A 70089-nucleotide genomic window follows, 5' to 3' on the forward strand; every position below is an offset into this window, starting at 1 on the left:
GCATCAGGATCTTTTCACATAAGTCAGCTCTTCACATCAGGTGGCCAAAGTACTGGAGTTTCAGCTTCACCATCAGTCCTTCCAACAAACACTCAGGACTGATCACCTTTAGGATGGACTGGTTGGATCTTCCTTGCAGTCCAAGGGACTCTCAAGAGTCTTCTCCAACACCACAGTTCAAAAGCATCAATTCTTCAGCGCTCAGCTTTCTTTATAGTCCAACTCTCACATCCATACATGACTACTAGAAAAACCATAGCTTTGGCTACTTGGACCTTTGTCAGTAAGATAATGTCTCTTCTTTTTAATATGCTGTCTAGGTTTGTCATAGCTTTTCTTCCAAGGAGCAAGCATCTTTTAATTTCATGGCTGCAGTCACTCATGGCTGCAGTCACCATCCGCAGTGATTTTGGAGCCCGAGAAAATAAAATCTACCAATATTTCCACTTTTCCCCTATCTATTTGCCATGAAGTAATAGGACCGGATGCCATGATCTTAGTTTTTTTAGTTTGAGTAATTCCCTCGCAGTCCAGTGGTTGGGAATCTGCGGTTTGGACCCTGCCATGGGCTGGGTTTGATCCCTGGTCTGGGATCTAAGACTCTTAAGAATCTGCAAGCCACTCGGCGAGGGCTCCCAACCCCCCACCTCATAAGTCTAATTTGACTGGAGCATGGGATGAAGTTAGGAAGCTGAGGAGACAGGTCTGCCCCCAGACTTCAGGGGTGGGGGATTTGGCTTGGTCTGACAGGCAACGAGGGACAGAGGACAGGGGAAGAAGCCTCTGCAGAAGCCTCCCTGGGACGGCCACGCGGGGAAGGGGAGTGTTGGGAAGTGCCCAGATCCAACCCAGACCCGCACCAGAGGGTGTGTGCTGCAGAGAGGACAAGACGTACATCGGAGCCCGGGGCCTCAGGGGTTTGTTGGGGTCAGGCCGGTGCAGGGAGAGCACCAAGCCCTGGTGATGCGGGTCGGAACCGTCCTTCACTCCCCGACAATAAGCCCTGCGGAACCCTTAGCGTATCAGTCTCTGAGCATCTACCAACTGTGTAGGAAGCGCGGGCTTCCCTCCTCACCCCCATTCGGTTTCCGGAGAGGGGCAGCTCGGGGCCAGTAGCCTGGGCTCCCGTCCGCACTTGGAGAGCTCTGAGCGGCCCCATGCTGGGCAAATTTCTCCGGAGTCGGTGAGAGGCCCGCGCGGCGCCGGGGTGCGGTGCCTCCTCCAGGCAGCCGGCGGGATGACCCCAGGCAACTCCTCCTGCAGCTGCCACTGCCATATAAGGCGGGGGCCGGGCGGCGCCGGGGGAGGGGCTGCAGCCGCCAGGCCTCCTCCTCAGCTCTGAACGGCGCTGGGCCGGGAGGGAGCGCAGCGCAGCGCAGCGGGAGCGGAGCAGCGTGCAGAGCCTGCCATGGGCAAATCAGGTGAGCCCGCCGGGCCAGCAGGACCGGGGTGCGGTGATGGCTCGGGGCTCCGAGGTCCTCTCTGTCACTCTTTCCGAAGCTGGCTGGATCCCCAGGGGCAGTGGGTCGACCACCTCCGCCGGGGCGACGCGGCTCTGGCCGCGCTATGGGACCACAGGGTGCGGGATGGAGGGGCTCACAGAGCTGGCAGTTTCCGGGGCAGCCAGGAAGCCGAGGTGGCCGTCGGGCCACCGGGAGAGAGGGAGCGAAAGCGAGACAGAGGGAGGGTCCTCCTGTCTGCGAGCCAGAGATTGCGTCAGGGAGGGCTTCCAGGCGCTGATGGGATTAGCGCTGAGTCCGGCCAAGGCGTGGCTTTTGCTTTGTTTCAGGACAGGGTTAGAGTTGGAAAAAGCCACAGAACTGTGACAACATCTCTTGATGCAAAGCAGCTTGCCCGGACCAACCCTGCGAAAGACAGCTCTGAGCATCCTTTTCTTCTGTCTTTGTGCCTTCTCCTCTAAGCACCCCCCTCCCACCCCGTGCCAGACTCAGGCTACACAGGAGTACACACAACGGCTTCCCTCTTCTCTGACCTGTCCGCTGCCCAGCCTCACCACCGTGGCTGCCACGGTGAACTTTCTAAAACCCAGATCTCCTCTTGTTATTCCCGAACAACTTCCATCCCATAGTCTGAAAGAGTACACACTCTTCAGCTCTACCGTGGGGCTCTCAGGGGCTGGCCATCACCCCTTTCTTGCCTCTGCACTCAGCTATGGCACTGGATCCTTCCCCTGGGTTCCCCTTCCCAGCGTTCACCACCACCACCACTTTGCCTCTCCCACTTCGGTGAAATTGAAAATCCTCCCCATCCTTCTAGGCTCAACACCTATACTAGTACGCACCCCGATTCCTGACCTGGTGTCTTCTTCCTTGCAGCCCTCCCAGCTATCAGGTTGGGACTCTACCCAACCAAAAACCTGCTCCCCACCAACTCCTCACTTCTGACAGCCAGGAGCCGTGTCTATCTCAGTATAGTTCGTGCCTCACAGGAGGCTTTTGAATGAAAGATTTTGAACAGAGTTCAAAAGCCCCACTTCATGGAAAATTGAGGTTGTCAGCCTCAGATGGTTTAAGGTTGGGTCTCTTCCTGAATCTGTCCTCTACTTCTGAGGTACCAGTGTTGGAATAAGTGACTTTCTCTGGCATTGGGCCTAGCCTGCCTTATCTGTAGTGGCAGCTCTGGCTTTCAGCCCTGGCTCTGCTAACCACTTGCTGTGTGATCTTGAGCAAAGCCCTTTCCTTCTCTGTGCCTGTTTCCTCATTTATACAAAGAAGATGGCCCGTATCATCCCCAGGGTCTTTTGCAGACTGGAAAGGTGGCATAGTTATTATGCCGTTGGCTAGTGGGGGGTAGGGGAGAGCATGGCAGATGTGAGAGGACCCTTTGAAATTCCTATCTGGGGAAGTCCCATTCTCTACAGATTAGGAGAAAGTCCACAAATTATCTAAAGCTACATTCTAATCAGTTGTTTCTGGATTCTTTCCTAAGAAACCGTTTTCCAGAACTGCTGAATGCCCATTTTTCTCTGTTCATCCATCCCTCTCTCCCTCCCTCCATTTTTCCTTCCCCCCCTTCATCTTTCCTTCTCTCCCTTGTTCTTCCCTTCCATCATCTGTCAGCTCTGTATCAACCTGCAGACCTAGTGCTGCAGAGGGCATGGCCCCTGCCCTTAGGAGTGTTTGTGTGGATTATGAAATGCATCAGAAAGCTGGTTGGGGGATAGACAGGCACTACACTCTAGCAAGAGGTGGAAAGTGATCCATGCCACAAGACAGGTGCAGGTGAAGAGCAGTGGGAGCTTGTGGTGTGTTGGGGGTGGGGGGTGGATCTCTTTCCCAAGCATCCAGTGAAGATTCTTGGAAGAGATGGTCAGACTCTCGAGTGTCTTGGAACTTTGGACTTTCTCCATGAGACCTGGGGGGCCACTGAAAGGTGTTGATCTAAAAGCTGCGGGACCAGAATTGTTCCAGGGTGGAGGGTGAATCAGATGGAGAGAGAGTGGAGGTAGAGATCAGGGAGAAACTGTTGCAGTTACTCAAGCAAGAGATAACAGAAACATCTAAGGGACTGGAGAAGAAGTGGGGATGGATTTTCAAGATGGTAGCCTCAATAGCACCCCACTCCAGTACTCTTGCCTGGAAAATCCCATGAATGGAGGAGCCTGGTGGGCTGCAGTCCATGGGGTCGCAAAGAGTTGGACACAACTGCATGACTTCACTTTCACTTTTCACTTTCATGCATTGGAGAAGGAAATGGCAACCCCCTCCAGTGTTCTTGCCTGGAGAATCCCAGGGACAGGGGAGCCTGGTGGGCTGCCGTCTATGGGGTCGCACAGAGTTGGACACAACTGAAGTGACTTAGCAGCAGCAGCAGCAGCCTCAAGCAGACTTGGTGACTAACTTGTGAATAAGAAGGAAAGGTCAGCGGTGTGAGTCTGGATGCAGGAAAGTGATGACACCTTCTAGGACTGGAGATGCAGAGTCTCCAGGATGGTGGCAGAAAGCAAGTTAGAGCCGGTTCAGGCAGTTTCCGCCCCCTTCCTATCGTTAACCTCCTCAGACCTGGCGACCTTCCAGAATACTGGCCCTTAGCCACATGCATTCTATTCATCTCCTTCCGAAGACTCTGAGCCCCCTGGATAGTATCCGGGTCCCCTAAGGATCCGCAAGAGACAATTACTTTCCTGGGTTACGCAGGCCTAAACTTGTCATTCCAGGCTACCAGCCTGAGACTGTCTGTGCCCAAAGGACAGGCAGCATCACAGACATGCATCCACAGAGGGGCCCTTTGTGGTTCCATAAAGACCTTCGTAAGGAGCTTGCCTCTTCTGGGCCTCAATTTCCTCATCACTCCATGGGAGCCCATCTCTTTTTAATCTTTAACCTCAGATATACAGCAGAGCTACTGGGGTAGTGGGCATTGCTGGAAAAGTGTCTCATAACCAACACAGCTTAAATTCTGGAAGTCCAGTGTTCAGAGACTCCTAGGTCCAGTCCCTGGCCCACATCTTCCTGCTGGGCTTCAGTTTGTAGCTGAGCAGAGAAAAGAAACAGCCTGGGGCTCAGTGGAAGCCTCTAATATGGTCCCTAATAATAGCAATTGCCAATTATTCAGCTCCTACTGTGTGCCAGGCTTGAAGCTGGGTGTTTCATATGTGTTATCAACTTTTATAACAGCCTATGAGGCCCTTATTATCAGCTGAATGGATTTACAGAGATTGAGTACTTTGCCCAAGCTCACACCCTGGACAAACAGATTTGCACCCAGTTCTCTGACTTCCCAGCTGGGTGCTGACCTGTCTGCCACACTGATCATTTGTCACCCTGCTTCTCAGCCTGGACTCCAGCCCTGAAGGACAACCACACACTCTCTATCGCTAAGAATCTTACTGTCCCTCAATCCACATCTCCTAGCCCGAGGTCATCAGAGCAGAAAGACCTCCAGGGACCAAATTATCCAGGAATTTTCTACAGAGCAGGGCCTTCACACCTCTGCAGGGGAAGGCCACGTGGGCAGGTTAGTCCCCACAGTTTTGTTTTCATCTGTTGATTCTAAAGAAAGGTTCAAAAAAGGGTTTCCCTGCTTTGAAGCTATTTTGAAAACCACAGATGTCAGCCTTCCTTCTTACACAGATGAGGAAACAGGGCAGCGTGCTGGCAAGCAGGCCTGGGTGGCGGCGGGCAGGACTGGAGAGAGACCGCCTCTCTTCTGGCAGAACAAGCGCTCTCCCTGCCCTGCCTCCCTCAGTTTCTGTGACCATCATCCGCTCACACAGGGGCAGCCTAAGGCATACCCTGGGACATCTTTGTCATTCTCGCTTAGGGACAGAAAGAAGTATGTAAGGTGGAAAGTGTGAGATCCAGGGCAAGGGAGGGACATTCTTGGATCTGAATGTCCAGTGTGGACTCACCGTGTGACCTCAGGCAAGTCACATGTCCTCCCAAAGACCAAAATTTCCTTGTCTATAAAGAAGAATCATGTCCTCAGGCTTCCCCAGGGCTGGTATGAGAATCTCATTCATCTGCTCTTGTGCTCACTTTTTCACTCAGTAAGTACCTGAGCTCAGAGGTACTGAAAAAGGTCATCAAAGACCAAGTTAAATACCAGCAGCCCTGCTCCCATTAAAATCAGGGAGGGGAGTTCCCCACAAAGCCAGGAGGCTAATGGGTCTCTGCCCAACAGTAATGATTTATAGGTGACATTTAGTTGAATTATAGTTTGTTCACTCTGTTCCAGATCTGATCTAAAGCATTTACAAAGATTGATTTATTTAATTCTCACAACAACCCTGTGAGGTAGATACTGTTATCCTCATTTTGTGTATGGAAGAAATGAGGCACAGAGTGATTTAGCAACTTTACCAAGATCACACAGCTAATAAAAGGCAGAGCTGGGATTTACCTCTTGAATTTCCTGGAACCCAGGCTGAAAAAGCTACCCATCTGGAACTCATTCTTTTTATTTTTTTAAATCAACTTTTTATTCTTTCCTTCCTGATAAACTAGCAAAACCAGCTTTGCCCCAACGGCTTTCTAGCCTCTTGCCAAGGGACAGAAGGGGCCTGTTCATAATTCCTGCTCTGGCCCCTGCCGGTCCTGGGCCTCTTTGATGCGGAGTTGGGAGAGGGCTGAGAAATGAGTCAGCTGGGCTCTGGGAGGCCAGAAGAGGACGAATGCTGAGGGAGGGGCCTGTTTCAGCCAACAGTTGTGAGGGAGGAGAGGCACGGACCTCCTCAGAGTCTATTCCATAGTTAGAAGCTCTGCCCTAAGGACCTTTGAGAGCCCCTACCCAAGACGCCTTTGTCTTCCACCTAGCAGAGATGCCCTGGCCTGCCCCACCCCTTGGCTGCAGGAGCCAGGCCCAGGCAGACCCTTCCAGCAGCTCTGACCTTAAGCCCCAGTTGTGCCCCCTGGAGCTTCTACTCCAGAGCCCCTGGCTTTCCTCTGGGACGACTTGGGCAGGTCTGTCTACAAAGGGCTTAGCACAGAGGAGGCTCTTGAGAAATCTTAGTTCTTTTCTTCTCTTCCCTCTTCCTCCTCTTTCTCCTCAAAGATTTGAAGGCAGCTGTCAACCTCACTGGGACTGATGCTCCTCCTGGGTCTGGTGGCCCCCTTTTCTCAGTGATTTCCTCTGTCTGGTGACCCTTGGAGTGGGCTGGGGTTCAGGGCGGGGTTCCCCTCCTCGTGGGCCTACCCCTAGACCATCTGTGGGAATGTGGACAGAGTATGTTCTTGAGCCTATTTCTTCATCCAAAAAATGGGTACAATGGTGAAAGCTCCAGCAAAGGTGGTGAAAAGTAAATCAGATGATGCACAGGCCTGGCACCCAGAAATGGTTGGCCAACAAGCAAAAGGAAGGCCCTCCCTCATTCCAGGCTGGTACCCTAGGGCTGTATGACCTCTCTGAGCCTCAGTTTGTGAGCGTGTGTGCTCAGTCGCATCTGACTCTTTGTGACCCCCCTGGACTGTATGTAGCCCACCAGGCTCCTCTGTCCATGGGATTCTCCACGCAGGAATACTGGAGTAGGTTGCCATGTCCTCCTCTAGGGATCTTTCCAACCCAGGGATCTAACCCACGTCTCCTGTGGTTCCTGCATTGGCACATGGACTTTTTTTTTTTTTTAACTGCTAAGCCACCTGGGAATGCTCTTTTGCCCTCCTACAAAATGAAGCCATAACCCTCCCTCCCCCATCGTGGGATGGCTCTGAGGTCTCTCCCTGCCTGATGCGGGGATGGGTGGGTTTTCTTTGAGGCCTCTTTTTCTGATGTTTATCTGTCCTCAGGTCTTTTTACAGAAGTGGGTGTGTCTCTTGCTGGGTGTGGTCACTGGGAGGTATCTTGCCTCCGTGGGGCTCGGTTCTGCTCAGTCCCACCTGGGCTGGGACTGGCTGCTGTGGTGGGAGGGAACCCCTGCGTCAGCCAGGGGTGTGGTTATAGGGCCCCCAGTCTTTCCAGTCAGTGGCAGGGAGAGAGGGCGACCCTGCTGACTCCTTCCTAGAAACCCTGGTGCTGGAACTTTCACTACTTTCAGTACTTCCCGCGTTCTGGGAATGCAGTGACCTAGTTTTTAGCAGCCTAATATGTCCCTCTCTGCCAAGGAGACGTCAGGGCCTGAGCAGTCCAGGGTCCATTGTATCACACAGGGCTATCTTTAAACTGGCTTTGCCTTAGTGACCCACCCATTCCCCTTAACTCCACTTCTTTCTCACAGCACAATTTATACCAGACGCCTGCAATCCTGGCCCTTTCTGCACCTTTGCCTCCTCCTCATCTCTTCCAGGGAGCCCTCCCTGATACATCCGTGGTCACCACTGCCCGTGCCACTCAGTCCCATGCTTCTCTCATGGTGTCCCACCGTGGCCTGCCTGGTACATAGAGCTGGAAGGGACTGCAGGACGGGCCTAGCCAGGCCTGCCACTCAGAGCCCCTCTGCTACTTTGTGTGCATCCACACTCGCCCTCGCGTGTACACACACACTGAACTCCTGGAAGTCCGGGGTCAGTCGGTCATCTTGCCTCCTCTCACCCTCACCCTCAGGATAGGAAGTGACTTAAAAGTCATCTGACTGGGCCTCTGTTGCCTGAATTCCTCTGAGAGGCATCACCTGCTTGTATGCCCCCGTGCTGGAGAGCTCACTACCATGTGAGGTAGCACATTCAGTCTTCAGAAAGCTTTGATGGAGACAGAGATCTTTCTTAGGCTGAGCTGAAATCTGTCATCCTGCCTTTCCACCCACTGTTCCCAACTTTGCCCTGTGGGGCCCCAGAATTCAGCAGGGCCCTGTCCTGCATCTTCCAAAGTCTGATCTTCTCTAGTTCTTGCTACCATCCCTTATGTGACCACATATCCAGCCCCTTCTTCACCTCATCACCACCTCTGTACACACTTCAGACTGTCACTGACTCTAATGCAAGGTGGGGGCTGGGCTGGGTGAAGAATTGCAGCTGGACACTGGCTTGTGCAGGGCAAGCAGCACATCGCCCAGGAGCCCATGGATTTCTGGCCACCATGCCACCCTGGTGACTCCTTAGCGTCCTGTTAGTGAGGCTCCAGTGTGGTTCCCATGAGTTGCTGTGATTCCTGCCACTTCCACCTGAGATATTCTTTAAAAGCCTCTGTGACTCCATTATCCAGAGTAACATGTGAAACCCCAATTTTTTCTCTAATATTTATTTGTCTGTGCTGAGTCTTAGTTGTGACACATGAGATCTTTAGTTGTGGCATGTGGGTTCTAGTTCCCTGTCCACTGCACGTTGGGAGTGCCAAGTCTTAGCCACTGGAGCACTAGGGAAGTCCCCCAAAATCTTTTTTTTAATTCTGGTAAAAATCACATGACATAGAATTCACCATCTTGACCACTTTTTAGTAAAGTGTGCTCACAGTGTTGTAAAGCAGATCTCCAGGACTTTTTCATCTTGCAGATCTGAAACTCTGTACTCATTCAACAGCACCTTCCCTCTCGGTGGGCTGAGGACTTTAGGTGGTAGCTCCACCCTCTGCCTTATGACTTGTTACCATGGCCATGGTTTTCACCTACATGCCTTTGTCACAGCATCTCCCCATCTCTGCCTGTCAATCCAGACCTCCCAGATCCTGGCATTTGGCACCCTTTTCCCACCCTGTCCCACTCCCCATTACTATGACTGGACCCCACCAGACTGCCCCACCAGTTCCCAGAGTGTGGAGGTTGTGACCACTTGCCCACCACTGGCATGGCCTGCAGTTTCCTTCCCTCTCCTGGTCAGTGTCTAGCCCAAAGCTCTGGAGGGCAAGCCCTGGGTCTTCTTCCCTCAAGTCCCCTAGCGACCCAATGGGATTCAATCTGAAGGCCCGGGAGACTTGAGGGATCTGGCTGAGAGAGGGGAAGAGGACCCCTGCTGGTTAATCTCCATGGCCTCTGGAGGAAAAGACCGCAGAGGAGGAGAAAGGTGGCTGGTGATGGTGACTTGGGCCAGTGGATGGAGGGAGGCTTCTCTCATCCTCTGGTTTATACCCTCTGCCCACAGTAGGCTTCAGGGACAGGCTCCTGCCAGAGGGGACTAGCTCAGTTCTATGGACCCCCCTGTGGCCCTCACACATAACTCAACCATTTCCATGGTGATGGCAGGGGGTCCTCCCAGACTCCTAAGGCTGAGGTCAGCACATTCAGAGTCTTAGCCTAACCAGCTCCTGTTCAGACATCTGCGGGGCCTCAAATCAGGCCTAACCATGTTAGGCTGCTTTTCTCCAAGTTCCTCTTGAACTGTGCTCACTTGCACCTTGACCCTGCCACACTGTTGGCTGTTGTTTTCAAGACTCTGTCCCTTCTGGGTATGAGCTCTTTGAGGGAAGGACATAGCTAACTTGTCCGAACCTCTGGCGTATGGTATGGGACTTGGCACAGCGGACACACTCGGAGAGCAGATGAACAGATAGATGAGTTGGGGTTGGATGGATGATAGATGGGTGATTGGATGCTGCTACTTACATCATGAATCAATAGGTGGATGGATGAGAGATGGATGGAGGATGTGGGATAGATGAAGTTCCATTTCAGATTCGAATTGATATGACCTCTGTCCACTACTGACCTGGCCTACCTTTGACTTCACCACTTCTCCCCTCCCAGTTCCAGCCCCATTGGTTTTGCCCCTTCTGAGGTTGTGACCCAGTTGGGCACACCTTCCTTCACCTGCTGAGCCAGCTGAACACACCCTGCCCTGCCCCCCCCCACCCCCACAGCATTCTTTCCCACACTCTCCCCTCTCTCCACTTCCTGATGCTGTCCTGCCCTGGTCAGTCCTCCTCTCTCCATCTGTCCCTCTGTCTTGGGGCAGTGCAGGTACCCCTGCACTCCAGCCAGGCCTGTTCTCTCTGAGCTCCCTACTCCAGCCCTTCCCAGTCCTCCCCTAGCATGCACCATAGGTCCCATCTGAGATATCCAGTCTCCTTCACACATTTTCTTTCAGATGTTCTGCTCTTCCCTGTCCAGCACCCCCCTCTCCATCTGCTCTGCACCTCCAGCCCATCCTCCACTCAGCAGCCAGCAAGGTCTTCCAGAAACAGAGGTCTCCTTAGCTCACCTCCCTTCCCTCAGTCAGTCACTTCCCATTGTCATGAATAAAGACCCAGATACCTTACATGGCCCATGGGGCCCTACACAGTCCTGGGGGTGTTGGTGTGCAGAGATTGGGGCAGCAAGCCTGGCCCTGTGGCCTCAGGTCTGAGCTGGGCCATGCTCTGAAGCCTGCAGGGTACTTTCCTACTTCCTGTGGCTCTTTTCTCCTCACTGAGATGGTCTCCATCTTGAACTCCTTGCAGCCTCCAAGCAGTTTAACGACGAGGTCCTGAAGGCCCACAATGAGTACCGGAAGCAGCATGGTGTCCCCCCACTGAAGCTCTGCAAGAAGCTCAACCGGGAGGCTCAGCAGTGAGTGCCCCCCAGTGCCCAAGGCCCTTCATGGTGCTGCCGCTGCCGCAGTCATGGATGGGCGCTAGGATGCAGGAGAGATGTGGGCTTGGGGGGCAAACACAGCCATACTTGAATAGCCCCTCTGCCATTTACCTAGGTGGGTCCCATTGTTCCTCTGAGCCTTAGTTTGCTCCTCTGTAAAGTGGAACTGGAGCAGGGGCTTAGAAGCGATGCAGGTGTGATGTTCCCGATTGCCTCCACGAGCCTCAGGGCAGGGACGGAAGCTCAGCCACGCTAGGTTAGGGCTCCTACTTTTGAGGCTTCCCCAGGCTGTACGCACTCTAAGGAAGCACCATGGACTCCTGCAGGTATTCAGAGGCCCTGGCCAGCACGAGGATCCTCAAGCACAGCCCAGAGTCCAGTCGTGGCCAGTGTGGAGAGAACTTGGCATGGGCATCCTACGATCAGACAGGTGGGTCATTTCTCAGCCCCCCACCCACTGCCTGAGCCGGGCCTGGGACATCCAGTGTTCAGGCTCCTCCTGGCCCCAGTGCCCTCATAGTGCCCCCATGATGCCGCTACCTGCCCAGAAAGGGAAAAGAACCCCAGAGCTCTCTATCTGCCCCCAGGGGCTGACTGCAGTTCACCACAAGGGCTCCAGGGGCCAGCTCAGGGCCAGGCCTGTGAGGGGTGCCAGGGACACAGAGATGAGTCAGACTGCCCGCCCCCGCACTCCCTTGAAAAGAACTCCCAGCTGAGAGTGGGGGCGGGGGAAAGACTGTTTGTGTGCTGAGTCTCAGCCTGACCCTGTGGGCACTGCAGCATCCCCAGTTACAGAAGAATTTTACTTTCCTCATGTTCTGCTAAAAGTCTTTTCAGTGCTCGTGTATTAACTGTTTTCATGAGAAAAGTGCAATAGAGCTTTTTTCCATGTTGGACAAAGTAATAATAACGGGAAAGGCAATTCCTCACCCAAGGTCACAGCCTGGATGGTGATCCCACCACACTGACCAAACATTGTGGAGCTTCCTGGCTCTGACAGGGCTGGCGTGGCTTTTTAGGAAAAATGCTGGAGAGAGCCACCTCGCGCTCTGACCGCCTCCCTCCCCTGCAGGAGAATGACTGTTCCCTCCCTGGCCTCACATTCCTGGGGGTTCCCCAGGGAGGCCCTGGGCAGCCTCTATGTTTCCAGGCAGAGCTCTCCACGAGAAGCATGGGCCTGCCCCTGAGGAGGGTGGAGCCCAAGGCCTGCAGACCCTCCCCAGGCTCAGGCTGTGGGCCTGGATGGGGAGAAGGGAGGGGGGCGGGAAAGAGCCAGCAGGAGATGAGGCTCCCTCCCAGCCTCACGATGGCTCCCCGTGGAGCCTTGAGCAAGTCTGCTACCCTTCCTGGCTCCAGTGTCCCCATCCCTACAGAGAGGGGTTGGGTGGGTGGTCTCTAGGGCAGCAGTTTCCCATCTTGGCTGGACCCTGATCTCTCCTCCAGAGACACTGATACAATCAGTATCAGGCATCAGTAATTTTGAAAAACTTCCCACTGCTCTCAGAGGCCCTGCCACTCCAGGTGTGGTCCATGGATCAGCCACATCACCTGGAAATGTGTTAGCAGTGCAGACTCAAGGCTCTACCTAGATCTGCCGGAGTCCAAAGCTGTGTTTTAACAAAAGCTCCAGGTGATTCGTGCACTTGTTAAAGTTCAAGACTTACTGCCCTGAGGCCCAAGGCTCCTAGCTCTCTGGCCCTGAGTTCAGCTGCTCCCAGGGGAATCCTGTGACCAGTGGATGCTCCAGGAGAGGGCCCTTCTGCCTGCAGCAGAGACCCTGACCCACCAGCCCAATTACGCTTCCTCCTGTGGATGTTTCAGGAGCAAGAGTTGTGGTGGGATGAGGGCAGTCTCCGGAAAGCTCACAGCATTGTTAGAAGCCCTTGGAGTATGTTGCATTCAGGCCTGTTGTATAGAGGCCCAGAAGAACTGGGCAGGCTTTGCCCAGGATTGCACAGCGAATTGGTTGCAGGGCAGGGACACGATGCAGGTCCCCTGACCTCAGGTCAGGGCTCTTCCCAACCCCCAAGAAGGCCCTCCCTTCAGCCTGGATGTGCTCACGGGCAAGAGTCCCCATGTCAGCCCGTTGGTGCTTCATGAAATGTCTGATTGAGGGATGGGTGCTTCGGGGCTAATGGGAGATGGAAGGAATAGGGAGTCAGTTAATTTTGCTGCTGAGTTGTCAGCAGTGTCTTCTCCTTACAGGAAAGGAGGTAGCTGATAGATGGTACAGTGAGATCAAGAACTACAACTTTCAGCAGCCTGGCTTCACCTCTGGGACAGGTGAGTGATGTGGACACAGCAGTGACCTGGCCCGGGGTGGGGTTGTAGTCTGGGTCTGACTACAGAGGAACTAACCCCCTAAAAATCAATCACTTTCCTTCTGTTTTACTTCCATATTTCTCTGGTTTGACTTTGCCCAGAGGGCAAAACCATCCCCACCTCTTCGAAAACACACACATACACACACACACACACGTAACACACTCCTCCATCCAAGAGCACCCAAGCTGCGGGTTCCTGCCCCAGCAGCTCAGCGCTCTTCAGATGACTGGAGTATGGCATGAACAGGCTGTGGACTGTAAAAGCTGCTGAGTGTGTCTTTTCAGGAGTGGTACCTCAGCACTTGTCATCTGTCATCCTACTTCTGGGCCTGCTCTCCAGGAGCCAGAGTATTCTAAGACCTTCTCTGTCCATGCTGCTCTTCTGATTAAACTGCCAGTGGCTTCCTGGGGCCATCAGGAAAACTGCTGAGCCACTGACTCTTGCCCTGGTCTTAACACCCTCCTCCCTCCTGCCCTCACATCCTCCCCCAGCCCCTCCCCACAATGTCCCAGTATTCTCCCTTCTCCTTTACACACTAGTCTGTGGTTCAGGTGAGCTTGGAATGCAGAGATTTTTGGATCTAGTCTCAGCTCTGGCACTATGAGTTGCATGACCTTGGGTCAGCACCCTGTCCTTCCCTGTCCCCAAGGGAGAGGCCCAAGGTGGTGGCCTCTATGGGATGTTCTGAGAGCTGGGATTTAGACACAGGGAGCCGGCCACGGGACCATCCAGACTTTCCCATGGACCTCCATGTGAGCAGCGAATGGTTAGCCTACCAAAGCCCTGAGCAGCCGCTCTGGGTTCCCCCTGCCCCTCACAGGCCTCACCAGGCTCGTCTTTCCTCAGAACTGACTCACGTCCACCCAGGGCCCAGGATGGTTTCAAAGGAGCTGGGAGTTCCTCTGACCAGAAGGCACCAGAGGAACTGAACAGAGGATTCTCTGTCCATCCTGCTATTCCTCTACCCAACCCCATCCCACCCATGGGTGGAGACACTTACAGCCTCCCACCCTCTGCAGGACTCTTCAGAAGCAGGAAGTGACATGTTCTCAGAGCCAGTCACCATTTCCTGTGGTTTGCGCTTACCCTTTGGGGCAGGGGTTCTTGCAATCGTGTGGGTAGAGATAGCAGCATCTGAACCGAGGCGTTTCCTCTCAGTCCTGTGGGGCAGGACCAGGAGACTGCAGCCAGGCCCTGGGAGAGAACTGCTGGTTCTGTGGTAATTAGATTTGAGAGGTGAAGCAGGAACAATGACAACCTCCTAACAGTGATTAACAATGTGTAGGCAGAACTTGGTCTTCTTTTCATAAAGATCAATGTCCAGAAGATGTTTTATTTCATCCTGTGAGCAAGATTCACGAGCAATCACACATGTGTCAGAGCAAGTTATTGGTGTTGCTCGTGTGTACACACCACTTGATAGTAAAAAGCGTCTCCACCTCCACGGCCACGTGACCTGCAATACCTTTTGGAGGTGGGACTTTATTCCACCCATTTTGCAGAGGAGGAAGCTGAGGCCCAGAAAGAGGAAAAGACTTCTCTTTACCTTCTATCTTCAATCTGATGCTTTTTCCATGGTCCCTGCTGCAAGGTAGGAATCTCTCAAGTGTCAGAGCTGGGGATTGGTCTCAACTTTCCATGATCACTGACCCTCTGTCTTGTCTGTTATCCTACATCTCCCATCCCTCAAGAGGAAAAGCCTAGAGCCAACAGCCCCTACTCCATCCCAGGCACCAGTGGGCAGTGCGTGGGGTCACACAGAGCCTGACCCTTGGACAGAAGCACAGCTTTGGGTGGTGATAGAAGCGGGGGTTTTACAAGACTCTTAAAGATGCTCAGGCCTGTCCCCCCTGCGTCAGCCACCCCTGGAGCTGCTTCTCACTGCATCATGGTTCAGGGAGTCCTTGACCTGGGCCCAGGTTGTAGGTGAAAGAGCCTTCAAAATATCCCTGACCCCACCCTTCCCCTACCCAGGTCAAAGTCTTGTGATGAAGGACAAAATTCGGTTTCTGCTGAGTAGAGAGAAATAGCTTCTTGCAGTTCCTTTATTTTGTTTGTTTTTTTAATGCATAGGCTTGTTGACTTATTCTGAATAAGTAATACGATATATGACATGAGATTTGCAAGCTGTATAAGGTGGAAAGTCTTCCTTCCATCCCTGACTTCCAGCGCTTTGCCTCCCAACCAGTAATACCAGTTTCTGTGTATCCTTTAGAGTCATTCGAACCAACATTTGTGGTTTTCCCTTTTATTATTCTCTGGTGTCAGGTAGATGATCTCTTTCACACTTGCTTTCTTCACACAGCAGGTTGACAGAGATTGTATCATATCAATCGGGAAAGAGCTTTCTCTTTTATTCTCTTGCAAGGATATACTGTAACTTATTTAATGTGTTTTTCAGATGTATATTCTGGAAAGTTTGGGTCCATAGCAGGAAAGAGGATGTGATCCTTTTAGGGAAAAAAAAGAAAAAGAAGGAAGCTGTTAGTAATTTAGGGTTAGAAACCAGTGTGTATCTGATGGTTGCTAAGGAAGTTGTGTCCTCTCTAATTCATCTCTAAATACCCAGGCTTAATTATCTGTGTGCAGACTGAAACCTCCAAAGTCAGAGGAAAGATGACTTAGTCTTATCGTTTGGAAAGGGCTTCCATGGACATTCAGACTGCTAGTGTGCATGTGTGCAGTAGGGCTAGACACCCTGCTGTTAGGGCGTCTGTAATCATTTTCTTGGCAACCAGTGGATAAATGGCAGCTCTTCCTTGTCTGGGTGATGGAGACAGTGGGTAGGTCAGTGGCCAGAGCATGTGGTCTCTTGGAGAAAAGGCTTGTGGGCAAAAGGGTGTGAGCCTTAATGAAAAAACAGTCTATAGAAGCAGTGACACCTGGCAAAGCTGCTGAAGAGCTGGAGATGAAAGAAATGTGATTAAAAGTTTAAGGACCAAGGATGAATTGGAAAATAGTGCTTCCTCTTTTCTGAGATGAGACTCAGGGTGTATTGAGCAACAGTTAACATGAGCTTAAGGGTAAATGGTCAGGATGCATAACTGTAGTTAATGTTTCCTTTTAATTCTTGTTTTGATTAGATCACAGCAGCCCCGGAGGTTAGTGTTTATGTTTGGTTGTTTTCACAAAGAATTTAGTAATCACAAATCTTTTAGAGATGTAGACAAAGAAATAATGCCTAAATTTTAAAATTATAAAAATGAGGACTTCCCTGCTCGTCCAGTGGCTAAGATTCTGAGCTCCCAATGCAAAGGGCCCAGGTTCCCTGTTCAAGGAACTGGATCCCACATGTTCCAACTAAGACCCAGTGAAGCCAATAAAAATAATAAATAAAATTTTTAAATTATAAAAATAGAGTTCATCTACAGGAGAAAACCAGTTTAATCAATGAATGTTGATTTAGTCCTTATCAAATACAAGACACAGTGGGGAACTTCATCTCTTCCCTGACTGGAGAGTGTGGACACCAGCCCTGTCTCCTTCCCTCCTTCCTTTACTTCATTGTGTGGTGAAACACACTTAAAACATAAATTTACCATTTTAACCATTTTGTATAATTTTTTAAAATTTTGTTTGCTTTGCTTTTGGCTGTGGTGTGTCTTCCTTGCCACACGGGCCTTTCTCTAGTTGCAGCGCGGGGGCTGCTCTCCAGCTGGATACACAGGCTTCTCATCACAGCGGCTTCTCTTGTTGTGAAGCACAGGCTCAGCAGTTGTGGTGCGCGGGCTTAGTTGCTCCAAGGCATGTGGGATCTTTCCTGACCAGGGATCAAACCCACATCTCCTGCATTGGCAGGCGGATTCTTTACCACTGAGCCACCAGGGAAGCCCCATTTTAACCATTTTTGAGCACACGGTTCACTGGGATTAAGTACAGGCATATTGTTGTGCGGCTGTCACCACCGTCCATCTCCTGAACATTGTCATCATTCCAAATTGAAACTCTGAACCCATTAAACAATAACGCCTATCCCTTCCTAACACCCCCTGCCCAAGCCTTGGTAACGACTATTCTACTTTTCTCCACGAATTTGACTATTCTACTTATATAACAACATTGTTTATCCATGGGCAGTGTTTTCTTTCCCCCTTTTAGCTATTATGAATAATATGAACATTGGTGTGCAAATATTGAATCCCTGCTTTTTGTTCTTTTGGGTGTATGCCTAGAAGTGGAATCATCGGATCGTATGGTAATTCTATATTTAATTATTTTAGGAACTGCCATACTGTCTCCCACAGTGGCTGCACCATTTTACATTTTCATCAGCAAAGCAAAAGGGTTCCAGCTTCTCCCCATCATCCCCATCAACAAATAACATGTTATTTTTTTTTAAAAAATAATATCCATCTTAATGAGTATAAAGTGGTTACCCTCTTTCTTAACCACCCAGTGGGAAGCTTAGCTACTCTGATCACAATTTTTCTCCTTCTTCCTTCCCTCTGTCTCTTCCTTTCTTCATCAGATATTAATTAAGCATCTACTGTGTACCAAGCCCACTGGTCAAGAAGACAAATATGGTGCCTGCTCTCAAAAAGGAAACATAATCTCTTCAGGGTTGTTTTTAGAAAATGAATGCCATACTGTGACATGGAAGTAAATATCCCACTGACCTGTCAAAGGATCTCTCTGAATCTTCAGCAGTAAAGGTGGAAAGGATGAACTCCTGATCTCTGCTCCCAGGAGATGAGAATTTATGGTCATTGAGCAAAGAGTACATTACAGCATCAGTTCTTTGACGCCAAAACAAGAGCAGAGTTAGAGGCTAAGCTATGTTAGCAGCTGGAAAAGACCAGTGAGTGCGGGGCAGGCAGCCTGAGCAGTGAGAGAATGATGCTGGGAAGCTTCAGCAGCCACAGAAGTATCTGGAGGGGCCAGCAATAGCTTGAGAAGGAACTTAGCTATGTGGCTGAGAGCAGAGGAAACTGAAGGAGGCTCTAACTTGTCTGGGTCTCAAAGAGCTCAAAACATACAAGGCCTGCACTTTCAGTGACGGCAGAACTTAGTCCAAGTTGGTTCTTCCATATGCTTTCATTGATTCATTCATTCATTCATTCCACAAAGTTTTATTTCACATTCCATGTGTCAGGCTGTGCCAAGTACTGCACATACTTTGATAAATAAATCAGTTTGGTTCCTGCCCATATGGGGCTCATAGCCTAGTGAAGGGGCCAAGTGCTTCGCAAGTAATCAAATATATCACTGCAAATGGTAAGAATGCTGTGAGAGGGGAAACAGTACAGTAAGGCCATCTTGAGAGGGAGGTGTTCAGGAAATAAGAGTGACTGAGAAAGACCTCTCTGAACAAGTGGCATCTGGGCCAAGACCTAAGGGATAAGAAAACACTGGTCATCAGACGAGCATTGCATACAGTGGCCAGTGCGTGCAAGGGCTCCATAGTAAGAAATATCCGGATGTGTTCAAGGGATGGAAAGGAGGCCACTGGACCAAAGCATTCAGTTTCATTTTAGGTGCAACTAGAAGCAATGGAAGGATTTTTAAGTAGAGAAGTAAACAGATACGATCTATGTCTCAAAATGATCACTCTGGCTACATCAATGGAAAGTAAATTGAGGAAGCAAGGGTAGATGCTGGAGAGTCAGGCGAAGGCTATCACAGTGATGCAAGTGAGAAAAGTTCATGCTTGAGACCATGGTTTTGGGAATGAAAGGACTAGAGATGTATTTTGAAGTTAGATTCTTCAGGATTGAATGAGTGTTTGTGGGGAAATGAAGGTGAAGGAGGAATGCAGAGCAACCCTGAGGATTGTGTGCACAGAGGTACTGGTCATGGAAACGGGAGAGACCAAAATCAAGAGTGAGGTTTGGGTAGGTTACATTTGAGATGCCTGTGAGTCATCCCAGTGGAAATGTCAAGTAAGTAGTTGTGTTTGGAACACAGAGGAGAGATTTGGGCTGGACAAAGATATTTGGGAGCCAAGGAAAGATGAAATTGTCTGAAGAGGGCAACAGGAAAAGAGAGCCCAGGATTGAACCTTGGGAAATGCAGGTCCTCCAGTATTCACAAGTGAGATGGAAGAGGAGGAGGAAGAGAGTGATGTGGGGTGAATGCCAAGAGAGGAAACCAAAAGAGGAGAGTCCTTTGAAAGGGGCAGGAATCTATTCTATTAATGTTCCTGAGATGTCAAGTAAGATGAGGACAACCAGTGACCACTGGGAAGGAACACAGAGATCGTTGGTGACCTTGAAAGTGTGGTTTGGGGCGAGGGGTAGAAGTAGGTGCCAGGTAGGGTGACCTTCTAATTGTTGGGGTCACTGGGCTTTGCCATAATCTCTAGGAGACCATGAAACTTTTGAGCATTGGATAGTGAGATGAGTAGGGTCTATCTGGCTGATTGAGAGCACCCAATGTGTTAGAAAATTAGTCAGTGTCTTGTGTCTCCTTCTGATTGGCAGTTGAAGATCAAGCTTCCCCCCGCATGGCAGAATGGTGCAGGAGTTCAAGAGTCCCTTGGAACACCATTCTCCAGGCTTTGCTAACTAGCCTGTTTCCCTCTCCCCATGCCTGTTCCTACAGGACACTTCACAGCCATGGTATGGAAGAATACAAAGAAGATGGGAGTGGGGAAGGCATCTGCAAGTGACGGGTCCTCTTTTGTGGTGGCCAGATACTTCCCAGCAGGGAATGTCGTCAACCAGGGCTTCTTTGAGGAAAATGTCCTGCCTCCAAAGAAGTAATTTGTCCAGTGGAATGGGAAGGTGGCAGACTCAAGAACTTGGATATGAAGTGCCTAGAACAACAAAACTCAGCTGTGTGCCTGTCCCTGTGGGTGTGTGTGCTTGTGTGTGTGATGCTGAGTCTCTTGCACACACACTTGGTTAGACACTTGTGCATGAAATCATTCTCATCAAAGAAATGAGCATACAAAGCCTTTATCTCGATGAGTCCCTAAGCTGCAATTATTTGGACTTTGAGGGGAAAAATTCAATTTTTAAACTTTTTAAAAAACTTTTAAAGCAAACTTTTTTTGTACCTTACTTATATCCATCCCTAATCCCTGGACTTTCTGTATTCCAACTGTTTGTGATGCTGAGAAAGTGAAGTTCATCTTATGGGACCTTCATGCATTGTAATCTACTTTTGGTAGATATTTAAGAATATTAAACCCTCATTTAAATGTGACAAAAATACAGCTTTAAACATGTCAATACAAAGCAGTTTCCATCCGAAATACAGGGTAGGCAGGGACTCCATTTCACGGAATTACTGAGATTTCTCAGTTGTAAGACATGATGTCATCTGCACGCCTCCTGGAATTCTCTAGTGGGATTGCCAAAGAACAAATGGAGAAAAAAGCTTGACTTCCTTGCATTTTTCTATCTTCCACCACCCTTGGCCCACCCTCTTTTTCTAAAGATCCTCTGGCATTTCAGAGCTCTCTATGCCGCCCCTCCACCACCACCTTGGTTTCTGGGGAGCAGCGCTAGGCCTGCAACTCACCCATCCCCCACTCTGCCTGGTGGCCCGGGGCCTGTTCTGGGAGAAAGCCCCTCACTCTGCCTGGGCTCTTGGCCAAGCAGCCTTGGATGATGAAGTCAGTGAGCACGGGGGTGAGGGTGAGCTCACTCAGAGTCCCCAGAGGAAGCCCTCCAGCCTGTGCCCTCCCCCCACACAGGGTGGGAGCCCCAGCCTGTTCCTGGCAGCTGTGACTGCAGCTGCGCTGCTGCTCCTCCAGGAATGTGTCACAGGCCCAAGTGTTCCAAAGAGATATCCCATGCGGGGGCTTAGAGGCGCTAACTTAGCTCTGCATTTTGCCTCAAACTATACAAAGTCCTCTAAAATCAGGACTCCATGTGGTCCAGGTGGGAAAGGCCAAGCTGTGAGTCCCTGAAATCATGACATCTCCAGGTAGTGAGATAGCAGGGCTGGGAGTCTGTGCGGGCCAGTCTTTGAGACGTGCTTCCTGAAGGTCTCTGTTGTGAACACAGGCTTCTGCTGTGCCCTTCATCTCACCCAGGGACAGCAATAAAATCTTTAGTGTAATATCTTACTCCCATATGATTCATGCCTGATTCTTAAGGTTTTCTTTGGTATGAACTATTTTTAAAATCTTTTATCAAGTTTGTTATAATATTGCTTCTGGGTTTTTTGTTTTATGTTTTTGGCCCCAAGGCATATGGGATGTTAGTTCCCTGACCAGGGATCAAACCCACATCCCCTGCATTGAAAGGTGAAGTCTTAACCACCAGGGAAGTTGCTCATGCCTGATTCTTAACCAGTAACTAAGGTAATCAATAACTCTGAGTTCCCATCTTAGGTAACTCAAGATTCTGAATACCTCCAACCCCTCCCCTGTAGACTTGTTTTGAGTCACGTGACCTACTGTCACATAGCTGACAGGACTAGAGTGGACATGTGATTCATGGCAGCCAATCCCTAGCCTGGCCATGGACCAGGAATTTGAGCTAAGAAATACAGAGAGAATTGACCAGTGGAACTGAAAAAATAAGGATGCCATGAGTTTGAATTAAGACCATGGCAAGTCAAAGCTATGTGTAAGCCCAGTTATGAGTTGGAAATATATGGAAGTGAGAAAGCCAGTTGTTAGAGGTATAAAACTGGTGGAAAGACAGGAAGACTCTTATCCTTTCCAGTTCCAGGCCAAATCTATGTTTAAAACATACCCTTCATTTTCTTCAGGGCTTCCCAACAAATTGATATATTAATTGATGCTCCCCAGAAGGATAGACTATTAGATAGAGGCCCCCCAACCCCCGCCCTCCAGGGAGTTTCCAGCAACAGAAAATGCTGACCTGTGCAAGAATCTGAGGGCCTTGGCCATACCTGGGCAGCTACCACAAACACGACAAACTCAACGACCAGTCATTGAACATCCCGTAGCTCCTAGGGACATACTCTACTCAATACACATATACCTAACCAGCTGATGGACCGTGGCAGGCAGCCAGCCCCTTTAGGTTGGAGTCTGTTTCTTCAGTTGGCTGGAATAAGGAACAAACTGACCAGGGGAGCTTTCTAAGCTGAAGATAAGCCAGAGAACAAAGCTGGCTGAGTGAGTGGGCACAAATCTAATTTCTTACAGTGGATTTTGTAAAGATGACAACTCCTACAAGTTCAAGGGCTTCTCTGATGGCTCAGTCAGTAAAGAATCTGCCTGCAATGCAGGAGACTGCCTGAAATATGCAGGAGATATGGGTTCGATCCCTGGGTCACACAGATCCTCTGAAGAAGGAAATGGCAACCCACTCCAGAATTCTTGCCTGGGAAATCCCATGGACAGAGGAGCTCGTAGGCTACAGTCCATGGGGTCGCAAGAGTTGGACACGACTTAGGAACTAAATCACCACCACCATAAATTCCATGTGAGCAGAAGACAAGCCAGATTGCCATCTCTCCTTTGCAGCCAGAGGGTAGAGGAAGGAGTCAGGCACCCTGGCTTCCAGTCCTAGCTCTGTGAACTGAGTTGAGTGAGCCCCTTCCCCTCTCTGGGCCACAATCTGTCTAGCTGTACAAGGTCTGGCACATGGAAATAAGTCTACTGGGTCCTCTAAGTTCTCCAGGACACCCTGTAAACCTAACTTTCTTAAACCAGAAGGAAGCATCTGATGAGAGATCTTCTGGCCATGGTTTCTGGGACCTGAAACAAAAACAGAGGGGCATGGCCACCTCCTCCATCAACGTGGGGGTGGGGGCAAAGGAGTGATGAATGACCCCCTCATCCCCTACCCCTGGGTGGGCAGGCCTAGAAGCCAATGGAAATGATAAGTGTCTGGCCTCAGCACCAAGAGGCTTCATCCTTCTCCATCTGAATCACAGCGGCCTCTCCTCTCCAGAGATCAGAGCGGGAGAAGCGATTAGAGCTTAATTATCTTCACAAGGAGAGACGGGACCAGGTGGAACTCACCTAAGCCACAGAGCTAGTCCTGGAAGGGCAGAAAGCCAAACCTTCTTCCCTTGGGGAAAACAGAAGGTTCTAGCCTTGTGCAGACACGTATCTCAAGAGACTGAGCGCTTCTCACCCTGGAGACGTCAAGGTGAATAAATATAGCATTAAAAGGTAAGTAAAAGAAAAAGCCAGATCTGGAATGAAGGGAGGAGGGAGAGACCGGCAGTTAATAATGAGAACTTGACAACACCGGGAGGGAAAGAGCTGGCAGGCTCACATTTCCAAGGTTGCAGCGACAGTTTTCCTAGTAAGGACGCTAAAGACGGCCTGACGGTCAGGAGTGGGGCTCAGGGATCAAGGGTGCGGTCCGAGCCCAAGTCTTCTCTGTTCGACCTTGCCGTTGCCGCCAGGGTCTACGTTGTTGAGCCGGGTGCTGGGAGCCCCCGAAGGCTGCTCCGGCTGGGACTCGCAGGAGTCGGCCCTCCTCCGTGGGAGGCTCCGGCTGGTCCTTATCCCCTCCTGGGCACAGCAGCGCCACGGGAACTCGGGGAGCCCCACGCCGGCTAGGAGGCGGGGTGGGCCGTGGACGTGGCACCCGGCGGGGCACCAAGGGGGACGCCTAGAGTTCTGGATGTCTCCTTTCTAGCCGCTCGGCCGTGCGCCCGCTATCTAGGGCTTTACCTCTGTCTGAAAAATGGGCACAGGGTGTTTTGCCGCGATCCGGTCGGGGAAGAGGGGGCGGCGCCGGGGTCGGTAAGGAGCTCACCGTTCCCAGGCTGGAGATGACTCTAGCGCCACCGCGTGGCTGAGGCGGCGCACGGAGCCCACCCCGAGGCGATGGGGATTTCCAGACTTGCCAACGATCACAGAGAACCACAAGTGTTTACGAAAGGAGCAGCCAGCCAGGAACACCGAAACTTGGCGAACTAGTGAAATGGCAGCTAGCTGTTGAACGATTGTTGCGAACCAAACACTGGGCTTAACATTTTCCGGTCCTTTTCTCTTGTAAACTCTTAATCATCTTTTAAGCGGATGCAGCTATTATTCCCATCTCACAGCGTTTCTCGAGAAAACTGAGGTTTAGAGAGAATGAGAAACTTGTCCAAGTCCCCAGCTGATGGGGAGAGCCGACCTATCCCAGCCCCCAACATTTTACAAGCTAGAGACTTGGCAGTGTGGACAGAATGGCCCGGTTTTCCGTGAAACTGAAATAATCAGGGCTTCGAGGGCCCTCCCATCCCCCGGTCCGAGAGTAACTCCTTCGTCCTTGCTCCCTGAGGGGCCGCCACCTCTCCGTTTAATTGGGTGGGTCAAAGAGTTCATTCGGAATCCGAACGACCTTTTGGGCCAGCCCAATGTGAAGAATGATGTCTGTAGCCGTAAAGGTCAGAAACCAAAGGACAGAGCTTTTTCTTCTCTAATATCCAGGAGCCTTGGCAGTGAAAGGTGCTTTGGGGCTTGAGAATCAGAGACAGAGGAAAGCTGAGTAGTTAGGAGCATCCCAGGAGGGTGGGTTCCAGAAGGACTGGGTTTCAGGCCCTGCTCTGCTTCCAACTAGCTACGTGATCTTGGGCAAGTTCATGCTCTTCTATGGGCCTCGGTTTCCCTCCTGTGCAATGTACATTCCTCTAGATGATGTAAAAATCCTTACCCCAGCCTTCCTAATAGCCCTCCCCATACTAGCCCTGCCCAGACTGGCCCTGACATTCCAGTAGCGGCCCTGAAGTGAGGTTGAAGGTCCCAGGTGGGAGTTGTGACCCATCTCTGAGTTTCCTCCTGAGTTCTGGGCCCTGGACTAGGTCCTGGCAGGGTATCTGGCCTTGGCAGATCAGAGCCATCAGAGGGGAGAAAAGCCCTGTGCCCCTGAGAAAGGCCTCAGGGAGGGGGCCTGCATTGTGATGACCTCATCCATTCTATGACATCATCCTCTCTCTTATTCCCACTCCTCCCTGATCAACTGCTCTGCAAACAACCATCAATCTGAATCCCAAAGGCCTGAGAAAGTCTGTTCTCCAGTACCTGCTGCTGATCTTCTGTCTCACCCAGCAAGAAGCACCATGAAATTGGAATTCACCGAGAAAAACTACAACAGCTTCGTACTGCAGAACCTGAACAAACAGAGAAAACGCAAAGAGTACTGGGACATAGCCCTGACTGTGGACCACCATGTCTTCTTTGCACATCGCAATGTGCTGGCTGCAGTCTCTCCGCTGGTGAAGAACCTCATCTCCAACCATGACATGAAGACCACCGATGAGCTCTTTATTACCATTGACCCCAACTACCTGAGTCCGACCACAGTGGACCAGCTTCTAGACTACTTCTACAGTGGCAAGGTGGTGATCTCAGAACAGAATGTGGAAGAGCTCCTTCGTGGGGCCCAGTATTTCAACACACCCCGCCTTCGAATTCACTGCAATGACTTCCTGATCAAGTCCATCCGCCGTGCCAACTGCTTGCGCTACCTCTTCTTGGCTGAGTTGTTTGAGCTCAAAGAGGTGTCAGACTTGGCCTACTCTGGCATCCGTGACAACTTCCACTACTGGGCCAGTCCTGAGGGCTGCGTGCACTTCATGCGCTGTCCACCTGTCATCTTTGGCCGCCTGCTCCGAGATGAAAACTTGCATGTACTCAATGAAGACCAGGCTCTCAACGCACTCATCAATTGGGTATGCTTCCGGAAGGATGAGCGGGAGAAGTATTTCAAGAAGTTCTTCAATTACATCAACCTCAATGCTGTCTCCAACAAGACGCTAATGTATGCCAGCAACAAGCTGATGGGCATGGAGAACAGCTCAGCCCACTCAACCCTGATTGAGAGCGTCCTTGTGGACCGCAAGCAGGAGAGGCCAACCAGCCTGCTGAGCTACCAGCGGAAAGGGGCCCTGCTTGATTCAGTGGTCATCCTAGGTGGCCAGAAGGCCCACGGAAAGTTCAACGATGGAGTGTTTGCTTATATCATCCAGGAGAACCTGTGGTTGAAGCTCTCAGAGATGCCCTACAGGGCAGCAGCACTGAGTGCCACCTCTGCTGGTCGCTACATCTACATCTCTGGTGGAACCACTGAGCAGATTTCAGGGCTGAAGACGGCTTGGCGGTATGACATGGATGACAACTCCTGGACCAAGTTGCCTGACCTGCCAATTGGGCTTGTCTTCCACACCATGGTGACCTGCGGGGGGACAGTGTACTCAGTGGGAGGCAGCATTGCCCCAAGGCGCTATGTCTCTAACATCTATCGCTATGATGAGCGCAAGGAGACCTGGTGCCTGGCAGGGAAGATGAGCATTCCTATGGACGGCACAGCCGTGATCACCAGGGGTGACCGGAACCTGTATATTGTCACTGGGCGGTGCTTGGTGAAGGGTTACATCTCCCGGGTTGGGGTGGTGGACTGCTTCGATACCAACACTGGGGAGGTGGTCCAGTGTATCACCTTTCCTATTGAGTTCAACCACCGGCCCCTGCTCTCTTTTCATCAGGACAACATCCTCTGCGTGTACAGCCACCGGCAGAGTGTAGAGATCAACCTGCAGAAGGTAAAGGCCAACAAGACAACCACCTCAGTGCCTCTTTTGCCCAACAACTGCCCCTTGGATGTGTCCCATGCTATATGCTCTGTTGGAGACAACAAAGTGTTTGTGTGCGGAGGTGTCACCACAACCACCGATGTCCAGACAAAGGACTATACCATCAATCCAAATGCCTACCTTCTGGACCAAAAGGCAGGCGAGTGGAAGACCCTGGCCCCCCCACCGGAAGCATTGGACTGTCCTGCCTGCTGTCTAGCCAAGCTACCTTGCAAGATTCTTCAAAGGATTTAAACAACTTTTTAAGTGGGAGAATAAGTAAATGCATTATTATTCACAATTTAATGAGAGAGAAATAGAGAGGAAGGTGTTGGTTCCTTTTTAGTCTCTGTTTGGCCCTGAAGGTGGAGATGCTGGGCTCTGGCTACTCCCAGTGTGGGGAGATTCAGGGCTGCCCTGTTACTGAAGGGATCCAAGCTGAGGCTGAAAAAGTCTCTGGTGGGTGGGATTGAGGCATATCTCGGGCACTGGCTCCCAGTGGGTGAAGATTCAGGGCTACTCCATCATTGAAGGGATCCAAGGAGAGGCTGGAAGGGGATCCTGGGTGGGTGAAATCAAGGCATCTCCCAGGCCCCGGCCAAGGTGATGTCTGAAAGGCCCCCTATCCTATACCCTTGAGGTCACCTTGAAGACACATGCTAGACTGACAGGTAAAGCACCTGCTTAGAGTTGTGAAGCCTCAGGCTCCTCCAACACTCATTTCTGAGTCTGCCCAGGAAGGCAGGGGAGGGCCAATCCCAGGTCTGGGAGAGGAGCCTCCTGGGTTAGGGAGGGAGAATGTGGTGTGAGCCAGGCTCGAGGATGTGGGCAGAGGGTGTGGGGTTGGGACAGGAGAGAAGGCAGGGTTGCTTGGCTATTGGGATGGACCATGCAGCTATGGTGTGTCTCATTTGTGAGCAAGTTGTAGGGTTACTTACATGTTTCCAGTAAGCAAGGTTCATTGGGAAATTTCTCCAGGAATACAAGGTCTGAGGAACTGGGGGTGGAAGAGAGGCAAGTAAAGGGAGAAAAAAGAAACCCACATCTCTATTGGAGACATAAGGGAGATGATGGGATGACAGTCAGGATGGTTTAGTAGTTAGGGGCCTGACTACTGGGGACAGATGGCCTGGTTCAAATGCCAGTCCCACCACTTACTGGGTAATCCTGAGAAAGTTATTAACACCTCTGTGCCTTAGTTCCCTCATCTGTAAAGGGAGGACAACAAGAGCATCTGCCTCACTGGGTGATGTGATGTGCAAAGTGCCGAGGACAGTCCCTGGCATATGTTAAAGTGCTGCAGGAGCACTTTTATAAAAGAAAAAAAAGGAAAAGAGGGATGAGGCAAGGGTCTAGGTTCTTGGACGCTGATATTAAGTTAGGTTCCATAAAATGTTCTTTGGGACTCCCTGCCTCAAAGCCTAGTGAGCTCTCCTCAATTCTAACTACTTCTGTTTCCCTTTCATTTGTGTTTCCATAGAAGCCTAAACAATTTAGAAGAAACTGACCAAGTCCTTGAACACCACATATAATCCTCATTCATCCATTCACTTGTCCCTTCATGAATTCACTTACTCATCTGCTCATCAGTTCACACACACCGACACACGCACGCTCACTGGGGCCTCTCTGCAGGTCTCTGTGCTGGGTGCTCGGGCGATGACACAGACAGTCCCCGTCCCTGGGAGAGTGTCCACCAGTGCCATGCAACAAGAGTAGTACACAGGCCACATAGGGAATTTCATTTTTTCTAGCAGCCACATTAACAAGGTAAAAAGAAATGAATGAAATTAATAATATATTTCATTTAATGCAATATACCTAAAAATTAACATTTAAACCAATAGTCAATGGAAACATTTATTAATGAGGTATTTAACATTTTTTTTTGCATATTGAGTCTTCAGAACCCAGTGTGTATTACACTTACAGCATGGCTCATTTTGGACTGACTACATACCTCAAGGCCCACGAAGCTAATGGCTACTGTATTATACATGTGGGATACTTTACATATCCTCATGGTTCACATCTGCTCCATCCCCTTCATTTTCCCACTCAATCCTGCTTCACCCACTCAGCTGCAGCTTCCTGACTTCCCTGAAGGGTGGCCTCTCTCTTCAAAGCCTACCCCTCTGTCCAGGTCTTACTTCGCTCCCTCCAGTCCAGGACCTTGGACTTCACAGCTGACTCTCTCTCCCCTGGGAACTTACCCCACATTTCTCTCTTCTCCAATCCTGGGCAGCCCCCACCTCTGCTCATCTTATTGCATCTCCCAGCTGGAAGAAGAGGGTCCCACAGACCCACACAGCTAAGCCCAGCTGCCCCGCCCCCACCCCACCAGGCTTCACTAACCCAGACACCTCTTATGACACCAGATGGCCATTCCCTTCTGCTGATTCTCCAACCTTCTCTGGTGTCCTGGGGCCCTGCCCTCCTTTCTGTTTCTTCTCAGCCACTTACTTCTCATTTTGCTGCCAGAACTCTAGAGAAATAGAGGTCAGATGATCTGGCACCATAAGTAATCTGTTGTCCCCAAAAAAACCTCTCCAGAGCTTCCACTGCTTTTATGCACCTCTGAGGAAGAGGTGTCCTTCCATGATTCAAAGCAATCTCCTGTCTTGTCGTTCTGTTTCCTTACAACTTGCTAGGCTCCCCAGTTCCCTCCCTCTCCACATTCCCTTCCTGATGTCTTCTCTTCATTCCAGAAATATTCTCAAGGTTCTTCTAACCTGAAGACAAACCCTCCTCAGTTTTGAGGTCCAGCTCTTGCTATCTGCCTGTCGCTTTCCTCAGCTGAGCCTCCTGAATGCTGCCTCTGCTCTCCGGTTCCAGACCAAACTCTAACCCACTCAGTCTGGCTTCTGTTCCCAGCACACCACCAAACTGTCTCCTGATGACACTGTTGTCTTTTTCTCAGGATTCTTTCTTTTCCTTGCAGTGGGATTTCCTTCCTTCCTTTCCTTTTAGAATGCTGCTGCCGCTAAGTCGCTTCAGTCATGTCCGACTCTGTGCAACCCCATGGACTATAGCCCACCAGGCTTCCCCGTCCCTGGGATTCTCCAGGCAAGAACACTGGAGTGGGTTGCCATTTCCTTCTCCAATGCATGAAAGTGAAAAGTGAAAGTGAAGTTGCTCAGTCGTGTCCGACTCTTTGAGACCCCATGGACTGCAGCCCACCAGGCTCCTCCGTCCACGGGATTTTCCAGGCAAGAGTAGTGGAGTGGGGTGCCATTGCCTTCTCTGTCCTTTTAGAATAGAGAGATTATAATTTGATATATTAACCAATGTGGTCCTTCCTTGCTCCTTCAAAGTTAGACCATGAAGCTGAAGCTTCAAGGTTTATTGCCCTGAGGAGGTTGGCACAGCTGAATGTAGGAATCAGAGCTCAACTCTTGGCTTCTGTTGCTAGAAGAGCTTCAGCAATTCATAGCAGAGATTATGGTCTTGAAAGACGTGACTTTTATACTATAATCCATGTCTTCAAACTGGAATACATGAAGTCTTTCCAAGGGAAATTCAGACAAGCATAGTTTGAAGGGAATTAGTTTTCAGATCCTCAACTTTTCCCCTAAAATTGGCCTGAGAATACACCTGTGGTGGAGATTTCATTCTAGTTCTCTTTCCCCATCTTCATTTTCAAAACGATCTGTCAAACATTTTACACACACAGAGAGCAACATTTAACCACTCCAAATCTTCCCAGGGTGCACCGCCCCGGATGCCATATGGGGATATAAGCTAGTGTCAATGAAGTGTCAGCGAAGATTCCTTTCATCAAGACACCAATATCCAAAGAAGAGTTTGTGGTATTAATACTTTTCTAACTTATCTAGTGTCTGTGTTGACATGTGAAGCCCGGTGTTTTAAACTGGGGTATTTTGGTCCAAGATAGGTCTTTAAAAATGTTAAGTAGCACAGTGCTATGAGGACATATTTTTAAAAATCATTACTGACTAGTAATTCACCCGTTTAAAGTATAGAATTCAATGGCTTTTATATATTCACAGAGTTCTCCAATTATTGCAACAATCAATTTTAGGACATTTTCATCACTCCAAAAAGAACTCTTGTACCCCATAGCTGTAACTCTCTAGCCCCCTCAATTCCCTAGCCCCAGGCAGCCAATGATTTAGTTTCTGACTCTCTGGATTAGTCTATTCTAGACATTTCATATAAAATGTGACCTTCTTTTCTGGCTTTCACTTAGCATAATGTTTTCAAGTTTCACCCATGTTGTAGCATGTAATTCATTCCTTTTTACGGCTGGATACTATACCATTGTGAGGTTATACCACATTTTATGTATCTGTTTATCAGTTAATAGATATTTGGTTTGCTTCCACTTCTTGGCTATTATGAATAGTACTCAATGAACATTTGTGTACAAGGTTTTGTGTTCACACAGATTTTCATTTCTCTACACCTAGGAATAGAATTGTTAGATCAAATTTTAACTCTGTGTTTAATCACTTGAGGAACTGCCAGACTGTTTCCCAAAGCAGCTGGTGGCATTCCCACCAGCAATATATGAGGGATCCAACTTTTCCGCCCCCTCACCAGCACTTCTTATTATCTGTCTTTCCACAAACAGTCATCCTAGTGAGAGAAAGCGGCATCTCATTGTGGTTTTGGTTTGCATTGCCCTGATGCCTAGAGATGCTGGATATCTTTTCAGGGGCTTATTTTTGATGACAGTTGTTATCAGAGAAAGTATTATTCTTGAGGAAGAGTTCTCAAGGTACAAAGGTAGTGGGACTCAGAAACATGACAGTCTTTGTGCCAGTATTTCATTCAGGCCACAGAATCGTAACAAGTATCTATTCCTTCCTACCAAGCCATCTATCTTAGAATATTAAAGATTTTTTAAAGTGTGTGAGAAAATATCCACTACCAAGCACATCCTCTCTGCATTTTCACCATTCTCAGTAATGAGAAAAATGCTCCCACTCTCCTGGGTCTATTTGGTACAATTTAAAAGATGACATAAAAAATTCTACACTTACGTTCAAAAGAACAATGTTACATCTTTGAACAAAAGTAAATATATCACGTTAGAACGCTTATTATTAGAATGCTTTATTCAGAGTTGTATGAAACATTTAAAACCTTTTTAATTAGGAATATATAACCCACACAGAAAAGCAACAATACGTAATTGTATAGCTTAATGAATTATAACTATTGTAAATATCCATGTAACTATTACTGAGTTCAAGCAACAGAATATTGCCAATATCTCAAAAGTCTCCACTGTGGCCCCTTCCTGATTACACCTCTTCTCTGCTCTCTGAGCTTTATGATAATGCCTTCCTTGCTTTTTTTTCATCATCGTTTCCTGACCAGGGATCTAACTCAAACCCTCAGCAGTGAAAGCACAGGCTCCTAACCACTCGACCACTAGGGAATTCCCTGTTTCTTGCTCAGTATTCCTGCCTGGAGAATCCTCGCGGACAGAGGTGCCTGGCCAGCTACAGTTCATGCTGCTAAGTCACTTCAGTCGTGTCCAACTCTGGGCAACCCCATAGATGGCAGCCCACTAGGCTCCCCCATCCCTGGGATTCTCCAGGGCAAGAACACTAGAGTGGGTTGCCATTTCCTTCTCCAATGCATGAAAGTGAAAAGTGAAAGGGAAGTCGCTAAATCCCTCAGTTTATGGGGTTGCAAAAAGTCAGACACGACTGAGCGACTAAGCACAGCACATAGCTTTACTGTCTAAGTAGGCATTTCTAATACATAGATTAGTTCAGCCTACCTTGAACTTTACATAAGAGACTTGTGCTGTATGAATTATTTTGTGTCTGGCTTCTTTCACTCAAATTGTTTTCACAATTGATCCGTGTTGTTGTATCTAGGTATAGTTCTTCCCATTCATCTTCTGTATAGTATTCTGTCATATGAGTATATCCTTTTATTTATCCAGTCTCCTGTTCATGGATATCTGGGTGGTTTCCAGTTTGGACAATTACAGACAATGCTATTCTTGTGAATGTATCTTGATACATGTGTACTCAACTTTATCTAGAACATAAGTGGAATTGCTGTCTTCATTTCTAGATAATGCCAAATTATTTCGCAAAGTGGTTGTGCCAGTTTTACATTGCCATGAGCAGTACTTGAGAACTCATGTTGTTTCTACATGCTTCCCAATCAATACTTAGTATTGTCAGACTTTTATTATTGCCAATCAGATATGAAGTATTATCTCAATGCAGTTTTAATTTCCATTCTCTTGATTGATAATTAAAGGTTAAACACCTTTTAATGTTTATTGGACATTTGTATTCCCTCTTTTGTGAAATCTTTTTTTCTATTTGGTTATTTTCTCTTTTTGACTTGTTGGAATTCTTCTTTTTTTTCTTTTTTCAATTTTTTTGAGTTAGACCATTTAAAAAAGTTTTCTGTTTTAAAGTTTGATTTGGACCATTTTTAAAGTTTATTGAATTTGTTACAATATTGCTTCTGTTGTTTATTTTCTGGTTTTCTGGCTGGGAGGCATGTGGGATCTTAGCTCCCCAACCAGGGAACCATCAAACCCACACCTCTGCATTGGAAAGTGAAGTCTTAACCACTGGACCACCAGGGAAGTCCCTGGAATTCTTAATATAGACTAGATACGAGTCGTCTACCAGTTTCAAATGTGGTAAATATCTTCTCCCATTCTGTGGCTTGCCCTTCCACTCATAATGGTATATTTTAATTTTAATTAGTCTGATTTGTCTTTTCATTTTTGGTTACTGCTCTTGATACTTGAGGAAACCATTCTTTACCCTGAGGTCACAAATATCCCATATGGATACATAATTGTCCCAGAACCAATTTTCCCACTTCTCTGCAGTGCCACCCTTGTTGTAAATCACATGTCCATACATGGGGACGTGCTTATGAGCTCTCTTCTTCCATTGGTCTATTCGTCTGACATTACACTAATAGTACAGCCTCCAGTTCTATAGCTTTGTCATATCCGATGTGGTTTAGAATTTGTTTGTCAAGATCCACAAAACTGTTGAGGTTTTGATTGTGATTGTGCTGAATTTATAGATCAATTTAGGGAAATTTCATATATTTACAGTATCAGTTTTTAAAATTCATTGACATGGTATATTTCCATTTTAGGGAGTCTTCTGTAATTCTTCTTAATGTTTTATACTTTGTAGAGGTCTCACATAATGTTTGTTAGATTTATTCCTAGGTACTGGACATTTTAAAATTAATATATTTTATTTAAAAAATATATAGTCATATATATTAGATATGTTCTTTTAAAATATATAGCATTCTTTGAAAAATTCATTTCTTCTTTTTAGTCTATAGAAATACATTGATTTCTGTATATTGATTTTGTACTTAGCAGATTATAGGGGATCTTTCTATATTCCAGATGTGAGCTGTTTCAGTTGTACATGTGGTAAATATCTTCTCTCCACTCAATATGAATCATAGCTCTAAATGTAAAATATAAAACTACAAAACTTTTAGAAAAAAACATGGACCAAATCTTTGTAACTGGGGGTTAAGCAAAGATTTTTTAGATATGACATGCAAAAAGCATGATCCATTTCAGTTCAGTTCAGTGGCTCACTCATGTCCAACTCTTTGTGACCCCATGGACTACAGCACGCCAGGATTCCCTGTCCATCACCAACTCCCGGAGCTTGCTCAAACTCATGTCCATTGAGTCACTCATGCCATCCAACCATCTCATCCTGTATTATCCCCTTCTCCTCCTGCCTTCAATCTTGCCCAGCATCAGGGTCTTTTCAAATGAGTCAGTTCTTCACATCAGGTGGCCAAAGTATTGGAGTTTCAGCTTCAGCATCAGTCCTTCCAAGGAATATTCAGGACTGATTTCCTTTAGGATGGACTGGTTGGATCTCCTTGCAGTCCAACGGACTCTCAACAGTCTTCTCCAACACCACAGTTCAAAAGCATCAATTCTTCGGCACTCAGCCTTGTTTGTAGTCCAACTCTCAAATCCACGCATGACTGGAAAAACCATAGCTTTGACTGTATGGACCTTTGTCAACAAAGTAATGTCTCTGCTTTTTAATATGCTGTCTAGGTTTGTCATAGCTTTTCTTCCAAGGAGCAAGCGTCTTTTAATTTCATGGCTGCAGTAACCATCTGCAGCTATTTTGGAGCCCAAGAAAATAAAGTCTGTCACTATTTCCATTGTTTCCCCATGTATTTGTCCTGAAGTGATGGGACCGGATGCCATGATCTTCATTGGGTTTTTGAATCTGTAGATTTATATCTTTGCCAAATTTGGCAAGTTTTCAGCTCTTATTATTTCAGATATTTTTTCCAGCTTTGTACACTTTCTATTTTCTTTATGGAAGTCTGATGCAACAAATGTTACACTTTTTGTTGTTGTTGTTCCACAGGTTCCTGGGGCTCTTTTCAGCTTTTTTTCCTCACTGTTCAGACTAATGTCTTCTGATCAGTCTTCATATTCAGTAACTCTTACCTCTGTCATCTCCATTTTGCTTTGGTATCTATCTGAGTTTGTAAATTTTTGTTTTTAAAAGTTTCCAGTTCAAACATTTCCATTTTGTTATTTATATTTTATAATTTCTTTACTGAAGTTTTCTAATTTTTCAGTTGTTCCAAGGATGTTTACAATTATTTGTAAGAGCACTTTTATAATAGCTGATGTAAGTCTTTGTTAGATAACTCCAATATCTAAATCATCTTGGTATTGATATGTGTGGATTGTCTTGTGTGAGTGTGTGTGTGTGTGTGTGTGTGTGTGAGTTGAGATTTTCCTGGTTATTCATATGCTAGGTAATTCTAGATTGTATCTTAAATATTTTGAATACTATGACATGAGACTTTGGGTCTTATTTAAAGAATAAAGAATGTGGATATTTTTGTACTAGTATTTAATTGACCAAACTAGTTTCAGGATATAAGTTCTAACTGACCTCCTTTGGACTGTGGTTAGAATTTCATCCCAATCTTCAAAGGTTTTGTACCGGTATTTGAATCTGTCCCATGTTTGGGCCACCTAGTGACCAATCTGGGACGTCAGTTCAGTTCAGTCGCTCAATCATGTCCCACTCTTTGTGACCCCATGGACTGCTGCACTCCAGGCCTCTCTGTCCATCCCCAGCTCCCAGAGTTTACTCAAACTCATGTCCATTGAGTTAGTGATGCCATCCAAACATCTCATCCTCTGTCGTCCCCTTTTCCTCCTGCCTTCTATCTTTCCCAGTATCAGGGTCTTTTCAAATGAATCAGTTCTTGGCATCGGGTGGCCAAAGTATTGGAGTTTCAGCTTCAGCATCTGTCCTTCCAATGAATATTCAGGACTGATTTCCTTTAGGATGGACTGGTTGGATCTCCTTGCAGTCCAAGGGACTCTCAACAGTCTTCTCCAACACCACCGTTCAAAAGCATCAATTCTTCAGCATTCAGCTTTCTTTATAGTCCAACTCTCACATCCATACATGACTACTGGAAAAACCATAGCTTTTACTAGACAGACCTTTGTTGGCAAAGTAATATCTCTGCTTTTTAATAAGCTGTCTAGTTGGTCATAACATTTCTTCCAAGGAGTAAATGTCTTTTAATTTCATGGCTGCAGTCACCATCTGCAGTGATTTTGAAGCCCCCCCAAATAAAGTCAGCCACTGTTTCCACTGTTTCTCCATCTATTTCCCATGAAGTGATGGGACCAGATGCCATGATCTTCGTTTTCTGAATGTTGAGCTTTAAGCCAACTTTTTCACTCTCCTCTTTCACTTTCATCAAGAAGCTCTTTAGTTCTTCTTCACTTTTTGCCATAAGGGTGGTGTCATCTGCATATCTGAGGTTATTGATATTTCTCCTGGCAATCTTGATTCTGGCTTGTGCTTCATCCAGTCCAGCATTTCTCATGATGTACTCTGCATATAAGTTAAATAAGCAGGGTGACAATATACAGCCTTGACATACTCCTTTCCCGATTTGGAAGCAGTCTGTTGTTTCATGTCCAGTTCTAACTGTTGCTTCCTGACCTGCATACAGATTTCTCAAGAGGCAGGTCAGGTGGTCTGGGATTCCCATCTCTTTCAGAATTTTCCACAGTTTGTGGTGATCCACACAGTCAAAGGTTTTGGCATAGTCAATAAAGCAGAAGTAGATGTTTTTCTGGACCTCTCTTGCTTTTTCAATGATCCAGCGGACGCTGGCAATTTGATCTCTGGTACATTTGCCTTTTCTAAATCCAGCTTGAACATCTGGAAGTTCACGGTTCACATACTGTTGAAGCCTGGCTTGGAGAATTTTGAGCATTACTTTGCTAGTGTGTGAGATGAGTGCAATTGTGTGGTAGTTTGAGCATTCTTTGGCATTGCCTTTCTTAGAGATTGGAATGAAAACTGACCTTTTCCAGTCCTGTGGCCACTGCTGAGTTTTCCAAATTTGCTGGCATATTGAGTGCAACACTTTCACAGCATCATCTTTCAGGATTTGACATAGCTCAACTGGAATTCCATCACCTCCACTAGCTTTGTTTGTAGTGATGCTTCCTAAGGCCCACCTGACTTCACATTCCAGGATGTCTGGCTCTAGGTTGGTGATCATACCATCATGATTATCTGGGTCACGAAGACCTTTTTTGTATAGTTCTATGTATTCTTGCCACCTCTTCTTAATATCTTCTGCTTCTGTTAAGTCCATACCATTTCTGTCCTTTATTGAGCCCATCTTTGCATGAAATGTTTCCTTGGTATCTCTAATTTTCTTGAAGAGATTTCTAGTCTTTCCCATTCTATTGTTATCCTCTATTTCTTTGCATTGGTCACTGAGGAAGGCTTTCTTATCTCTCCTTGTTATTCTTTGGAACTCTGTATTCAAATGGGAATATCTTTCCTTTTCTCCTTTGCTTTTTGCTTCTCTTCTTTTCATAGCTGTTTGTAAGGCCTCCTCAAGACAACCATTTTGCCTTTTTGCATTTCTTTTTCTTGGGGATGGTCTTGATCCCTGCCTCCTGTACAACGTCAGGAACCTCCGTCCATAGTTCTTGAGGCACTCTATCAGATCTAATTCCTTGAATCTATTTGTCACTTCCACTGGATAGTCATAAATATTTGATTTAGGTCATACCTGAATGGTCTAGTGATTTTCCCTACTTTCTTCAGTTTCAGTCTGAATTTGGCAATAAGGAGTTCATGATCTGAGCCACAGTCAGCTTGTGGTCTTGTTTTTGCTGACTGTATAGAGCTTCTCCATCTTTGGCTGCAAAAAATATAATCAATCTGATTTCGGTATTGGCCATCTGGTGATGTCCATGTACAGGGTCTTCTCTTGTGTTGTTGGAAGAGGGAATTTGCTATGACCAGTTCGTTCTCTTGGCAAAACTCTGTTAGCCTTTGCCCTGCTTCATTCTGTACTCCAAGGCCAAATTTGCCTGTTACTCCAGGTATTTCTTGACTTCCTACTTTTGCATTCCAGTCCCCTATAATGAAAATGACATCTTTTTTGTATGTGTTAGTTCTAGAAGGTCTTGTAGGTCTTCATAGAATCATTCAACTTCAGCTTCTTCAGCATTATTGGTTGGTGCTTTCCCTGGTGGCTCAGATGGTAAAGCGTCTGTCTGCAACGCTAGAGACCCAGGTTCGATCCCTGGATTGGGAAGATCCCCTGGAGAAGGAAATGGCAACCCACTCCAGTACCCTTGCCTGGAAAATCCCATGGACAGAGGAGCTTGGTAGGCTATAGTCCATGGGGTCTCAAAGAGTTGGACACAACTGAGCAACTTCACTTTCTTTCTTTAGGCTTGGATTACTGTGATATTGAATAGTTTGCCTTGGAAACAAACATAGATCATTCTGCTGTTTTTGAGATTGCATCCAAGTACTGCATTTTGAATTCTTTTGTTAACTATGAGGGCTACTCCATTTCTTCTAAGGGATTCTTGCCCACAGTAGTAGATAAAATGGTCATCTGAGTTAAATTTACCCATTCCAGTCCGTTTTAGTTTGCTGATTCCTAATATGTCAGTGTTCACTCTTGCCATCTCCTGTTTGACCACTTTCAATTTGCCTTGATTCATGGACCTAACATTCCAGATTCCTATGCAATATTGCTTTTTAAAGTATTGGACTTTACTTCCATCACCAGTCACATCCACAACTGAATGTTGTTTTTGCTTTGGCTCTGTGTCTTCATTCTTTCTGGAGTTAGTTCTCCACTGATCTCCAGTAGCATATTGGGCACCTACTGACCTGGGGAGTTCATCTTTCAGTGTCCTATTTTTTTGCCTTTTCATACTGTTCATGGGGTTCTCAAGGCAAGAATACTGAAATGGTTTGCCATTCCCTCTCCAGTGGACCATATTTTGTCAGAACTCTCCACCATGACCCATCTGTGTTGGGTGGCCCTACATGGCATGGCTCATAGTTTCATTGAGTTAGACAAGGCTGTGGTTGTGATCAGATTGGTCAGTTTTCTGTGATTGTGGTTTTCAATCTGTCTTCCCTCTGATGGAGAAGGATAAGAGGCTTATGGAAGCTTCCTGATGGGAGAGACTGAATGAGGGGGAAACTGGGTCTTGTTCTGATGGGCAGGGCCATGCTCAGTAAATTTTTAATTTGAGTTTTCTGTTGATGGGTGGAGCTGCATTCCCTCCCTGTTATTTGACCTGAAGCCAAACTATAGTGGAGGTAATGAAGATAATAGTGACCTCTTTCAAAAGGTCCCGTGCATGCACCACTACACTCAGCACCCGCAACTCTGCAGCAGGCCACTGCCGACCCACACCTCCACCAGAGACTCCTGGACACACATGGGCAAGTCTGGGTCAGTCTCTTGGGGGTCACTGCCCCTTTCTCCTGGGTCCTGGTGCACACAAGATTTTGTTTGTGCCCTCTAAGAGTGTTTCCCCAGTTCTGTGTAAGTTCTGGCGGCTCTGGTGGGTTAATGGTGACCTCCTCCAAGAGGGTTTATGCCGTACCCAGGTCTACTGCACCCAGAGCCCCTGCCCCTGAAGCAGTCCACTGCTCACCCTTACCTCCTCAGGAGACACCTGTTAGGTAGGTAGAATAGGGAAAAGGAGTCCAAAATGGTGGTGGCTAAAAGACAAGGAAGGTCCGAGGACCAGAGTGAAGACTTCAGGCAGAACAAACAGAACAAACAGCACTCCTGGCTAAGCCCATTTTGCATAGGGCAGGCCCAGGTGGAGGAAAAAACATAAAAGGAGGAGCCAAAGCGCTTTCTTTCAGACTCTCTCCTGCGTGCATGTGCACGCTCTTTCTCTCTCTCTCTTTCTCCCTCCCCACGCACTCCTCCACTCTCTTCTCTTGGATTCTCCTGCTATCTTCTAAATAAAATGGAGCTGTAACACTGATTTGCCTAAGAGCTGTAACACCGTTTGTCCAAGACCCGAGAGCTGTGATGCGCCCAGGGCTTTAATGTCCGTTGCTCCAAATCTTTGTTGTGACGAGACAAAGAACCGAGGAACATACACTCGCGTGACATCTATGGTGCCGTGACTCGGATATAACCTGGCTGAAACAACCTCTGCGTGGAAGAGGCCAAGCACAGCAGGAGCCCAACTCAGGGAAGCTCCCGCGCTAGAAGCGGAAGGCGAAGAAACCCAGCGCAGGGGAAGGCTCATCGTGCTGGAAACCGGGACAGCGAAGAACGAACTCAGCAGAAAGCTCACGCGGCCCAGTCTCAGATTCTGGAAGACCTCCGGTTAAGGTAAGAGGTCCTCGCTCCTATGGCTGGAGGGACCTTTACAATCTCTCATTTCTTGTTTCCTTGAACCTCCCGCAAACAGGCGGGCGGCAGGGGCACAATTGAGGGACTCTGGAGAGGCTACTCCTCAGTATGTCCCAAGGGCGCTATCTGTTGAGCCCCAGTAGCTGTTACACAAGTCGGTGGGGGTTCGTCTGTCCTTTCTCTTCTCTGTGCCAAAGATCAGAGCAATGATATCTACCAACAGTCAGATATTTAGCAAATCTTCCAGTGGGCTATGAAGGGGATTCCTTGGCATGTTTTTCCCACTGCTTTTTCCTCCTATCCAGCCCTCTCCCGGGACTCAAGCCCAGCCAAAACTAATGAAACTCAGGCTCTGATGTCTCATTGCAAAAATTCACTGAGAGACAAAGCAATAAGAGGTAGACTTGTTAGGATCCAGAGAGAAGCCACCCTTCAGGGTGTGAACCATTGCCGAGGGCAAGGGCTGCGGCCATGGAATTAGGCCTGGCTAGGTTTTGTGAGGGGATGGAATTTATATGCTAATGAGTGAGAGGAACATCCCAACCATTGGGGAACCACCCACTTCTCCCTCTTCTGACCTTGTGCCTTGGAGCTGTCTTGCCACCTCTGGGTGTGTCTGTTGGTTTATAGACTGGGGATTAAGGTTTAGTTGAATTTGACTGGTCATCTTGGACCCAATTGATTTTAATTGGTTTACATTATACCCTTGTGCTATGTCATTCTTTCAAAGGTTGTGCTCTGCCCCCCTTCCCTCCTGTTTCATGCTCTTTTCCTGAGCCCCATCCAGACCCACAAGACTGCCTCTACAATCTTCTGGAGAGACAACCAGAAAATAGCTGGCCTTGGGAGGGAAATACTCTATAATATCCAACCCCCTAATCCTACCCAATACTGATCACACTGGAGATCTTGGGGACGCCCAAACTCCAGTCCGGGGGGGTCCCAGGAGGTCACCACGCCTTGACCTGCCTAGGGATTGGTCTTCGAAAGGTTGTCACGCCTCAACCTGTTCGGGGAGCCTCTAGTCCCAGGGGTCCCAGGAGGTCGTCACGCCTCGACCTGCCCGGGGATTCGATCTCCAGTAGGCTGTCACGTCTCAGTCTGCCTGGGGATCTGCACCCTGACCCGGGGACGCCTGGCTTTCAGGTTGCAACAGTACTAGGTAGGATGAACTTACATCATATCTATTCCCATCCACGGTGGGCAAAACAAACCTCTTACTTCTACCCAGCATTGGTAACACTGGAGATCTTGGGGACACCCAAACTCCAGTACGGGGGGTCCCAGGAGGTCATCACGCCTTGACCTGCCTAGGGATCGGTCTTCGAAAGGTTGTCACGCCTCAACCTGTTTGGGGAGCCTCTAGTCCCAGGGGTCCCAGGAGGTCGTCACGCCTCGACCTGCCCAGGGACCCAATCCTCGGGAGGCTGTCACGCCTTGACCTGCCCGGGGATTCCATCTCTAGGAGGCTGTCACGCCTCAGCCTGCCTGGGGATCTGCACCCTGACCCGGGGACGCCTGGCTCTCAGGTTGCAACAGTTCTGGGTAGGATAAGCTTCAGAAAGACTCACCCCTAAGGAAGTCTACCTATGGAAACAGAAAGAAGCCTATTACTTGTGGGACTGTACCCAGTCTCAGCAATAACTCAGGAGCCCAATGAGAACCCCACTGCCTTTCTGGAGAGGCTAAAAGAGGCACTCCAAAAGTTTACCAACCTGGACTTAGACTCTTATGAGGGATGGGTGATTTTAAAGGACAAATTCCTGTCCCAATGTGCATCAGATATCAGAATTAAGTTACAGCAGCTACAACAGCAGGACCCTGCTGCCTCTTTAGATGAGATGGTCCAGACAGCCAGCAATACCTTTTATAACAGAGAACAGGAGGAGGCCAAGGCCAAGGAGAAGGAGAGAAAGAAAGAGACAAGGCATACCCAGATGCTGGCTGCCCTCCAGAGAAGCCCTATGGCAAACCTCGAGTCCTTGAGGGACAAGGCACGAGACAGATGCCTGATCTGTAGACAGGTGGGGCATTGGGCCAAAGAATGTCCAAACCGTGACAAGTCTCCTAGAACGGCTTGCCACAAATGCCATCAACTGGGACATTGGGCGGCACTCTGCCCTCGGGACCCAAGAGCCTCAAGGTCAAGTGCCAAGCCTACCCTCACGATGGTTCAAGAGGACTGAAGCAGCCCGCTCCAGCCAGCCCGCCTGTCACAGATAACCATCATGGGGCTGGAGCCAAGGGTGCAACTGGATGTGGCAGGTAGGTCTGAGAATTTCTTGGTTGACACAGGGGCTACCTACTCTGTCTTGATCTCCTACTCCGGAGCCTTCTCCTCCCAAACCTGTACCATTTTGGGTGCTACAGGAAAAGCAACTACCTAAAGATTCACCCGAGCACTTCTTTGTTGCTGGGATGGACAAATATTTTCCCACCAGTTTCTGGTGGTCCCTGAGTGTCCTACCCCCTTATTGGGAAGAGATATACTCACTAAACTGGGGACCACCCTTGTGATGGGAAGTTTTTCTGTCCCTAGAGCTCTACAGCTCCTGGTTACTACTGAAGAACCCATTACACCTTCAATAGAGAGGGACCAAAACTAATGGGAAGACAAAATTAACCCCAGGTGTGGGATCAGGGGATTCCTGGACGAGCCCACCAAGCTGAACCAGTCATCATTATCCTCCGAGATCCCACTGGTTTCCTAACCGGAAACAATATCCTCTCAAAAGAGAGGCTCGGGAGGGACTACAGACTTTAATAAATACATTCCTTGCTTGTGGGTTATTGGTCCCCACCAGTTCGCCATGTAACATCCCAATCCTCTCAGTAAAGAAAAAAGACGGAACCTGGAGAATGGTTCGAGATCTCCGGATTATAAATGAAGCTGTAGTCCCCCTCCATCCCACAATACCCAATCCCTATGTAATCTTGGGAGAAATCCCACCCAGTGCCAAATGGTTTACAGTCTTGGATCTCAAAGATGCATTTTTTTACATACCACTGGCTAAAGAATCCCAATACCTTTTTGCCTGTGAGTGGGAGGCCCCAGGAGAAAAACACCAACAGATGACTTGGACAGTATTACCTCAGGGGTTCAGAGATAGCCCCCACCTGTTTGGACAGGCCCTTAGCCGGGATCTACTAGATCTGGACCTGGGACCTAATGGGAAAATATTACAATATGTAGATGACCTACTAATCTGCTCTCGAGATGAGAAAAGTGCCCAACAACATGCAATTCAGGTTCTAAACTTTTTTGAATGCTGAGTTCATGCCCATTAATTTCTTTCCTAGGTGTACATACTCAAGGGAAATAAACAAATATGCACACAAAAGCTTGTACATGAGTGTGCATAGCACTATCATACATAATAGTTTAAAAGTGCTCATCAACTCGTAAGTAAAAGTGGTATATCCATACAATGGAATATTATTCAGCCATAAAAAAGAATAAAGTACTGGGACATGCTGCAACATGAATGAATCTTGAAAACATTTGCTAAATGAAAGAAGTCAGTCACAAAGGATCACATGTTCTATAATTCCATTTTTATAAAGTGTACATAATAGGCAACTTTGTAGAGACAGAAAACAGAAAATTAGTGGTTGTCTAGAGCTGGAAGACATAAGAGTACTGAGAAGTGGAAACTAAAAGTTCAAAGTTTTTTGGGTCGGTAAAGAATCTGCCTGCAATGCAGGAGACCCTGGTTCAGTCCCTAGGTCAGGAAGATCTCCTGGAGAAGAAAATGGCAACCCACTCCAGTATTCTTGCCTGAGAAATCCCATGGGCAGAGGAGCCTGGTGGGCTACTTTCCATGTGGTCACAAGAGTCAGACATGACTTAGTAACTAGACCACCTCCACCACCAATACTGTTCTAAAATTTATAGTGGTGATACATGCACAATTCTGTGAATTTACTAAAAGCCACTGAACTGTATACTTTAAATGGGTGAATTATATGGTTTGTGAATTTTATCTCAATAAAGTTATTAAAAAGATACCATGCCTCTATCTTGGTCATTCTTTCTTTCTTGGATTACTCACTCTGGAGGGTGTCAACATCTGTGTCATGGGCAACTCTTTAGAGACGCCCATGTGGCAAGGAACTGAGGCTTCCTGACAACAGCTATGTGAAACCGCCTCATGAGAGATCCCCGTTAGATTCCCGACCCTCTGAAACTGTAAGAAATAATGTTGGTTATTTTAAGGTACTAATTTCTAATTACACTGCAATAGATAATACAAGCCCATCAAGATCTTTTAAGACGTGAAGTTCTAATAAAGTCTTACTTTTTATATTTAATAATTATAAAATTTTCTGGTTTATTTTGTTGCTTTGATTAAATGTATACTGCTAATAACGATGTCAATGCAAAACTAAATTTTAACATTCAGAGTTTTATTATAGTAATGGGGTATTTTAAAAAGTTAATTATATTACATATTTTTATTATCAGGAAGATGGGGCAAGTGTTCATGGAGCAAAAGTAAGAATCTGAAATTTCTTAATGAAAAGCTATCATTTTAAAATGGATTATGGTGAGTATAAAATTACTATGGTTATTTAGATGCCACCAGATACATTTTAAAAAGCAATGCAACAATTTTATTTGAAAGGATCAATGTTTACAATAATTAGAAATTATATCCCTAGCAACTAAATAAGTTTTGAAAAAATTTAGATGACAAGTAAAAAATGCATAAGAGGCATGTAGATTTTAAACAATTCTTTCAGGAAGGGTACTTTCTATCTTGCTTGGAGTTCATGGTGATTCTCTTGAATCTTTGGTTTGATTTCCTTTACCCTCACATACCATTTTTTAAAAAATGCTCTTTTTTGTGTTTTTCATCCTTTTGGTTCTGTTTCAGCTTGGATATTTTTCTGCTCTATCTTCTGGTTCACTAATTCTCTTTTCAACTATGTCTAACCACTATTAAATAACTTGCTCACCATTGCTGCAATTAGACCCTCCTCTCTCCCAAACCTCAGACTTAGATTTCCAACATCCTGTGGAATGTCTCCTGAATATCTCACAGGTCACTTGTGCTCGATACGTCCACACCTGACCTCTTCATTTGTCTCATCTCCTTCCCCATTCCACACAACCAGCTTTTCCTGTTGTGGCTATTTCTGTTCACGGTTTTCCAAGCTATAAAACTTATCAGTGAATCTCCTTTTTCTCTTTCTGCCTCCTAAAAAAACAGAAAAGAGCATTAAAAAAAAATATGGGATATGAGGGATAGGTTTTATAATGTAATTTTAGCAAGGAGAATAAAGAAAGACTGGAGCAATGGCAGAAGAGAAAATGGCTAAGAATTTCCCAAATTGGTAAAGGAAATCAAACCACAGATTCAAGAGAATCACCATGAACTCCAAACAAGATAAAAAAATACCCTCCCTAAAAGAACTGTTCAAAATCTACATGCTCCTTATGCATTTTTAAAGTGACATCTAAATTTTTTCAAAACTTAATTAGTTGCAAGGGACATAATTTCTAATACATTGTAAATATTAATCTCTGCTTCTGCCTCCCACTTACCAAATACTAGGTATATTATCTGCATTATTTTCCTTCCACCTAAGCTCACTGCTCTGTTACCTAGAATCTGTTACCTATCAGCCTTGGCCCCCTGCCTCTCCTCCTGAGCCACTGAAACAGTCTTTCCTAACTGTTTTCTCTGCTTTCAGAATCCTCTTCTAGCTAACTGCCTAAGCTTCCAGAAGAGGGTTCTGACTGAGTCCCTGGCAGGGGAAAATCCTTAAAAGGCTCCTCACAGCTTCTGCAAATTTAATAACTCTTACCTGGCACTCAAGCCCTCCATGATTTGACTCCCACACACTTTCTTCAGCTGTGCCCATTTACTTTCCTGCTCTTCCATCATCTAGCCGAATCATTCCCAGAGGATAGCCTGCCTTTCCTCCTCTCCATCATATATATTGCACGACCTGTCTCCTTTGAGACCCATCTCAAGTGCCATTCAAGTCCAGCAACAAATATTTATTGAACACTTGCTATGTGCCAGGCATAATGCAAGACCCTAAGAATACACAGATAAGTAAGGCATACATGGCCCCTGCCCTCCCCTAAAGGTCTAGTGGGAGAAACAGATACTCAACTTATCTCCTGTATAAAACTTTTCTAGGACTTCTCAATCAAATATGACTTGCCTCCCTTCTGTCTTTTCAGTTCTTTGCTCACCACTGTCCTCTTCACACTCCTACTGCACCATCATCTGCACCAATCATACAGTAATTTGTAAGGCTTCCCAGGTGGCACTAGTGGTAAAGAACCTGCCTGCCAAAGCATGAGACGTGAGAGATACAAGTTCGATCCCTGAGTTGGGAAGATTCCCTGGAGGAGGAAATGGCAACCCACTCCAGTGCTTCCAGACAGAGAAGCATGGTGGCCTGCAGTCCAAAGGGTTGCAAAGAGTCAGACACAACTGAAGCGACTTAGCACACATGCAATTCTTACCACCCTTCTTCTGGATCAGATCTTTTCTGGCTTTTGAGAGTGAGCTCTGTGTATTAATCTCTCAACAAAGACCCTTCAGACATCACCATGTGGCCCTCGGTCAGGCTTTGGCAGAGTGCTGAGGAAGGACCTGAGCCGTCTCATCTCTGCCTCTCCCCAGAACCGAGCGCTCTTCCCAGCTGTGTCACCCAGTACTTCCCTCTCCCGATCTCTCCCACTCCGGGCCAGGAGCTCCCCTCCTTGTGTAGACTTGTAGCTACCTCCTGTGTATCTCCTAGGTCTTCTCTGTCTCCTGTCAATCACTGGAACTCCCCAGAAGTAGTAAACTAGTGGCTTTGGCGACTGCAGATATACTTTATGATTATTCTTTCCTCCTTGCATCTCTCCCAGCCCCTACTTCCTGTGGTAGTAGGGACTTCCCATCAATGCTCCCCAGCCAGCTCTGTACTATTGTCCCATCTGGACCTTCATCATGTCATTCCTCAACTTCTTTCCCACAGCCTCTGTCCCTATCCATCCTGCACATAGGGACAAGATTAATCTCCTCTAAGTAGCACCTTGATCAAAGCATTCCTTTTTCTGGAACCTTCCAGAATTCCCTGTTGCTAAAAAGACTCCTTGTTTTATTAGCATTCAGGGCGCCAGCATGTGTCTCTAAATTTACCTTCAATTATTCCTCTTCTTAAGCCCTTCAGGCCCAGCGAAACTAACTTACTCTCTGTTGCCCAAACATGCCAAGCTATGAAACCTTATACCAGTGTAGTATTAGGCCACCAGGAGTAACTCTTCTAGTTCAGTTCAGATCAGTTGCTCAGTTGTATCTGACTTTGCTACCCCATGGATCACAGCATGCCAGGCCTCCCCATCCATCACCAACTCCCGGAGTTTACCCAAACTCATGTTCATCGAGTCGGTGATGCCATCCAACCATCTCGTCCTCTGTTGTCCCCTTCTCCTCCTGCCCTCAATCTTTCCCAGCATCAGAGTCTTTTCAAATCAGTCAGCTCTTCACATCAGGTGGCCAAAGTATTGGAGTTTCAGCTTCAACCTCAGTCCTTCCAATGAACACCCAGGACTGATCTCCTTTAGGATGGACTGGTTGGACCTCCTTGCAGTCCAAGGGACTCTCAAGAGACTTCTCCAACACCACAGTTCAAAAGCATCAATTCTTCAGTGCTCAGCTTCCTTCATAGTCCAACTTTCACACCCATACATGACTACTGGAAAAACTATACCCTTGACTAGACAGACCTTTGTATGGATGTGGAGGGAGGCCTGGCATGCTGTGGTTCATGGGGTCCCAAAGAGTCGGACACGACTGGGCGACTAAACTGAACTGAACTCACATCCATACATGACTACTGGAAAAACCATAGCCTTGACTAGACGGACCTTTGTTGGCAAAGTAATGTCTGCTTTTGAATATGCTGTCTAGGTTGGTCATAACTTTCCTTCCAAGGAGTATGCGTCTTTTAATTTCATGGCTGCAGTCACCATCTGCAGTGACTTTGGAGCCCCCCAAAATAAATCAGCCACTGTCTCCACTGTTTCTCCATCTATTTGCCATGAAGTGATGGGACCAGATGCCATGATCTTAAGTTTTCTGAATGTTGAGCTTTAAGCCAACTTTTTCACTCTTTCACTTTCATCAAGAGGCTCTTTAGTTCTTCTTCACTTTCTGCCATAAGAGTGGTGTCATCTGCATATCTGAGGTTATTATTTCTCCCAGCAATCTTGATTCCAGCTTGTGCTTCCTCCAGCCCACCATTTCTCATGATGTACTCTGCATATAAGTTAAATAAGCAGGGTGACAATATACAGCCTTGACATACTCCATTCCCGATTTGGAAGAAGTCTGTTGTTCCATGTCCAGTTCTAACTGTTGCTTCCTGACCTGCATACAGATTTCCAAAGAGGCAGCTCAAGTGGTCTGGTATTCCCATCTATTTCAGAATTTTCCACAGTTTATTATGATCCACACAGTCAAAGGCTTTGACATAGTCAATAAAGCAGATGTTTTTCTGGAATTCTCTTGCTTTTTCAATGATCCAGCAGATGTTGGCAATTTGATCTCCGGTTCATTTGCCTTTTCTAAAACCAGCTTGAACATCTGGAAGTTCACGGTTCACATGTTGCTAAAGCCTGGCTTGGAGAATTTTGAGCATTACTTTACTAGCATGTGAGATGAGTGCCACCCTGCTTATTTAACTTATATGCAGGGTACATCATGAGAAACGCTGGACTGGAAGAAGCACAAGCTGGGATCAAGATTGCCGGGAGAAATATCAATACCCTCAGATATGCAGATGACACCACCCTTATGGCAGAAAGTGAAGGGGAACTAAAAAGCCTCTTGATGAAAGTGAAAGAGGAGAGTGAAAAAGTTGACTTAAAACAAATAATAAATGCTGGAGAGGGTGTGGAGAAAAGGGAACCCTCTTACACTGTTGGTGGGAATGCAAACTAGTACAGCCACTATGGAGAACAGTGTGGAGATTCCTTAAAAAACTGGAAATAGAACTGCCTTATGATCCAGCAATCCCACTGCTGGGCATACACACTGAGGAAACCAGAAGGGAAAGAGACACGTGTACCCCAATGTTCATCGCAGCACTGTTTATAATAGCCAGGACATGGAAGCAACCTAGATGTACATCAGCAGATGAATGGATAAGAAAGCTATGGTACATATACACAATGGAGTATTACTCAGCCATTAAAAAGAATACATTTGAATCAGTTCTAATGAGGTGGATGAAACTGGAGCCTATTATACAGAGTGAAGTAAGCCAGAAGGAAAAACACCTATACAGTATACTAACGCATATATATGGAATTTAGAAAGATGGTAATAATAACCCTGTGTACAAGACAGCAAAAGAGACACTGATGTATAGAACAGTTTTATGGACTCTGTGGGAGAGGGAGAGGGTGGGAAGATTTGGGAGAATGGCATTGAAACATGTAAAATATCATGTATGAAACGAGATGCCAGTCCAGGTTTGACGCACGATACTGGATGCTTGGGGCTAGTGCACTGGACGACCCAGAGGGATGGTATGGGGAGGGAGGAGGGTTCAGGATGCGGAACACATGTATACCTGTGGTGGATTCATTTTGATATTTGGCAAAACTAATACAATTATGTAAAGTTTAAAAAAAAAAAAAGTTGGCTTAAAGCTCAACATTCAGAAAACTAAGATCATGGCATCTGGTCCCATCACTTCATGGGAAATAGATGAGGAAACAGTGGAAACAGTGTCAGACTTTATTTCTGGGGGCTCCAAAATCACTGCAGATGGTAACTGCAGCCATGAAATTAAGACGCTTACTCCTTGGAAGGAAAGTTATGACCAACCTAGATAGCACATTCAAAAGCAGAGACATTACTTTGCCAACAAAGGTCCATCTAGTCAAGGCTATGGTTTTTCCTGTGGTCATGTATGGATGTGAGAGTTGGACTGTGAAGAAGGCTGAGCACCGAAGAATTGATGCTTTTGAACTGTGGTGTTGGAAAAGACTCTTGAGAGTCCCTTGGACTGCAAGGAGATCCAACCACTCCATTCTGAAGATAAGCCCTGGGATTTCTTTGGAAGGAATGACGCTAATGCTGAAACTCCAGTACTTTGGCCACCTCATGCGAAGAGTTGACTCATTGGAAAGGACTCCGATGCTGGCAGGGATTGGGGGCAGGAGGAGAAGAGAACGATAGAGGATGAGATGGCTGGATGGTTCACCGACTGGATGGACATGAGTTTGAGTGAACTCCTGGAGTTGGTGATGGACAGGGAGGCCTGGCGTGCTGCGATTCATGGGGTCGCAAAGAGTCGGACACGACTGAGCAACTGAACTGAACTGAGATGAGTGCAACTGTGCAGTAGCTTGAGCATTCTTTGGCATTGCCTCTCTTTGGGAAAACTCTTCTAAATCTTCTAAATCTCTACCAAATTCCATATCCGAGCTCCAAGCCACCTCTGTCATCCCTAAAGCCCTCAGCCGATTTCCCCAATGTTGATTGTATAAACACCTATTGACTTTGCATGATGAAAAGTGCTTCCTCCTTTAGCGAGTGACTCTCCGGATGGCTTTCCCAGAGTTATGCCCTTGCCTCCAAAAGAATGCTGTCTGTCCCTCAGGTACTACTGCTGTAAGCAGCCAAAGGTTATCTTCCTTGGACCCTCTCAGGGTAGTCCCTCTTCCTTATCCCCGTAACAGGGGCAGGATATATTGTTTCAAAGAGAAGATGAATATGAAACTGCTTCATGCATTGTTGCAAATTTATGTTAGAGATGAGCCAATTCATGTTCAGGGATGAGCATTAAAACAAAAAGTGGGGAGGGAATTGAGTAAATTTCAGGCCCTACAATTTTATGTTCTTTAATGTTTTTCTTCAAAACTTTTCTACACTCCATACTTTAAATGATTTTAAAGGTAATACGTGCATTAAGGAAACAATTACCCTTTTGTGTCAATAAGTATTAGTGTATATATTTTAGAAACCACTTTGTTGTCCCTTGCTGACTAGAGGCAACTTAGACCTCTGGCGGGTTTCTTGGTTTGTTTCTGTTTTTAACATTTTATTTTTTGGCGTGATGGTGGTGAAACAGAAAGGTCCTTCTTTTCACCAGTGCATAAGACCCCGCCTCCACATGAATATGAGTAACTGGAAATCACTACGTTATCCTCTCTATGCTGCTAAGTCACTTCAGTCGTGTCCGGACTCTGTGCGACCCCATAGACTGCAGCCCACTAGGCTCCGCTGTCCCTGGGATTCTCCAGGCAAGAACACTGGAGTGAGGTGCCATTGCCTTCTCCCTCCTCTCTACAGTATAGGCAAAATTAACTATCCATGTTAACATACTGACAGAACTCTGTTTTTAAACAAAATTCCTGCAGTCCTTAGTTGGGAAAGGTGTGTATATATTCAAGATGTTGTGGCTAGCACCATTTGGAATTGCCTAGGAGACCTAGGTTTCCTCTGGGACTGACTCCTTCCTACACGGGGCGGGGCGGCGGAGGCGGAACTCAGTTTTCCTAGGAACCAGAAGATCCTTAAGGAATTTTTCAGTTTTAGAAACTTCAGTCTAGTTCTGAAAAGACTAACGGCTGCAAAAGGAGTTTGTAAAAGGGGATATATTCGTGTTTTTATAATAATACTGTTCTGTTACTTGCTCAGTCGTGTCCGACTCTTTATAACCCATAGACTGCAGGCCGCCAGGCTCCTCTGTCCACAGAATTTTCTAGGCAAGAATCCTGCAGTGGGTTGCCATTTCCTTTACCAGGGGATCTTCCTGACCCGGACATTGAACGTGGGTCTCCTGCACTGCACGCAGATTCTTTACCATCTGAGCCACCAGGGAAGCCCTATAATAATACCATGGGGGAGAAAAGTCAGAGTGGATTTGAATTGATTACATTTAAGTCAGGCGGCACTAAGGGAGAAAACCACCCAGAAGGAGTGAACGGGTTAACAAACACTTTTTTTTTTTTTTTAAGAAAGCCAGTACATAGCCATAAAAGGATTCAGTTTTTCCAGTAATCCTATGAGGGAGGTAGTGCCGGATTCTTGTTCCTATTTTTCAAATGAGGAAACTGAGATTCAGAAAGCCTACGTGGCTTGACTCTTCTGCAGTCGGCCAATCATCGCCGCCCTAACTTTACCTCACTTCCCAGTTCAACAAGCGAGTCCCGTCCGAGATGGCGGTCCCGGGTCAGTACAGCCCCAAAGCCGGATCAAGCAAGGCTACCTTAAATCACTTACTACTTCCGCCTGCCCAGTGCTGGCTCGGCGCAGCGCCCTCCACGCAGGTGCTTCCCGAGTCACGAGTTTTACTCGGGGGTCCGCCTCTCCTCTTGCTGATTTGCTAACTCTGGAGCTACTTCTGCCCTCTGATTGGGTATTACCTTTTCGGCTCTCCAACACTGCCTGGACCGACCGGATATTGGGGCCGGGTTTCCGCTTCCGCCTTCTCCCTCCTCCAACTTGCCTCTGATAGCAGGCGCAAGCACAGCGGCCGCTGCTGGAGTTGGTGTTTGCTGGTCGGTTGGTGTTTCTCTGAAAGTCGGTGCCGTCGAACTTCCCGCCATGGCTGAGTTAGATCCGTTCGGCGTCCCCGCTGGCGGTCCCGCCCTGGGGAACGGAGTGGCCGGCGAAGAGGATCCTGCCGCGGCCTTCTTGGCGCAGCAGGAGAGCGAGATTGCGGGCATAGAGAACGACGAGGCCTTCGCCATCCTGGACGGCGGCGCCCCCGGATCCCAGCCTCACGGCGAGCCGCCGGGGATTCCAGGTAAGTGTGGGTGCTTTCGGGGCGGAAGCGCTGCTCCGGAAACTCGGCCCACAGTGGGTCTGAGAGCTCTATGTAACTCTTGTGCCTCTCCGTCCGGGAGGTTGAGTGCGAAGAGGAAACGAGCCCCGGGCCCAGTCATCCGGAAACCCAGGCTCGGCAGGCTTAGTCCGTCCAAAGAGTGTGTTTGAGCGCTCTTGGGCACGGACGGGCTAAAGAAGCCAAGAAAACGGGATGACAAGCTTAGGAGCCAGAGGAAGCCCATTCAGTTCAGGAACTTTTCCTTGAGCAATTGCTGTGCCCTGAGCCTGGCCTCAGAGGCGCAACCGCATTGGCGCAGTTGGGCCAGACTTAAGGCAAATCTGAGCCTACACAGACCAGTTAGTAGGAAGGAGGGCAGGCACACAGTATGTACACAGAAATGTGCAAAAATTGCACATCCAGCTGCAGAGGTCCTGGATAGAATGGCAGATCTTGGCGACGGCAGTTTGGAGAGGTAAAATGGAAAGAGTATAATTGGACACACGGATCCCTTGGTCATCAAGCTTTTAGCAAAGGGAAGGAAGGGATGATTGCTGACTTAGTTCCTAGGAAGGGCTTTCTTAGTGAACTAAGCATTTAGAGACTTAAAGCCAGATCTCTTGACAGTGTAGTTGAGATTGGTAACAGTGTAGTGGTCAGAAAAAAAAAAAAAAAACAACGTGCAGTGGTCAGCACTTCCCTTAGGGATTAGAGCACTAGCTGGACATGTTTTCTTTTTCTCTCTCTTTGCTCCTCTCTCTCCTCTTTCTCCCTCTGTCTCTAGTGGTGAAGATCCTGTGCTGGCCTGGACTGCTTGAGGGCGGGTTTAGCTCTGTGGTCTCATACAACTCACATAACCTCCTACTGCCCTGCCTCAATGTTCTTCTTTGTTAAAGGTGCAGATAAACACCACACAGGGTTGGATTATATTGGAGAGCATCTGTAAAGTGCTTACACACAGAACCTGGTATGTTATTACTATACACAGTTCCTGCTGTACAGTAATTACTGTACACGTTGTTATTATGTGTATACACATTATTCTTTGGGAGTGAGGTGAGAAGGGTGTTACAAAGCTGATAGGCTTTGGGGTGCACTGAAGAAACAGATTTTAAGAGGGAACTCTGTATCTGATGTGTTACTGTACAGAGCTATACAGACAGGAGGCAGTAACAGAGACTGAGGAAAGAGGAACATATCTGAACTCCCCCAGACTTGGGGAAAACGTCCATGAAGGAGGGGCTAAGCCTGAGCCTTGGATGCCCTCAGTCGTTAGGAGATGAGAAAAACATAAGTTTAGAGGTGGGAGGTAACCAGCTGAGTGAAGTGGCTCCTGGATACTGAGGAAGAGCAAATGGTCAGGAGAAGGCAGAGTCTAGAGCTGAGGAAGGGAGAAGGCAATAGCACCCCCACTCCAGTACTCTTGCCTGGAAAATCCCATGGACGGAGGAGCCTGGTAGGCTGCAGTCCATGGGATTGCTAAGAGTAGGACACGACTGAGCGACTTAACTTTCACTTTTCACTTTCATGCACTGGAGAAGGAAATGCAGCCCACTCCAGTGTTCTTGCCTGGAGAATCCCAGGGACGGCAGGGCCTGGTGGGCTGCAGTCTGTGGGGTCGCATGGAGTCGGACACAACTGAAGCGACTTAGCAGCAGCAGCAGAGCTGAGGAAAAGCCTTCAATCCTGAGCGCTAAGGATGGAGGAGGAGAAGAGAAGCGATCAAGGAGCTGCTGAGAGAGTAAGGCAGTGAGGTACTCACAGTAAGAGAGGCATGTGAATTTAAGGAGAGTGATTTTCTTGGTAGCAGTGGTGGAGGAAAGTTCGGGGAAATTGCAGGCATGATACTTAGTGATACTCACATTTGCTGTGCCCAGGTGCCCTGTACTTTGAGATCCATGCAGTAACTCTGGTGGTGGTGTCATTCTGTTTCAGGGGAGAACTGATCATTGTGGAAATTAAGCAGTGTTCAGAAAGTGGCAAGCTAATACATGACTCCATAGGAATTCAGACCCAGGTCTTCCTGACTTGCAGTGGTTGGGGAAAATGAAGTTGAAGTGGGCTTGGGATAGTCTTTCATCTCTGGAAATTTATTCTGGCCCTTGTTTCTGTCTGAGGTGCCTAGAAAGTTTCCTTCTGGAGCATTAAGTTGCCTAGCTTAGCTGTCCTAATGAATCAAGGCCCTGGGGTGGCCTTTCTTCTGCATGTTTCTATAGCAACAGACAGGCCTTTCATTTGAGCCAGTTGAATGTCAGTAAGTACAGTAGAAGAGTAACTAATGAAAGCTCAAAGGACTTGCCAACGCTGGGTGAGTCTTCAGACCTACAGGACAAGCAACATGCGACTTGGAGCTATGGGATGAGAATTGTTGTGTCTGAAGTAGTGATCAAAGTCTCTCCTACTGCGTGGCCCTGGGTTGGAATATATTAACTGGATAATTGTTAACTATAATATACTAACCAGAAAGTAGGCCTGGCTGGACTAACCATTGAGGCTCAAAGATTTACAGTTACTTCACTTTATTAATTTTATACAAAAATAAACTCCAAGTGGATGGAAGAGGCTTTTTTTTAAAGTACCAGAAGAAAAGTAAATACCTTTTTGTTTTCCTAAGAGTAGCAAAGGCCTTCATCATAAGAACAGATAGAGAACTCATAAAGGAAAAAAAGCCTGATAATGTCTCATACAAGTTAAGTAGTTCTAGGTATTAACTATTATAAATCATACAAAAAGATAATGGGGAAAATATTTGTAATGTGAGAGAGCAAATAGTTAATACAGAAAGAATACTTAGAGATCAAAAGATAGCAGAAAAATGGGCAAAATGCAGGCAGTTTAGTAAAGAAGAAATTCAAATATCAGGTAGTTACCTCAGGATAGAAGTTTGGCACCACAAGGGGACCTTAAAGTTGTTTTCCTGCTGTCACCTTAGTAAAAATTTTAAAACATGCTCAAATTCAAAAGTAAATTTAAGAGGGAAAACAGTCACCAATTACCTGCTCCTTCAAAGAACACTTTACTTACCTCTCAAGGAATCAACTATACACATATTTTAAGGTCATTTGTGAATTGCTGATACATAGATATTTGTTGTGAGGATTAAAACTTAATGTATAGAAAGTGTTTAATTAACATTGTGCCTGGCACATTGGAAGCAATAAGTAGTGGGTGTTTCATTCTTAAAAAGTTGAGAATTTAATGATATAGATAAATGGATTACTAAAAGCACCTGTTATAGGAGTCTAATTTTGCTCAAAGAAATTTTATGTATATGCATTAGATAAACTAAAAAAAATAGAAACCAATAGGCCGAGTAATGAAATTATGTGGCCTTTTCTTTTGTCTCCATTTTCCTTCTTTTTTTTTAAAAGTGAGGAAATGAAAGTTTTCAGTGCTCCCAAAGCCAAGTGGAGGGTAATTGGGAGAAGCAAGACAATGAAGTTGATTTGGAAAATAGGCAGTTAAGTTGGATTTAATTATCGTAGTTAGAAACCAAGAAGACTGGAGGAGTGGTTTGTAACCTGTTCAAAGGAAAGAATGTGGCTGAGGGCACCTTGCCTCTGGCTGCTCGGAAAAGCTCTGATGTTTCTGAGGGCCTTGTGATGGTGGCTCACACCAGCTCCTCCGCATTCCTTTTCCTCCTTGGGTTCTTGTATCTTTTAGGTTCATCTCTTCTCTCTTACACAGTAACACAGTCATGGTAGTTTGAAAACAGTTGGACAAAATACTAGAAGTCCTGCATGGTAGGCAGTAAAGATAAGTCAGCCAACAGATAAAGAACACGTAGAATATGTAGGTGGACACTGCATTTTATGGTGCCTGTATTGAAGCTTTCAAGGGAAGGCAGAGCGGCCACTCTGAAGGGCTGCTGTGCGGCCCTGTACAGGTAACTTGAATTAGTGACACACAGAATGGGTTAAAAACATAAAATGGGGCCAGTGGGGACTGGCAGGCTGTCCAGAGCATGCTGCACATAAAGGCTGCCTTCATTTAAGGAACGTAGGCCCAGTATCACCAGATCTTGTCTGTACACCCTCCCTCGCTCCACACATACACACATATGCGCGTGCACACACACACACACACACACACAAGAAATCCTGATTTTGTGGAATTTCCTGATTAAGTACTTTGTATTTTAAAGAAAATATGTTCAGCCTGTGGACCTTCATTTTATACTGTATGGATTGAAAATGTCGAGGTCTTAGACATTTTTCATATTTCTGAGATCGACTTTCTCATTTAGCTCATGAGTAATTAATTGTGCTAATAAGATCAGATTGTATATACTTTAAGTTTTTGTAACTTGCATCCTTGAAAACACTGATTTTATTTTGATATGCCCAAATCTTACTGTTCTGGACTAATTGCAAGGGAACTAGAGGAATTAGCAAGAAGTCTCAACTATAGACCCTCCCTCAGGTGCCAAACCTGCTCCAGCCAAAGGATGGAGAGTCCTGACCTCCAAGAAAGCAACTTGGTTGAAACATGAAGCTGCGTATCTCTGCTTGCTGTAAAGGATTCTAGGCCACCCTTTCATACCTTTGCCTTCTCTAGAACCTTCATAGAGAAACTTGCTCTGTGAGGCTCTTCTGCCAGGCTTCTAAGTATTATCTCTGTAAGCCAGAAGATATTCATGAAAAGCTTTTAGACAGATTTGTCCACATTTTAGTGAAGTCATTTGTGTATGCACATCTTGGTTTCATTGACTAGAAAGTTGTGCATTGTTCTCTCTGATATCTCGCACGGGGATAGTGTTTAGTAACTTAGAGTACTTATAACACATGATATTATGTCATACCTTATAACCCTTTGGCCCAGCATTTGCCCAGCACTCACTGACAGATTGAAATCTTATGTCTTGCAGATGCTGTTGATGGAGTGACGAATGGAGACTACTACCAGGTACAGACTTTGTACAACAGCTCTGATGATGTTGAATGATAGTGTTGAGAGTCTTCCTTCTCTGTGGCTTGAATTGACTGACCTAGAAAGGATGCCACTCCTTTGACTTTCCTGGGTGTATCAGTAACTGATATGTTACCTGCCAAAGTGGAAGGATTTGAAGAGAGACATTGATAGAGCATTCTTTTAAAACGTGATTGGCCTGGCTCCAGCGTTAGCAACTTTATTCTCAAGAAATGACCCTTCGTCATGATGGTGGCAGTGGCGACAGTGGCTGCCAGTGTGCCGTGCGGTGTCAAACACTGTACTGAATTTTCTTTTAATTCTCACAGCAACCTGAGGGGTCTATGCTGTTGTTATTCCCATTTACACATAAGGCATACAGAGGTGAAATCAGGAGTTTGAAAGTACAAAGGTAGTCTGTGGTAGGACCAGCATTCGAACCATTTAGCTTTTAGATTATAGTGATGCTGGGGGTGGCTGGTGTTTGTGATGACTACCATTATTTTCCCTCTGTGTTGTTGAGCTTTTGGTTACCAGCCCAACTTGTTTAGTTACTATGTCCAACTCTTGCAAAACCATGGACTGTACCCTGCCAGGCTCCTCTGTCCATGGGATTCTCTGGGCAAGAATACTGAAGCAGGTTGCCATTTCCTTCTCCAGGGGATCTTACCGACCCAGGGACTGAACCTGTGTCTCCTGCATTGGCAGGCAGGTTCTTTACCACTGAGCCACCAGGGAAGCTCACCAGCCCAACTTGACATGGGCTTAAATACAGAGAATTTACTATTTCTTATAATTGAAAGAACTCTGATAGGCCAGGGGTCCTCGGACCAGGATTCTGACTCAGTTCCTCTAGGATTCTGGTTCCGCTGGCTGACTGTGCAGTTTTATACTCTTTCACTGTGGCAGAATGACTACAAGCACTTCCAGGTCGCAACATGTGCATGTCACACCATCTAGAACAGCATGAAGGTTTCTCCCAACCACTCAACAAAAGTCCTCTGATCCCTTTTGACTAGATGTTTCCCTTTCCACTGTAGTCCAGGGAAACAGCTTGGTGCTTTGCCTCTGCCTGGGTTTCTGCGCAGCCTTAACCAGTTAACTGTCAAGAAGGATGAGATTAGTCTTAATTGGTTTACCCCAAGGGTGGACTGACTTTTTCTGTAAAGGACCGATATTAATAGTAAACATTTTAAGCTTTGATAGAGTGTAAGTTCTCTGTCAGACTACTATGTTGTTATAACATGAAAAAATCCATGGACAGTATGTAAATAAATGGGCATGGCTCTATTTCAATAAAATTTAATTCTAGAAACAGGTGGCTGAGCTGGCTGTAGTTTCCAAACCCTGGTTTAGAGCTTGGCCTTTGGAGGGAGATGGAATGGGGTTCAGTCCTGACTCTGTCTCTTACTAGCTATGTATTTGGACATGTCATTTCCCTGGGTCTCAGTTTAATCCTCCAGCTGTGCCATGGGAATAAAAATTTGCCTTGCACGGTGTTTGGGAGATAAAGGTTTTATGTGGCTGAAACATGGACGGTGCTAATAATAAGTAAATACTACTGTAAATAGTTTGTTTCCATCTTTGTTTATAGTCTGCTGAGGTTAAGCTGGTCATGTTCCTAGTTCAGTAGGTGCAATAATTCTCTAAAGATTAGATTCCATTTGAATCTTCATCAACTTGTTTACTAGCTCCCCAATCTTAACCACTATAAAGAAGAGTCAGCCCCCTACCCACCCGCTCCCTCCTACCCCCCTGCCACATACACTGTGATTCACATTTGCCTGCCTTTTTTTCTTTTTCTTGGTATGACTGTACTAACTATGCGTTTTCTTTTGGACTCTCTTTTCCCTAGAATCCACTGTATTTTGCCGAGGTGGTATTAAGTGAACTTTTCCCTGTATTGTATAATAAGCATTTGGAAGTGTCAGGTTCTGGTCCTTACTGTACTGTGTATTCATCTTTGTTACTTTGAAGATATTACAGTCTCTTTGTCAAGTAAGGAAAGCAAAATTCATAATACTGTTTTCCTAGTAAGTCCATTACCCACTTCCCCAACTTTGCTTTCTCCCACTCATGTCTCATTTAGTAGCCGGATAACAACTACTCTGCCTCCCTTGTGGGTTGTAAGGCTTGAGCGCATCACGTTGAAAGCTTCCTACCAGCATGTAAGGCCGCTGTTGTTGCTCCTTTACATTTAGAGCAGCCATCAGTGTGGCGCGCAACCAGGGGTTCTAACTTGGGTGAAGAGCATGTCTGGGAGGAGGCTTTGGTACTGATAGAGCACACCTGTGTTTTCTGTTAAGGAGAGTAATGGGCCGACAGACAGTTATGCAGCTATTTCACAAGTGGATCGATTGCAGTCAGAGCCTGAAAGTATCCGTAAATGGAGAGAAGAGCAAACGGAACGCTTGGAAGCCCTTGGTAAGGAATCCCTTTCTGTCTTTGGGTGTTTGTTTTCAGTGGAATAGTTGACCTTGACTCTACTGTTATCCATTTTTAACTTGAATTAGCCGTAATGTCCATGTCCAGTTTTGGGGAGGGTATCTTTAACAATGAGAAAATCACACCACCACCTGCGTGGAGATGCTTCATCACAAGCCCAGAGTCACAAGTGCATCCTCTCTTCTCGGGAAGGGCAGAGTGGTGCTGTGGAGTCTTCGAGTGAAAGGCTGGGTTCCAGGCCAAACCGTAACTCTACTAGTTGCAGGCACTTGGTTGCTCAAACCTTAGAGCCTGTTTCTTCATCTGTGAAGTAAGATCAGTGTTTCCAACCCCAAGGGTAGTCTGAGATGGTATATATGAAAGTGCTTCATAAACCTGAAGATGTTATATCCATGCGAGGGACTGCACAGTCCATTGACAATTTGAAGGCTGAATTTAAGGTAATGCTTAAGAGGAAAATGTGAGGAATGTTAGGAAGTACATACAATTGGGTCTTCTTACCCTAACATCCTGTGAGTTCTTACATTTTTATGGGTGAGGAAAAGGAGGATCATAGGAAGAGTAAGTTTTTGAATCACACGGCTAAAAGTGGTAGAGTCAGAATTTCACCTTAAGTCTGCCCTGCTTCAGAATCCATACCCATCTCTCAGCAGCGTTGCACTTAGCTCACAGCATTTTGGGGGCAGGCCGAGCCTGAGGTCAGTGCCAGTCAGCCCGGCCTTTGGTGAAGAGCCTTCGCCATGGAGTGTCAGCTGTTGGTCAAGATTAGGAGAGACTTGGTATCTGTCCATGCGTGTTGAAAAGGTGTAATGGGGCAGGGGATGTTAACCATACAGTACTGTTCTCAACTTCTTATTAAAATTTCAAACACAGAAAGAGGGAGAGTAAAACGTGCCCCTTCCTTCAGGTTCAGTAGTGAACATTTTGCCATATTTGGCTGTCTTTGTATAAATGAGGTGTGTGTATATGTTTTTATTTTTAGTATTTAAATATTTGTCTGTGGCAGGTTTTAGTTGTGGCACGCAGGCTTAGTTACCCCCCAGCACGTGGAATCTTCGTTCCCCAACCAGGGATGGAACTCATGTCTCCTGCATCGAAAGGTGTATTCTTAACCACTGGACCACCAGGGAAATCCTGTATAGGTTTTATACACTAATGTGAGAGTGAAGTGACAGTCGCTCAGTCGTGTCCGACTCTTGGCGACCCTGTGGACTATACAGTCCATGGAATTCTCCAGGCCAGAATACTGGAGTGGGTAGCCTTTCCCTTCTCCAGGGGATCTGCCCAACCCAGGGATCAAACCCAGGTCTCCTGCATTGCAGGCAGATTCTTTACCAGCTGAGCCACAAGGGAAGCCCACTCACATGCCCACACATTTATATGTGTATTGTGAATATACACATAATTTTTTCTCTGATCCATTCAGATATAGACACCAGATACTTTACGCATAAATATTTTATTGTACATCTAGAAATAGCAATATGCATCTGTAACCACAGTGACAGCATTATTATTCCTTCTTGAGAATGACTGAACTAGTAAAAACATGACTCAGACGGTGTAACTGACACCTAGAAATAGGAAAGGACTTGACCCAGATAATACAGCCAATTAGTGTCTCTCCAGTGTAATTTATGTGGCTTTCCAAACAGCGGGCACACTTAATCTCTAGGCATTATTCAATAGCAGTTTCTTTGATGATGTAAACGTTCCGTGTCAGTGCTGATCTGTCTGTAACCACTAGCTGCTTGTGGCTAGTATGACTGAGAAACTGAATTTTAAATTTTATTTAATTTTAATAAATTTAAATAGCCACATGAAGCTAGTGGTCACTGTACTGGATAGTGTAGTTTTTAAAAGGTGAAGGTTGGTCTTCGTGGTGCTAGCAGCCTTGCTCCTTCCTATTCTTCAAGTATCTCTTCTGAGTAGACTTTGAGGCAAGACTTACGTAGCAACTATTATTGCTACTGGAATCTTCTTCGTGTTGCAGAACTCAGGTATATCTTTTCTCTTTCCCCAAAGTTTAGCAAAGTTGACTTCTACATGGAGAAGTGTACACTTTGGTGTGTGGAAAAATTTCATTTTCTTTTTCAGTTAACAATTTGGGCTCTTTGGGAATATTCCACAAAGTGTCGTTTTCTGAAGATGCCTTCCTGAGGGAAGTCAAATATTTGGCCTCATGTTCCAATGGAATCGAATTAAGTTGGTCCATGAATTAGGTGTTCCTGCAGTTTCACCTTTTTCCTTGCAAGAACTATGAGAAAGTGCGAGATGCTAAAAATAGAGAAGCAGTATCCCTGGTTTTCAGCTTAGCTATGGGAAGTGTTTTCCAATAATTTGCTGTGAACAGTAATGAGCATGACCAGAGAAGACAGCTGTCCGTGAACCCTGCTCTACCTTCTCCCTCCCAGATAAAAAAGGATATTACAGCTTAGATCTTTGCTGCATCAAGCTAAGCATTTAAGAATTCTAAATTCTTATTGCCAGTGTCACTTCTTAAATCTATAAAAGCAAGAAGATGGTTTACAGACACTATTTTATGCGTTAACTATAATCTGTGCAAATGGACACAGTTTTTGACTACTTTTTCAGAGATAAATTTCCATATTTTGATTCTAATATATAACCTTTATTTAAAAAATCATTAGATGACACAAAAGGAAAATACTCCCCAATCCAAAACTAATTTTTTGGAAGTAATTTCACAACTCCTGAAAAGGAGACCTTATGTTTTAAATTTTTTTCATGTCCACAGGGTACCATTGGCCCACAGCATCTTTCCCTGCATCACAGTGCCCTCCACTCCACATACACTTAATGCCATGGACAAACATACATCAGAAGTTTACTGGTATACTTATCAGTGGAAAATTTTGAGTGAAATAATTCTCTTGAGCGTTAGGTTGGTCACCTTCTGATAAGTTAGGAAACCGGGTAAAAGTTCTTTATAAGAGGAAACTTTGGGGGATCTTTTAGCTGCTACCAGGCTATTTCTAGTAGTTACAGACAGTGAGACCTTTCTTGCAAAGGCCCTAAAATTGCCCCTGAAAGCGTCATTTCTTCCTTCAAGAAGTTGTTTGCTTTCTATTCTCCTCCTCAAGGACACCCGTTATATTTTGGGCTCTGGCTCTGCATTGTCCAGACTCTAGCCCGGGATCACTGGTGCCCGTTGTGATTACTGTTGGCTCTGCCTCCCTTTCCGTCCCTCCCTGTGGAGACAGCACAGTGAAGTAAGAACGTGTGAGCTTTAGAGTCAAATCTTCGTGTGAATCTTGGTTTGGCCACTTAGAACTTTTGGGAAAGTTACTCAGACTTGCTGAGCTGTAGTTTTTCTCACTGCTGAAGATGGAACTAGTTTGCTTTCTTGGGATTGTTGTAAAATTAAATGAGATGTGTGTGAAGTAACCTGCCAGCGAGGACATTCTTGAGAATGTGCTTAAAGTGGAGTCGCAGGGTGACTTCAGGGCTCAGCTGTGGCAGTAGTACGATCTGTATTTCTTTCTCTCTACCGTTTACTGACGTGTCTTTAGCTCAGTATCTTAGGGGAGCTCATATTTAGTTCTGAGAAACTTGATGGCTGAGAATCCAGTGTAGCAGGCCTGGTTGTGCTTTTGCGCTCTCGTCTAGAACCTTGTGGAAAGCCATTAATAACGATCCCTCACCTCACCCTACAGTTCTCCCCATTGGAATTTTTCTCTTCTTTCCTAGCTCGGCCACAAACTCACTCTGCTGTCTAAGCAGGAGTAGATATTTTGTGGTCCCCTCAATTCCATCTGTATTCTGCTCTTGCCTGGTTCTGGAATCATCTCTACCTTTAATAGGTTTTCTGATATCACACTGCTCTGTAAATGTGCATCTGGTGAAGGGAGTGCTGCCTTCTGTTCACAAAACCATTAATTATCCAACTTGGGGTGTGGAATATAGTTTGTGAGGAGATTTTATTAGAAGATGACCTAATATGAATAGTCCACCCTGACCTGGCAGCATTATTAAAGAATCATCTGTAGTTGCTTCTTACCCAGTTGGTGTCTCAAAAGCCTTTTTAAAAATTAAGTCAGTATTTCCACTTGTCTCTACTCAAACCCCCAGACTAGTGATCCACTAAGGTGTAGGTGGACTGGGATAAATTGTGCTGAAACACCTTGAGTAGAATTGCTGATAGAGAGAGCTGGACACACAAATGAGGAAAACAGAATTTTATCTTTCTTCCCTACTGTTCGCCTTCTAACATGCACCCACACACAGCATGAGGTTAATAAGCCCCAAATAAATGAACTTCAGTTTGCATTTTGCCTCATTTGTATTGTCTTTCTTTTCCTTCCCTTAAAGATGCCAATTCTCGGAAGCAGGAAGCGGAGTGGAAAGAAAAAGCAATAAAGGAGCTGGACGAGTGGTATGCGAGGCAGGATGAGCAGCTACAGAAGACAAAAGCCAACAACAGGTCAGTCTGCGCTGCTTCTTGTACGGTCAGGTCCGTCTCCACAGCCGTTGTAGGTTTTCAGCTGCCGCCTCTTTTAGTGTGAAATGTCTTTGCAGGTTTTAAAAAATATATGTGAAACATGAAAGTTGCAAGTCTCTCGGGTCTTTACAAGAATAACTCAGCCTGTTTTTTCACCACCCTAGTTGCAGTGAATCTGGCTCTGCAGCTGAGAGTTTGGTTAGTCTGCACCGCCTGTAATGGTATGATTCCACAGAAGGCAGTATCATCTCATGGATAAGTCCGTGTCTAAAAACCTAACCCTGAAATGAAAGGCCGCGTTCATCACTATTCCAGGATCTCAGTACTTCAGAGATGATTATAGACTCCGTCATGTCCCTGCCCCTAAATCCAGCTTAGATCTCTGAGGGCTGCTCCCCACAGGGTCCAGTAGTGGGGATGTGTGCTGTCAGCAGGTGGCCAAGATGTTCCCACACAGTGACTTCAGGATTAAAGGTTCTCTGGGTGCTTATCATCTGTGTCTAAGAAAATCTTGAGGTGACTTTTTAAAAATGCTCTTTTCCGAATTTCCATGCTCATTGAAGGTTGAGTAGTTGCAGGGAGTAAACATGGTCACTCTCCTATGACCACCGACCAGAAACTGTGGTCTTTAAAAGCTCTGAGCTCGGAGTCCACTTGGAAGCAGCTCAGAAAGAGAAACGGGGGCAGCACCGTCTACCTGGGTGCAGGCAGTGGGCTGGCTTCCTCTGCCAGACCTGGAACTGGCTGTCACTGCACTGTCATTCCACTCACTTCAGTGTAAAGATAGATCAGATTCGGCCTGCAGCTGTTTGTACTTTGCGTGGGAAAGAACCTTTGTGCCCTTGTCTCTGGTAGTTCTTAGCTGGAAATCTTCCAGACAAGAGGGAGCTGACCTCTTTGCCATTGTGGGGCAGCCACGGCAGAATGGGTGGCCTGTGTGTGCAGCAGCCTTCACCGCCTGTCTCCCGTTGGCCATTCTCAGTTCTGTCACTCCCTCGGGCGCCAGGCTTGAGCCTCTGTCCTGGCCACCTTCCTGTGGGGCATGGACTCTGCAGGCGTGCTGTCCGGTTTCCCCTGAAGTTCTGTTGCAGATATGGTGGGGCTGCTCTCTGGTTGGAGTTGAGTTGCTAAGAGCAGCATTAGCTACCGGGGCTTCTGCTGAGAGATTGTGGTTAGTTTGAAGCTGATGGGCCCCGGTTCCTTTATAATGTACTCATTCAAGATTACTTCCCCCAGGTGCAAGTTCAGATTTCTGAAGAAGGAAGGGTGGGTGCTTTGCACAGACACCGTGAGAGGCCCCGTTTACCCTAGTGAGTTGTCTCAGGCTGGGTCTGCTCTGAGTACTTGGTAAAACCCGGCTGACCCTCCGTGTTCAGGGTCCCTTTCTGCCTTGCCTAAGGATTGCTGCTTTCAGGCCCTCTGTCTGGTGGGTAAAGAACAAAACAGGTAGAAGGGCGCCTGAGCTGACGTGTGTGGTTTTCCTTTTGTTCTGGTGCTGTGCTGTCCTGTTACCAACAGCTCCTTCGTCTCAAGCTAGCTGCAAAGGAGTAAAAGCCTGACACAAACTTTTGTCTTAGACACGCCTTGAACAGGAGTCATTAAACCTTTATTCTCTCCCAGTAGAGGCAGACACAAGTTGAAATTGATTAGGTTTCAGCCTTTGTGTAAACTGAAAGGATTGGGGCTTTACAAGCTGGCCTGCCTTCCCTTTCCCTCCCACTCTGTGTGCCCACAAACTACTCTGTTTTTCTCCTGACTCACTTGGGAGTTACAATCAGGCTTTCTTTAAATGTCCACAAAACACCTCCTATGTATAAACCAAAATGGGAGCAAAGCAAGGGTCTGAGTTTAAAAATAAATTACTAGAATTTCTCTTCAAATAAATATGTGAGCTTAGGTTAATGACCAGTCATGACTGTCTTTAAAAACCTCCCTCCCACTCCTATGCCCCAAACTCACCAGGCAAAGGACAGGGTAAGACTCCTTGCGGGAGGTTCCCTGTCCACCTGTGCTGGGCGAGGGGGGCCGGCCAGCCCAGGGACTGAGCCTCTCCCCTGCTTTGTGAACTCCTCCACCCAGCTCACCCCCCTTCCTCCTTGTCCCAGAGTTCCCATTTTGACCCATTCCAATGTGAGAGTTCAGGATGAGGTGCTGGTTTCTGGGCTGTACATCGTCAGCAGTCAAGTCCGGCAGGAACTGAGTGGACAGACAGTTGTGTTCAGGGACCCACAGTTCACTGGTGCTGGAGCCAGGACCCTTGTCTGCAGGTCTCTCACTGCTTGCCTCCAGCTGCATTTTTCTTTAAGGTGCCATTTTGAGATGACTGTGTGGTCCCAGAGTACAGAAAATTGGTCCCAGCCAGTCAATGTGGGGAAGCAGTAGTTGGATAATCCAAGATTAAGCTGGCTTTGGGCCCTAGCATGCCTAGTGTCTGGCAGCATTGGTACCCAGGGATGTTTACTGAGGCTGGCAGGAAGGGGCATGGCTTCCCAAGTGTGGACCAGTTGGGGAGCAGCAGTAACTACAAGGAAGAAATCAGGCAGCCTTGGTTGTGAGCTCTGCTGCCCCTGTTGCCACTTATTGCCTAACGGGTTTGCTTCATCCTATCACATCATCTCTAAAGTAACATTCAGTGGCCCTAGGTTGCTTGGTGTTGAGGATAGAACGGACACAATGTCTTGTCAAAAGGCTCAGCCCGTCAGTGGATACTTAGGAGATGCTCGTCGTTGCTGGGGTAAGGCCTGGGGGTGAAGTTGACGGCACTGTCTGGAGAAGCCTGTGGGGAAGGCCAGCAGGGAGCCTTACCTGCAGAGTGTCAGTGCTAGAACCTTCGCTGGGTTAGGATGGAGCCTTGGGAGCAGCTCCCCAGAGTACTTGTGCCCCTACTGTGGATTTGAGATGTTTCTGCTTCTCAATGTTCTCTCTTTTTTCCTGCCTGCTTGCCTGCCTTTTGGACCTCTTGCTGTCTAGGGTGGCAGATGAAGCTTTCTACAAACAACCCTTCGCTGACGTGATTGGTTATGTGTATGTTGCAAAACTAATTCCTTTTCTTGTTTTAATTCCTACTTTTTGTTTAGAGTTAATGCTCCTTTTATGTCACAAGTAGCTTTGCTTTTTAAATTATTTCAGATTGGCATTGTGGGGGCTGCCTAAGAGTTGGTAGGCTGGGGGTATGTTCCATGATCACAGAATCACCGCTCTCTGCAACTCTGGTTGCCATTTTTCATTTTGGGGTTTTGGAGGGAAGGAAGCTAACACTTTAAAAATGTGGGTCATTTGTGATCTCATCTGGGAAGGTTTTGGAATTGGGGGTTGGAGACTCTGACCTCTTGTTGCTGCCACCCTGCCCCAGGTGGGAAGGGGCGGGGAGGGGAAAGTCCTGGGTTAGGAACCAGTGTGGGCAGCATTTTCCACACTTGATTCCTTTGAAGAACATGGGGTTGGTTGCTTCTCCCTCCAGGCAGAAGAGTCAGAGCAGAGGGGGCTGTCTCCTCTGGGGGTCTGCAGTTGTTTCTCTGTGGCCTCATATCAGAAATAGTTGTTTAGTTGCCAGCTTCTGATGTCCTGTCCCCCACACTGACATAGAGAGACCCCCAACTTTGAGGTCAAGATAGCCAAAGCTGTCTGATACAGGCCATGGTGGCTTTTACCCCCGAAGAAAACTGCATCTTCTCTGGGAGAGTTTGTTTTTAAGAATTCCTGTTGTCAAAGCAGTATTGCTCAGCTGTGTGTTTCCTCCTTTTACGACTAGCTTACTAGCCTTTTGACATAAGGGAGGTGAGGGTGGGATGGAGGAAGAGAAGAACTTGTGGGAAGGGCAGACCACAGGCTGAGGTCTGGTAGACCCTCTTAGGGCCTTGACCTTGAGCTCGTCAACCAGCTAGGAGGTAGAGCTGAGTTTCCTGGGCCCCTGGGTGCGTTTGCAATGAGACTTGTGAAATGCTGGACTTACAGGTGGTGTTGGGTTTGCTTTTTGCACAGTCTCTCTGGAGTAGAGATGGAGACTAGAAAGGTCGAGTCTGGGTTTGCTGGGCAGCAAGGTGGCCCAGCAAAGCCAGCTGCACGTCCCTCAGAGTACAGAGTGGCAAGGGCATGTCTAGCTTACTGACCATCTGCATTGAGCTCATTCTCATTTTCTGTATCTGACCTAAAGTTTTTCTCGTTTTTCTTCTCTTCACCTTTAAGCACAAACATAAACCATCCTTGCTACAGCCTAGAACAGTTAAGTAAACCTTCCTCACTGCCCCTGTGTGTGCCATGAAGTCGAGTGTTGTAGTGGCTCTGGGCTTCAGCGGTGTTTGCCACGGCCATCCCTGTGAGAGTGCCACCCCTCTGTTGCCACAGACCAGTCATCTCCATTGCTTTTGCTTTGCCCGTGATGCCTGTTGGAGTAGATGAAATAGTGTGTCTTCCCTCCTCTTACCACTGTCCTTTTAGGCTGTAGCTCCCACCAATTAGTGCCCAGCTGGGGTGGGCTGACTTTGGTGTGAACGAATGTTGGAAGAGCATCCCACCAAAAAGCAACTCACACTGATCGGCTCTCAGCCGCTGGGTGCCCACCCCTGCCAGAGTGTCCCGAGAGGCCCACAGCACCTGGCTGGAGGGAAAATGGCAAAACTTTTGGCTGAACTGGAAAATGTCCTAGCAACCCTTCTAGAATGGCTTTAGTCTCTAGTGCCTGCTGGCATGGGCGCTTTGTCTTGAATTCTTTTTGATCTGCCCTGTTTCTCTCCAGCCTTTGGAATAAATCCAGAGGCTGTTGTGCAGAGTGACCTGGGGGCTTCTTTCGAAGTCTCTAAATTTACTTGAAATTCAGTACAGGCCAGCATAAACTGCTGTTCAAGTTCTTGGCCAGCCTGCTGCTTTGCCCTTGCTAATGAAGGCAGTGGGTAGCTGGCTAAGGACTTGCTTTAATTCTCTGTATCAACAGAGAGGGAGAGAGCCCTGAACCAAACACCTGTATTCCAACATTTTACACAGCAGTCCGGGCACCCTGTGCCTAGGAAAGCTGGCCATGTGTCTACTCCTGAGTTTGACCTGGGCCAGGGCTGTTAGTCTTCGGAAAATCAGAATGCTTTTAGGTTAGGCATTCAGAGGCAGTTGTTTCCATAACTAGGTA

General features: G+C 46.8%; 3 protein-coding genes and 1 long non-coding RNA gene across 7 annotated transcripts in view; 3 read left to right on the top strand and 1 right to left on the bottom strand.

The window, feature by feature from the left end:
* Positions 1-1334: 1334 nt before the first annotated feature.
* Positions 1335-20204, top strand: GLIPR2 (GLI pathogenesis related 2). Of its 2 annotated transcripts, NM_001076112.2 has the most exons (5): positions 1355-1421; positions 10762-10870; positions 11221-11324; positions 13100-13177; positions 19760-20204. In NM_001076112.2, the coding sequence occupies exons 1-5, from the start codon at positions 1409-1411 to the stop codon at positions 19918-19920; spliced, it is 465 nt and encodes a 154-aa protein (NP_001069580.1). In that variant the 5' UTR covers positions 1355-1408; the 3' UTR covers positions 19921-20204. The 2 variants fall into 2 exon arrangements, with proteins under 2 accessions (XP_024851638.1, NP_001069580.1); XM_024995870.2 differs by lacking the exons at positions 11221-11324; positions 13100-13177 and having other exon boundaries at positions 1335-1421; positions 19760-19826.
* Positions 15247-19760, bottom strand: LOC101905239 (uncharacterized). The gene is made up of 2 exons (XR_009495589.1): positions 17836-19760; positions 15247-15669 (listed from the first exon to the last, which is right to left on the bottom strand). It is a non-coding gene; the product is annotated as an uncharacterized lncRNA (long non-coding RNA).
* Positions 20205-25054: 4850 nt separating the features above from the next.
* CCIN (calicin) lies at positions 25055-27000 on the top strand. Its single transcript, NM_174005.4, is given in 1 exon segment — positions 25055-27000. A coding segment is annotated over 1 exon segment (1767 nt). The 5' UTR covers positions 25055-25147; the 3' UTR covers positions 26915-27000.
* A 25816-nt stretch (positions 27001-52816) lies between these two features.
* Positions 52817-70089, top strand: part of CLTA (clathrin light chain A) — a 17775-nt gene continuing 502 nt past the window's right edge. The window contains exons 1-6 of one of the 3 annotated variants that reach the window (NM_174022.2): positions 52834-53137; positions 58023-58060; positions 60370-60487; positions 64841-64952; positions 67941-67994; positions 69156-69191. In NM_174022.2, coding sequence (NP_776447.1) covers positions 52936-53137; positions 58023-58060; positions 60370-60487; positions 64841-64952; positions 67941-67994; positions 69156-69191 — 560 coding nt within the window. In that variant the 5' untranslated portion in view covers positions 52834-52935. Of the gene's footprint in view, positions 53138-58022; positions 58061-60369; positions 60488-64840; positions 64953-67940; positions 67995-69155; positions 69192-70089 lie in introns of all 3 variants that reach the window. The other 2 variants (XM_005210060.3, XM_005210062.3) reach the window with 2 other exon arrangements.

Source organism: Bos taurus, chromosome 8 (genome assembly GCF_002263795.3).
Source record: "Bos taurus isolate L1 Dominette 01449 registration number 42190680 breed Hereford chromosome 8, ARS-UCD2.0, whole genome shotgun sequence".
NCBI classification, from domain to species: domain Eukaryota; kingdom Metazoa; phylum Chordata; class Mammalia; order Artiodactyla; family Bovidae; genus Bos; species Bos taurus.

Bases quoted from the DNA above. Each gene is read 5' to 3' on its own strand.
- GLIPR2 (NM_001076112.2), top strand. The intron at 10,871-11,220 runs GTGAGTGCCCCC...GGACTCCTGCAG, and splicing joins CTCAACCGGGAGGCTCAGCA to GTATTCAGAGGCCCTGGCCA. The intron at 13,178-19,759 runs GTGAGTGATGTG...CTGTTCCTACAG, and splicing joins TGGCTTCACCTCTGGGACAG to GACACTTCACAGCCATGGTA.